Genomic DNA, 72089 nt, shown 5'->3' with positions numbered 1-72089 from the left:
ATGATTTGGTTGATCTCATTGCTGAGAATGGCCAGGTCCATCAGAATTAGGCATCCTATTTACTTTTTATTCCATGAACAAGATACTCTACATTTGACTCCTAGAATTTTTCTCTGCCTACTGCCCATGCCTGGAATTCCTTCTTTCAATATTACTACTGGCCTCCCTGGCTTCTTTTAAGTTCCAACTACAGGACTTCTACAGGAAACCTTTACAACTTCTCTAAATTCTAGTTCCTTTCCTCTTTTAATTTCCTATATAATCCTGTGCATAGCTTGTTTGTATATATTTGTTTGCATGTGATCTCTCTCATCAGATTGTGATCTCCTTGAGGACAGGGATTATCTTTTGCTTCTTTTTATGACACATAGAAGACTCTTAACAATTGTTTTTGATTGATTAATTTATTAGTTTCTTAAGGGTGGGAAAAATGTGTTGTTTTAAAAAGTTAAAAAATGTGTCTGTCTGTCAGACATCAATCCAGAGCATGTGTGATCAAGGATATATAGTTTTTAACTTTCAACATAATCTTTTACTTTTCAGTGATGATTAGATATTACTTATTATCTTCTCTAAGAGCCCATGATTTTCTTAATGCTACATAGATCCTAACTAGTATGATGGTTAATAAATAACCAATCTTTAGACTGGGAAGAATTTAAAAATTGATATGCAGATTAGTTTATTTTGAAATATACATAAGGACTCCTACTCCCTTTTCTTTCCACACCCTCACTCCTAGCCATTACAGGGTACAAAAGTTGACAGTTGGTATATACTTTCCTTTCCTCCTTGTGTACCTCCAACTGGGAGAGATAGGGCCATGTGAACCAGAGGAAGGGTTAAATGTTGGCAAGGTGAAGGGTTGCATTTTCTTCTTAAAAGGAAGCAAAGAAGGACGAATAGAGAATAATGATAAGGAGATTTGAGATGTAGAGTTGAGGAAAAGAGATTATTTTTTCATTTAATATTTTTTCACTGAAGTGTGAGGTGAAGTCTTCTATTGAAAGTAGTATACAAATTGATAAAAATAAGAGCTATTCTCCAAATTATAGTTAAAGAATATTGAGTCAGGTTTCATTAGAAGGAATCAATACTATCAATAATCCCATAAAAATGTTTCAAACACAATAAAAATTAAAGAAACAAATATTCTGAGGCCACATCACACATCAGATTGTCTAAGATGACAGAAAATGAGAATGACAAATTTTAGAGGGGATATGTGGAATGAAGATATACTAAGCCATGGGAGAGCAGTGAATAAATCCAACAATTCTGGAGAAAAGTTTGGGATTGTACCCACAACTTAATAAAAATTTACATACTCTTTGAACCAAGAATACTACTCCTAGATCTGTACCCTAAAAACAAAGGGAAAGGACCTATATATTTATAGAAACTTTTTTTGTAGTGGTGGCAAAACATTTGGAAGCTATGGGGATGAGCATTAATTGGGGAATGTTTGAATAAATTGTGGCATATGATTGTGATGGAATACTTATGTGAAGTGACACAAAGCAAAGTGACCAGAACTAGGAGGACATTGTATATAGCAACAGTAATATAATAACAATAATCAACTATGAAAAATTTAGCTACTCTGATGAATATGGTGATCCATGAAAAATGCTATCCATCTTGAGAGATAGAGAATTGATAATTTCAGATTATAGACTGAAAAATTATTTCCTTTTACTTCATTTCTTGCTTTTTTGGCAACATGGATTAATTTAAAAATAAAGCAGGCAGTATAGTTGAGTTGAGGAATTTTGGAGACAATCTATTGGGAAGTATAATAGAGAATCATTTGTGAAAGTGTGAAATATTTATCATGAGTCAATGAAGACTGAATTGAAATTAACAATATAAATTCTTCAATGATCCTTACTTGATGTTATCTCTAGTCTTTCCACTATCCTACTGTCATGTGCTTTATCTTTTCAATGTAATTCTTAAAGTGTAGTATTTAGAACTCAATATAGTACTCTAACCATGCAGAGCCTAGTATATTGTCTTTTTTTTCTAGATACTCATATAAGTAAGTCTAGAATAATATTAGCATTTTTAATAATGTTAGCATTTTTACCTACAATGTCACATTCTTGAACAAGGTTGGGTTTTTGGTCTATTAAATCCTCAACATATTTTCACATTAAATATTATCAAACCATAGACCTCTTATACTCATGAAATTGATTCTTTATGCCTACGTGTAGAACTTCATATGTCCCTATTACATCTAGTCCTGTTTGATTCAGCTCATCATTCAAACCTGTTGAGAACTGCTTAGTTACTTTTTCCATCTAGTGTATTTAAGTCTTTTCAATTTCATATCATCTGCAAATTTGAAAAAGAAAACACAGAGCTTTATCTTTATCTCTCAAGGAGAAATCAACATGTATTTATAGGAATATGCAAGTATTCAGAAAGGACTACCACCTCTTGTGTACACTTTGCACCCATTTCTTAAACTTGTGGTTCCAAGAAGCTGTAGCAAGTGAAGTGACTACACTCTGGTAAAACTATCTCAGCAGATGGTCTAAACCAGCACAAGGGTAGCTGACAAACCTCAAGTACCTCAATGATATCTATCTGATATATGAGAGACTTCCTCTGGCAAACTGGTCAGATGAGAACAATTTCTTGCAACAGCCATGGAGGTGGCTTGAAATATGTGCTGTAGAGCATTTAGAGCTTGGTCAGACATTGAAGACACCAAGGTCATCTATTGCATCATGTCCCATTGCCAGTGATCTTGACTTTTATTTTGCCACTGAACCCTGGTGACTCTGGAAGAGAGAATGAGATTGATGACTTTCTGCAACTCTGTCTCAATTAAATCTACTAGTGCAATTCAAAACATCACCCCATAATGTCATTAGTCCTCTACAAAAACAAAGGACAAACAACAACACTTATTAAAAGCTTCCTCTATGCCAGGCACTGTGACATTTTCTGAGGATAAAAAGACAATGACTGAAGCAATCCTAATTGCACAAGTGTATAAACTGATGAATAGAAGGCTCTCTAGTCTTTTTTTTTTTTTTTTTTTTTTTTTTTACATTTTGTCCATGAAGATAGAATATTTTACTAGGAGTTTGCTGTGTTATGACTGTGGCATTACTCTAATTTATTTTCCTACTTAGCAATCAAGAAGGAAAAAGTTAGGTATATCCTATTCTTGATGCAACTAATGACTTTTTTGATCATGGTTTCCTCCCATTTGGGGGGGGGGGGAAATCTGACAAAATTTTTCTTCTTAGTTCTGTAGAACTTATTCTACATAATGTTTTAAAAATCACTAACAACAGTTCAGGGATCTATCTTCAGTGGCCTAGTATGTAGTTTGTCAGGTTTTATGACATGAATTAATGGAAGATAGTATAGGACAGTCTTCTCATATTCTTACTCATTTTTTATTTTTAACTATTTGTTTCCATTGTCTTCCATACTAAAGACTTTTTCCCCTTTCAAATGGAAGACAAAGTTAAAATAAGAATTTAATGTTAAAACATTTAGCAATGTTTTTGACCCTTCTTTGTCTTGCCCATGGCATAGTTTTCAGCTATTATTGGCCTGCTGTGAAGCTCTACTTATTCATAATTACTGAATTTCAGGCTCCCCTTTGCTCTGGAACTTCTTTCTTGGTTATATGATTATTGCCTTCAGCCTGCCCTGAAAACCAGAACTGAGTCTATTCTCTGATCCTGGGAATAGAGTATCAAAAATACTGACTGCTTCTAAACTTGTTTGACCCCATTAGCAAATTCTCTTTTCTGTTTTTCAAGGGCAGATTTGCTTTCAGTCTGAATCGTACCTGGGATGTAGGGGAAGAGCTTCTGGATGGCAGCTATTCCTACATCCTACAATAATACAAGGATGTATTGGGAACTCTTCCTGCCTGGTGATCATTTCTGCCCTGGTACTTAGTTTCAGATTCTCTTTCAATTTCTGGGTATTGGAATGTCCTCAAAAAGCATGTTCCAGACCATATCGCTTTTGCATTTTACACAGACTCTTCTATCTCCCTAATCTGACCTAGGCTGTAAAAAATAACTGTGACTTTTTCTTGAATTCTATGGTCAGAACTGATTGAGTTAGCTGCATTTTCTATATCTTTGTGAAAGAGATTTGCTGTGGGATCTATACAGTACTATTTTTCTGCTACTCTGGCATCTTCAGTGCCTCTTTCAAACTAACCAATTAAGAAGCCAATACTTTCTGTTGTATTTGGCATAGATTATCCACCTTAGCTTGTTCTGTGTGTTAGTGTTTTGGTATTATTCTTACAATACCATAATATTATTGCTGTCATTTTGTACATATGTTTTATTGATTCCGAGTTAATGTTAATGATTTCTATTCATCTACATTTTTATCTTTAGACTCCATCATTTCCTACTTCTTAAAAATATTTTTTCTTCAAGATACATGGATTGAACTTCTCTCTCCTTATGGCATTATCTTCTCCTGCAGAAAATGACATTGGATTATAATATTGAATCCTGTCTACTCCCTCTCTGTACACATGTGAATTTTTTCTCCCCCTTTCTTATTCCATCTTATTCCACGTTGAATGACCTTTTTTCATCCTGTAGAATAAGACTTTGTTAGTTAGTAAAAAAGACAGTATTTTCATATTGAAACTCAGAAAAAAAGAATAAAAATATATACAATTTTATTTATGTCAACTCTAGCAGTTTGGGAAGAAAGACTAATAACTGCAGCTGTGTTGCCAGACTAGTCTACCTTGTGAAAGATTCTGTCAAATACTTGATTATATTGCACTTGTATTGCTCTGGAGTGAATAAAAACCAAGATGTTGTTAAAATGTCCTGTTTTTAAACTGTTGTGAAATAACTGTAAATTGGCAGTCTGTTGTTAACAATTATTCTTATCAAAGTAACCAATATTTCATAATAGAAAGAAAATACTTTTTAACAATGACTGTGGAACGTTGAACTAAATACATAGTTATCATTATTTTTATTGTTGTTATCCAACATTTCTATAGAATCCATTATGTGTCAGGTACTATCCTATGTTCTTTATGAATACGATCTCATTTGATCCTCACCACAACCCTGAGCGCTATAAATGTTAGATTCTTCTCCTTTTCATCCTCCTTCTTTTTCTCTCCCCTTCTTCCTCCTTCTCTTACTACTGTCTTTATTATATACATCTTAACTTGTAGTTCTAGGAAAATTACACATAGGTTTATGAATACCATGAGAAATTTTGTTGCAACTATCTAGAGAACCTTTGGTGATTTATGAAAGATATGTTCTAGTCCATCCAAAATTCAGCAAGCTCTTATTCTTGAGTACCCTTTGTTAGATTCAACAATACTGAGTTACCACTTCTATCACTGAAGGGAATGAGGTAAATTAGCAAAATGGAAGAGAGGGCGAAAAAGGAGGAAAGTCTTAGTTATGTTACTTATTACAAACTATGAAACTTTGGACAAGTCACATTATCCTTCTTGGCCTCTTTTTCCTAATGTGTAAAATCAGTGAATGGAATCCACAGTTTCTTAGAATATTTCTAATTTTTTATTCTTTGAAGTCTAGTGATAGTTAACTGCTTTTCTCATGAAGTAGCCAATTCCATTTTTAGAGAGCTCCAGGTAGTAAGACACTTTTTCCCTTGTGTGGAAATCTGTCACCTGAGACACTTAGCTTCATGACCCTAAATAAGTTATTTAACCTCTCTGATGTTTAGTTCTTTTATACATACAATGGAAATAATCATACATGCTACTCATAGGAATATTGTCTAGATTATATGAGATCACCTTAAAATTTTTTATAATATTTCTCAATTACTTTGAGAAATCTATAATTTCAGTATGTCAGCTTCTAGTCTTATAATCTGAAATTGCAGATTAAGTCTAAAGAATTTTCTGTATGAAATAGAATTTTTAAAATATAGAGAAAATAGCAACACAACTTTGCTGATTTGGTAGAACAACTTCAAAATTCCATATCTGAGTATTATGGTGGTGGGACTCCTTTTTGTAGTAAGAGCTTTTATAAAAAGAAAGGGAATCTAATTCATTATTGTTTGTTTAAGATTAGAAAGTTTCTCCAGAATGATCCTTAAAACTCCATCTGTGGTAGAAAAATCTGATTTCAATTCCTGATTTCACATGGACATCCTGTGTTCCTGAGCTGTTTTTAAACTTTAAAGGTATTTAGCAACTTGGGCTGCCTGTCAAAGCAACTAAGGGCTGTTAACTTGGTTAACCATTTTGAATTATTCTCTATCTTTACATTTATGGTAACTTAGGAAATTAAAAAGACAAATTCAAGAGGAAAAAATCTATTTATTTTCATTATCAACAATTTTATCTTTCAGTGTTTATGATAAGCCTTCCTCCATCTTAAACTTATTTTATATTTATTGGGCTTTCAAAATAATTTGGTTGCTAAGGATTATGTTGGATGTATTTTTTTCCCTGCTCTAATAATATAAAAGGAAAGGTAGTATCTGTATTGTTTTATTAGTATTAAAGATATATGTGGCAATCTGACATTGGGGAAAAGCCATTGGATTTGGAATCATAAAATCTGTGTTTGTGTCTTGATTTTTATAGTTTGATCTTGAACAAGACATTTACTGCAGACTTTCTTTTGTAAAATGAAGAAATTGTCTCTACAATGTGATTTTAGGCCAATTGTTTTGTAAACTTCCATACTAAACAAATAAATATGGAAGCTAAGCATTAGTAGGGCTTTGAGAGTTTTTCTGAGATCATAGATTTAGATTTGATAGGTCTTTTGATCCTGTCCCTCATTTTACCATTGCAGGCAACTAAAGCCCAGACAGACTAAATAACTTTTTCAATGTCCTCCCCAATAAAATAAAACTAACAAAGCTTTATTGAATCTATATTTGCTCAAGAACATCACTGACAACACTTTTCAGGAGCAGACATCCAAACTGCCAGTATTATTGGTTATAATGAACTACTTGATAGCTTTACAATTTCTAAACTTTTTCTCCATATTTTGCTTCTGTATCCAAATGAAACCTAAGAAAGAGAAAAAATAAGTATTACTATCCATTTTACAAATAAAGAAACTGAAACTTATAGAACTTATCCTTCAGCAAAACATGAACCCAAACCTTTTTATCTAATAATACCATTATATTTTCTTCCTATATCACACATTAAATGTGTGTACACTATAGATTTCTGTCCTAGACCTTTTTCTCTTTTCTTTTTTTTCCTTCTTCTTTGGTAATTTCATCTACTCCCATGCCTTACATTATAATCTATTTGTAGTTGATTCCCATATTCCATCTTTTTAGCATTGTTGATAAGTATCTGGGAACAAAATTAAATGCAAATTTGTAAAAATAGCCACAAAATATCTAAAATGGTTAAAAAAATCACCTTTCCCATAAAGCTTCTGTCAAAATTTCCAAAGAAATTTGTATTATTATAGATTTTAGGATTTAGAATGAAAAGGGAACCTAGAGATCTTTTTGGACCAAACTTCTTCTTTTAGAGATTGAGACCTTAAAAGGTTAAGCAACTTACTTAAATAGCAAAACTGGACTTTTTACTTGTCCTGGCATGCTTTCTTATTCCTTCCCTGCCCCCCATTTCTCTATGGAAATTTCCTATGATAGGAGAGATATATTACTATTTAAGAAAATTTGTACCGAAAGTTCAGATTATCATCTTTAAATTCTTGAGTAACAATGTTTTTTTTGTTTTAATTATTTCTAGAATTTATATGCTGTTTTCATAGGAGACCCATGAGGTTCAATGTGGCACATTTTCTTAGGAGGGCATAAGTGACCTGTAAAAAATCATTTGTTTACAAACTGCAAATTAGTTTTTTTTTTTTAAGCTAGGCACATAGAATATGAAAATAAAAAAAATTAGAAAATATCTAAGATCAAAGGATCTATTATATGCATAATATCAAGATGGTTCAGAAATTTTGGTTAGAATTTGATCTGGAGAACTTGAGGAAATCATGGATTATAGAAAAATATATATATATATATAAATACAGATGAACTTTTCTTTTTGGATTTCTGTCCATAATTCTTCTTCCATTATATTGATAACTCTGCCCTTATTAACCCTTCTTTTTTATATTTTATGGTTATTCATTTGCTAAAGTTGTGAAGAAGATATATAAAGGACATCAATGGTACCTAGAAGAAGAACCAAATTAGTAATCCAAGCTAATGGACCATGTTTTCCAAAATAATTACTCTGAAGGTCCTATACAACATAGGTGTCCAGTGTCTTGGTACTTTTAGTAATATATGCTATTTAAAATTAGCGAAATTTTTTTTGTTTAACTCTATCTTTAATTTCTCTCATATTAGCACATTGTTTAACATGTGAACAGAGTGGAATAGATCTTCAGAATTAACAGGAAAATATAATCCTTTTAAAGGTTCTATCTAGGAAATCCTGTAAATGTGATACTATATCATTTTGACTTCAAGAAAATAAAAAACTAAGAAGAGTACATTTCCATGCCTTCTATCCATTCTCTCCACATTCTTCTACTCTTCTAAGCAAAGAAAGTTTATGTGAAAGTGTTATATTACTATTACAATTAATAAGATAATTATATTTGCATTAATACATATTTCATATAGTAGTCCAACATGAGCATTTTTACTTCTAGTATATGTTAGAAATATACTCCCAAGTAAGGTTTCAGATTCTTGAATTCTAAAAGACATGTGTGCATACATTCATACATTATTATGTTGAGGTGTCATATGGTTTTATAACACACAGCAGTTACAGTATTAGTATTAGTAGTAATAATATTAGAAACAGAAAATGGAAACAAATTCCTCTTAAAAACTTCTTAATCCCTGTGCACTGGAAATAAAATTATTAGTTCTTATGAAGTAAATAATCTCTTTGTGTAACTATCTTCAAAACACAGATGTATACACATGCATATATGTGTATATGTATATATGTATGTTTATATACGTATATGTACACAGATATATTCACATACATTAGTTTAAAGGATCTTTATAACCCTTTAAAATAGTCCTGTACCTTATCATGATGTATAACATTGTGTTATTTTCTTCTGAAGATCTGTTTGGATATATTTGGTGATATTGTTTTAATCATACTTCTGATAACCAAAGAACTATTATTCTTTTTACAGCCTTGAATCTAGTACTACAAATGACAGGAAATGTTTTATATATTGCTCTCTGTTTCTTGCAATGCAAGGATCAGGAGAATCAATTTATTTTCTTGACTCACTCCATTACTTGTTCCAAAGGTTAGTAAACATTATGAATGGGTATCACAATTGAATTTTCCATCGATAACTTTAGACACTGAACCATATGTTAAAATGAATAGTTGGAGTTTCCTTACAATGGCCACATAATCTTATTAGTTCTTTGAAGATATATTATAGATAGGAAAGATAAATACAAAACCAGATAACACTATATTGTCTCCGAATGCCATTGTAGTTCATTCTTCTAAAAGGCTGCTAAAGTCACCCAGAACTCTTTTGGATATAAAATGCTGACTTTTTTTTTTTTTTTTTTACACACTGTGAATTGTCTCTCGACTTCAAATCACTGTTATAGAAATAAAGGTAGTATAACTTTAGGATGGTTCCAAAAAATACATATAAACATATCCTATGATGTGGTTTCATAAAAAGGGTATCAAAATGATTGTCAGGAACTGTAGAACTCTGTCATAAATTAAGTATTTCTGGAACAATCACTTAACTTTTGGCATTGTCATTTTTCTCAGCTAAAAAAATAACTTGGATTTGAGAATATCTGAAGGCTTTTTCCCCCCTGATCCTGAGTCTAACAAAATTCCTCAAACATGACAACTTCTTTTTATTTCAATTACCATTTACTAAAACATCTTTCATTAATTTTAGAAAATGGTTTGTTACTAGTATTGTATAATACTAAAGACATTTCTCTATTTAACTTATATGTCTAAAATGTTTTGTTTTGGTAGTTTTTTTTTAAATCTCTGAGGAAAAAGTCATTGAGTAGCCTCATTTCTTTACTTCAGATTCAATGCTGAATAAGTTCTGTATTATGTTACGAAAATACACCCTGTTTTTGTTGAAACTGGGGTAATTTTCTTGTATTACATAGAATCCTATGTTGTTGGTCTTAAATTTACTGTTTAATGAGTTCACTGCATTATTCCTGTATAATGCTACTAAGCTTCTAAGCATCAATTCAGTTAACCAAAGGAAAGGTTATAACAATTAGAATTATAAGACCAAGGAGCAAAAAAAGAAAAGGATAATATTGTACCTTGATGAAAACTTGAAAATCAACTGATCAAAGAGAGGCTGACCATTTATGCTATCTATCTAGTCTGTAAATCTCCAAAGATTTTTTTATCAGTTTGTTATTCACTTATTTCGATTATGCCTGACTCTTGTGATCCCATTTGGTGCTTTTTTGACAAAAATATTGGAATGATTTGTCATTTTCTTCTTTAACTCATTTTACTGATGAGAAAACTGAGGCAACTATGGTTAAGTGACTTGCCAAGGCTAATAAGTTTCTGAGACTGGATTTGAGCTCAGGTCTTCCTTACTACATGCCTAAAACTCACTACCTAATTGTCCTTTTTGTTACTTTAGGGATGATAAATTTTATAATAACAACATAAAATAATAAAAATAATTTTCTAACATTTTATAATCTCTCTTGGTGTAAGACAGAGCAAGGTAAGGTTAAAGAAAATGTCATCACATTTAAAATATCACTCACAATTCTGGAAATTAATATTTGAATTAAACCTGAAAACTTTATCCTATGAAACTAAAATTATTTTCACATTTACAAAAGTTATGGAAAATTGTGTGATAATCTTTCTATCCTTTTAGAGCTATTCTTCTTTTAAACTTTTTTATTTTTTCTTCAATTTGTAGCCATTTACTTATTTCTGAATTCTCATATGAAGAAATTAAATTGCTCATGCCTAGTTCTTAATATATAATGTAGTAAGAGTAATAATGCTAATGACATAAATTTTCTTTTGGTTTAGGAAAAGCTTGCTTTGTACACAGGAGAATGGCATGCTTTGCATATTCAATTATTTTTTTCTAATTTTGTTTGTCATTTTGTAGATCATCATTTTATCTTACTTTGATTTAACTTTCATACTATCTTGTCTATATTGAATTTAACTAATGACAATTACATCAGATAAAGAAGTTTTTCAAACTGCCTAAATTTTGGATTTGATTTTAACAAACAGACTTAGTTATTGGCATGTTTTAACAGATACACAATCTTGTTTGTATTTATTTTGTAAAAAATAATTCTATATTAGCCCTAGATAACCTTGTAACTTGCAAATCTTATAATTTTTCTAAAACACAATACAGATAAATACATTGCAATAATACAAAATGAAGTGAGGAAATATGTTTAGTTAACAGACTGCTTTGTGATTATTAAAACTCAAAAAAGTACAAATAAGATGTTCACTAGTAAAAATTTAGTCCCAGATTTTAATAGCCCAAATTCAATTTTAGCCAGAATACTATCATATTATGGTCTTTATCCTATATACTCTCAAAATTGGGCTATAATGTTCTGGTAAGTTGGATGTGTATTTGTACTGATTTTGGAATATTTGTAATTAATAGCATACATTTATGTTCTGCTTGTAAATCATTACAGGTTCTACCACCATCTCAATAAATCCTGAATTTTGATATTTTAAACATCATGCTTTCTGACTTTCCTAACATAATGCGTCACATTGTTGCTTTGCTCTCATACTGGTCATGTTATTTTAATTTATTTCCTGCTTTGATTGGTTATAATTCTTTAAAATTAAATGCAAATTTTATTTATCATTACCAAATGGCAATACTTTATTAGGGTATGAATTACTCAAATATGTAACTTATCACAACTTTGTATAAACAATTTTCTTCTCATCATAAAAAATTAACATTTACCTAGTCTTTCTGCTTTAAAGATCTTATTGATTATTGCTGAGAATTTTTTTTGTTTCAGTACTATGGCTTCTTTTCTAGTTATTTCATATTTAAATAAACTCTTTTTTCATTTACATGTTTTCAGTACCTTGACTAGTACACAGGTAATTTTTTTTTTGGTGAGTTTTATTTAGTAAGTCACATAGGGAGTATGAAATGTCATTCTTATTATTGAAACAAATGTATTTTATCCCTCAATGGCAAATTTAGATTAGATTTTAAACAAAGTAAATAGCATTTTGGCTCACTATGAACAGCTGTATTTATTCAGCTGAAACGAAAATAATTTTTCATTTCAGTGCTTGCTATTAGGTGTTCCTTTAGAGCACTTATTTTATACCATTTGTTCCCTAAGGAATCATTACTTAAAATAAATTAGATTCTGTCCTGAAGTCTATCTGCAATATTTCTCAATGCAGATATGTGCAAAGACAAACATGTAAGATACATGAGCAAGTTCTTGCTGACCTATACAGTACCTTCATCATAATAGGTCATATTCTAGCTCCTGTATTTTTGACAAATAGCCTTGCTGTAAAAAGCTCTGTCTGTGCTACTGAAATCTCTCATGATATATGAGTGTGTCTCACTGATAAATTCTAATGTCAGACTGTATATGATGGTGATTCATCAGGTTGCAAAATGTGTGTTCAAAACCCATTGAATTTGTAATGTTCAAATTCAGAATGTTTTAAAATTAACACTCCTCTTCTTTTTCTTCTTCTCTATTGAAGGAATTCCCAATTACCTTCTAGATAATTCAGAAAAGACTGTTTTAATTAGAGACTGTGATTCTTCCAATAATTTAATTCAGTTCAATTAATAAATATAAAATATCTACTATGTATAAGTCATTTTGTCAATAGTTGGGAGGTAAGGAAGGCAAATGTCCCCTACTGGCAATTAAAATTATAAAAGTTCTATTCTGTAAATGTTCTTTGGCCAATAATATTTTGACAGTGTGGAATAAGTTTGCTGTTGTAAATGGTAAACAATTAATTATGAGTAGGAATAGAAATAATTAACACAGAAGTCTTCTACCATTGTAAAAATAAGTTCTTCATCTATGCCAGTTGTATTTTATTAGAGAATTTTTTCATCATTCTAGTTCACGTTAGGTATATGGAGATGTACATATTTTTGATACATGAAAAAAGTCTAAAAGAAATCAATTATTCTTGAAGCTAAATTGTGGATTATGTTTATGAAATGATTAATAATTTTCAAGATTTCAAACATATTACCTTTTCCACATTATTCTAATCACAGAGGTACTTATATAGCATTAATAACTATTTTAATCTGAATTAGTCTTTTTGGTGTTGCTTAAGTACAAACTGCATAAACTTTGAAGCTATGAATAATTTTATTCAATTCATACTTCTTTCAGAAATCATTAGATTTAAAAGCAAGTATTTTGGATTAAGAAATGTCTACCACCTTTCAATTGTGTTTTAAAATGTAATCTTGCTTTTTTTTTTTAACAGTATAGAAAAGGAAAATATTTCTCCAGGTTTTATTTGCAAACATCCCAAATTACTGAATTATTTGTGTATTCTTATGAGACTTAACCATACTATATGTTTAGGGTCACTTTAACCAGAGGAAAAAAATTATCTTTGGAAAAATATCTTGTTAAAATTTTGCAGAATTTTCTGTAAAGCAAAATCCTTAATATTGAGATGCAACTGAAGATTAAATTAAGCATTTTCTTTAATTTAGATATTGGATTTACATTGTTTGAATACCATAATTAAATCTTGTCTTCAAGTTACTATGTGGGGAAGGGAAAAAACAACAACAACAAATCTGGGATCACGCTCTAAATACATAATACCCTTATGATTTTTTCTATATTCAAAGTATAAAACATTGTTGCTATTTTTAATATCACAGAATTATAAAATAATCTACAAAATATATTTTTCTGCATGAGTTGTAATTAAATAGCCCAAGAAAAATTTGTTGCTTCAGAATTCAGAACTCCATTGTAACAGAAAGATGTGTGTGTGTTTTTTAATTCGCCGTTAAAATGATTATTTTTGTCAGATAATATCTCTCAGAAATTGGTTTTATTTAGAAACAAAACAAGACAAAAGCAATTGATTTTAATCCAAAATGTATTTTTCCTCATAAAAAAAGTTTTCACATACTCACTGTGTCTACTCTACATAATTTGTCCATTTTGTTATACCACGTGCCAATTCAAGTGTATCTGGTCACTGCAAAAACTGGTGACTAATATGTGTAATGCAACACAGGAGGAGGTATTGCTCAGTTCGACTACTCTTACATACCTAAAAAAAATACAGAAAATGTTCTTGTTCACTTGAGCTGTATTCCAGACAGAAAAGTCAAATGAAAGGTCTAGAAAATGAAGTTGTTTTATTTGGTTGCCACAGTACCCTTTGAAACCAGCTAATTAAAATACATTTTAAATGCTGAACTCTACATGTTTCCATTTGTCAGCAGCAGCACTGATGAAGTCTAGACTTCTTTCTAAAGAATGATATTTCTGTTCCTTTGATTTAGCACAACTGTAGTCTTGTGCTTTTCTTCACAGAAATTAAGTTTTTTTTTTAAACCATTTTTAAGACATGTTTGTTGGAACACCTATGACAGTTGCTTTTACTTCAAGTGCTGTGCTTTTCTCTTTTCTTGCATCCCAAAGGCTGATTAGAGGAGGATAAAGCTCACTGAATGCAAATGTTGGCTTCTGTAGGTAATTCCGTATGTAGCTGTGTCCAGTATCACAGTTCATCTCCTGAGAGATGCAGCTGAAAAGACATATCACACTGATTACCCCAAGAAGACCTCCTAGGCAGGCAATGAATGCTGTTATATTATTCTTTTCATAACTTTTAAGATCAAGATCCAATCCTTTTGTGGTGACATTAATACATTGTTTTTTGTTTTGCTGGTAGATAGTAGGGATATCAATACAGATTTTATATTCTGTTGATGGATTCAGATGTGTGAGATTATACACCTTGACATCAGATGGTATACGAGCACTTTGGGCAGCATGAGAATTTTCAGTTTTAACAAAAGCAGTCCATTTAACACTGGATTTAAGAATTTTCGAATTTGCCTTCCAAGATACCAGAACTGAATTAGATTGAACATCTTTTATCTTAATATTCAGAGAACCATTGTTATCATGGGGAAAAGAACCATCAACTTTGATCATAATTGACTTTAGATCAGCACCAACCAGGTTAGTTGCTATGCAAGTGTATAAACCACCTTCCTTTGGAGTTATGTCACTTATGTCTAAAGTACCTTCAGAATGGACATAAAACTTGTCAGAAAGAGTATTTGGCAAGAGCTTGTGACCTGATGGTGTGATCCAATAGATTTCAGGCTCTGGCTCTGCTGTAGCTCTACAGTGTAATGAAACATAACTCCCAGCTTCTAAATCCAGATTAGAAGGAAAACTTTCAGGGGCAATCAGAGGGAGACAAATTTCCATCATTTCCCTGAAATGTACTTGCCGAACATTCTGACCCTGAAATTCAGGGGGGTCCACACAAAGCAGTGAATCAGGCTCCATCAATCGAATATTGGTTTTATTCATATTGATCCAGCGGATAACACAGTCACACCTGATGGGATTGCTGTGTATGCTGATTTCTTTGAGGTTTGGCAGGGACTCAATGGTTCCATGGTACAGGGCACTGAGGGCATTACTGTTGAGCATGAGTGATTCAAGTTTGGGAAGTCTGTAGAATGCATTTGGATGGATGTATGATAATCTAGGGTTGTTAGTAGCTTCTATTTTTCTTAGATCTGGTAAATTGTCAATAGCAAGACTATCTATAGAAATTAATTCAGGCATATTATTTATCCCCAACTCTTTTAGATGTAACATGTTGCTAAAATCTCCTCTCCGTATTCTATTGATAGGATTCTTATTGAGATCCAAAAATTTGAGGTTAATTACTTTTTGAAGAGCCTCATGAGGCACTTTGACAAATCTGTTATCATAAAATGAGATGCTTTCTAAATTGTCCAGGCCAACCAATGCATTATCTGGTATTTCAGTGAGGTTTATGCTAGCTATTACCAAACTGCGGAGATTGATAAGTGGCTTAAAGTTCATATCTTTGATTCTAATGATTGGATTCTCTCCAATCATGAGAATTTCTAGATTTGGAATAGCTTCAAACCACTTACTGTTGATCATCTGCAATCTATTTGAATTGAGATGAAGTCGAAGAAGATTATGTAGACCAATAAAGGCTCCTGGTGAAATGGTAGAAAGGAAGTTGTGATTAATATAGAGTTCTTGTAAATTGTTTAGCCTGGATAGACATTTTTCAGGCAGCTCAGTAAGTTTGTTTTCCTCCAGGTAAATGGAAAGAAGTTGAGGCATCTTTCTTACATTAATATTGGTGACTGAGGATAAGTTGTTTTGTGATAAGTCCAGGCCAGTGAGGTTCACTGGAAAATTTACTGAGTTTTCAATTTTTGCAATATTGTTGGTCTGCAGCAATAGGATCTGTGTGTCAGCAGGTAATCTTTCTGGGAAATTAAAAAGCCCCAAATCATTACAATCCACTGTGAGAGCTTCCATGTACATGGATCTTGGAGTAAACCAAGGTCTGATTTCACAAGTACATGATGGTGGACAATCCACTCTTTTATCTATCGCTTGTACCAGTGTAATGAGAGCTAGGCCAAGTAGCACCTGAATTTTGAGTGGCATGTCCTTCATTTTAGCACTCAGTCTTCAGAAATACAATCGACTTTTAAACATTCCACAGCAGCTGCTCTTAAGTTCAATAAGATCTGGCTGGTAAAGAAAATGCTTGCATTTGTCAAATGATAAATACCAAGGAAATATAATGTTTGTCTTCCTGGAAAAAAGTGTCAAACCTGCAAATGCATTGTCCAAAAATCCCATGCATATTGGAGAACAGAAGGTCACTATTGTCCTGATGAGATGAAATTGATAAGCTTTGTGAAGATGGAATATATAGAGTTGATCACTGGAGATTAAGCAATTCATTTATTTAGGAGTAATAATTTCATATCCCATGCTTGATTAGTGTCTGCAATAATAGCAGCATGACCTACAATTTAAGCAAAGGAAATAATTAGTATAAAAAGGCATTGCAGACTTTTAATTAATTTAGGCATCATTGAAAAATTGTCATTATTCTTTTTTAATGATTATTTTCCCCAAGCTTGCCATTGATGCTTTGTAGCTCTTGATATCATCTTTTCCCCTTTAAAAGTCATAAAATTCTTGCTTTCTACTGCCTCTACTATATTTTCATATTTTGTTTTCTGCATGCAAAGTGGTGTAATCTCACCTGTATATGTCTATAATATATGTATATGTTTACATGTTATCTGGTTATTAAAATATTCACTCCTTGAGGGAAGGGACTGTTTTCTTTTGTCTTTGTAATCACAATGTCTAGCTCAGTGAACATACTAGATTCTTAATAAAAGCTGGGTTGATTATTTTCTATGTTAAAAGAATTGAAGTAAATAATCATTTCAATAAGCAGCACAGAGCACAGTACAAAGTACACAGTAAAAGTTAATACATGCTAATTTATTGGCTACAATTAAATAATCCTATTATGTTTCGAATTGTGATGTCATTCTCCTAAGGAATGATAGAAGCATATTTGTTCAGTTAAAAAAAAAAGTACTGAATTTCAATTGGATGTTCTATTGTTCTTTCTATAACTCTATTCTATCAGATTTTTATTATGGAGTATTTTGGATAATTACACCTAACATTTACATAGCAGTGTTCTGTTAGCAAACCTTTTTTTTTTTTTTTTTAAACATCTTTTGTCTCACTGATCATCACATCATCACTGATCATCACTGATCATTATTGTTTCCACTTTATAGATATAGAAACTGAAGCTGAATCCTATTAAATGACTTGCCCAAATTCACTTGACTAGTAAGAATCTGAGGCAGGATTTGAACTCAGGTCTTCCAAATTCCAAGATTAGCTCTCTAGCCACTACATCATATGATGCTGACAACCTCATCTCTTCCCAGATTTTGAAGTTCCACCTTTATGCACACAGTTCCCACATTAATTTAATTTAATTCAGTAAATCCTCACCTTTCATCTGAAGTGCAAAGTGAGTCTCCAACTATCTATAGTTATAGGACAATACTTAATACCCCACTGCTACCTCAAACTCAAAATATTTCATGACTTTTGATGCTGAGAGTCCATTCCTTTTGAGCTCACAATCCCCCTGTGGCTCCATAATTCATTCTGTGACCAATGTTCACAAGCTTGTGATTAATTTTTTGTACCTTTCTCTTTATCTCTCATTCAAAATGATCATTAAGTCCTGTCAATTCCTCCTTTACAAAAATCTATTTTGTAACCATTCTCCTCGTTATTCTTCCTGCCATGATTATAATACGTATACTTACTACTATGCTCCTAAATTTGCCTCCTAACCAGTCTTCCTGCTTTTACTTTCTAGTTCAGCCCATTAACCCACCCTGTATAGCATTGCCAGCTCAATATTTTTGTGCATAAATGTGCTTTGATCATTCTGCCACTCAAATATCTTCCCAGCCTACCTTTATCTACTAAATAGGGCCAAATTCTTTTACCTGGCATTCTACATTATTTTGCCAACTGGCCTTTCCTTTGAAGGTCTTATTTCATTTTACTCCATGTATGAGCTGTAGTTCTGCTTTGTCCCAATGCACATCTTTGTTCATGTTGTTCTTCATGCCTGGAATATCTGCTTATCCCTTCTTCATTTTTTCATAAGCTGAAGTATAACTAAAATGTCACCTGGTCTCTAAACCTTTCTAGCCCTATTTCTCCCATTTCTCATATAATTTTAGTTACACCATCCATAAGGCACACACATCATGCAATAATGACTGTCATCATATTGTGCATTTATTTGTCTTTTCTCTCCAATAGATTCTTTGAATCATTTGACTTGTTTGTTCTCAAAGCTATTCAAAGCAAAAATTCAGAGTAGACTCCAAGTGTTTCATTTTTACCTAAAGATGTTATATATTAGTTATTACCAATGAGCAAATGTCTTTATTATGTAAATAAAACAAACATATTCTTCAAATGAATACTCATGTCTTTATAACAGAAACATGCGTAATCTGACACACTACTTTTTTTTAATTTCATAGATGCTGTGTTTGAAAAACAGCTTTTTTGCATGCATACTATTTTTAATTAATCATATGGCTAACCATTTTTGCTTTCAGTAAACAACTTCCAGATCATTATTGTAGTGATAATGGGCTATTTTTATTCCAAAACTTGTCTTGAAACAATGATCTAAAGCAATCAACATTTTACTACATTCCTCTTTTCTTTTTTTCTCCTCCTGAAAACACTGTAGTGATGTAAGACTGCATAATTGCTTGATTAATATTGATGAATATATTTCAAAATGTGGCTACTATGTATGGACAGAAACAATATTTTTAGCTTCAAAGAAACATCTTAAACCTATGTCATTGTCTCTAGAAATAGGAAGATAAATAGATAGGTAGGAATCTTCACTGAGTTATTCCTGTGTATCAGGGACTGTACTAAATGATGGGAGCACAAATGAAAGGAAATAGAAAAGTATCTGTCCTTAAAGAGTGGAGAAAGAAACACATAAAAGGGAATTTATTCCTTTAACTTAAGAGGAGAAAGTGTTATTCCTTTAAAATAAGATTTCAAATATAAAAGTGGAGTTCAAGGGGAAAATGAATATGTGTGCTGTGGCGTGGCTTGAAATATTAGGAAATGGTATAAATAGGCTTTGGCCCCTAGGAGATAAAAGTAAAAGCTGACTGCTGACCTATAAGTGCCAAGGCATGTGGCAGCAAAATTGATAGTTCAACTGAGAACATATGACATTAGTATAGTGGACTAGGAAGAGAGGCTTAGGTTTAAGTTTTATTCTACCATCAATCATTTGTTCTATGCTTTTAACTGGAATTCATTGGCACAGGGCTTCTCCCAGGAGGCTAATCATTTTCTGCTGTTCATCAGCTATTCTTAGAAAGTAGCCTGAGATTAAGTGACTTGTCCAGCATCATAGAGAGGCAAGACTTGAACCTGGGTATTCCTAACTCTTCAGTAATTTTCTTTATTCTATGTCATATTGTACACTTGCAAATATTTAAATCCTTTAAATGGAACTACCTTTGTTTGTTATTGAGCAACCAAGTGGTTCAACATCAGCAAGAACTGAATTCAGATGTGTCCTCAGACACTGTGTGTTCCTAGAAAAGCTACTTAAACTTGTTTCATCTCAATTTCTTCATCTGCAAAGTAAATGGAGAATTAAATGGCAAACCTCTTTTAATATCTCTGCCAATAACACTTTAGATGGGTTTAAGAATTGGATATGACTAACTGACAAACAATAGAGTTTGGACTAACATTAGATCTTCCCATTTTCCTTTTTAAGTTGTCATTAAAGTTTTATCTATAAGAATAACTATTGAGTTCCAGATAACTACTGTTTTAGATGTACAATCAATGCAATATTGAATTACAGTTGCTGAAGTTAGGAAGTGAGACCATTGAGGTTCATTGGCCACATACATTAACTACTTGATTTGACTCTGAGACTCATGGTTGATTATGCCTGATATCTATATTAATTTTTTTGTATTTCCTTTATGCTTGTTTAAGATCATGTATATCTCCATCTTAGTAGCATATAACTTAAAAGAATTCATTTAAATTAAGACAAACATATTTCTGTCATGGTGCCAAAAACATATATATTTTCAGCTTTCCTCAATTTATGTACAACTATAAATACAGAATGTATAGATTTGCATTGAATTACAATTCAAATTAATCTAGTGAGAAAAAAATTCTACCAAAGAAACATCAAGCACTTAGCATAATGTCTGACTTATAGTAGGTGCTTAATAAATTTTTATTGATTGATTATTAATTCAGAAATGCATTTTTATGACAATGATTGGGATAAGTAAGAGAAAATAAACCTAAATTAGATTCTAATTCATCAGACAGGGAAAAAAAGAAATGCTTGACTTGGACAAAAAACACTAGCCATAGAGAAAACAAATTATGTTTCTGAAAGTTTCATCTTTATCACAGTGTTGTAAGAATAATTTTTCTGTTAGAGAAATTCCTAGATTTGTAATCAGAAGACCTGGGTTCAAGTCATTTCTAGCAGTGTTGTGACCTTGAAGGTATAACTTTTTTTCTCTGGGCTTAAAATCCCTTAATTGTGAAAAAAAAAAAAGACACAAGATCATAGAATCACATAGAGATGAAAAGAACTACAAAGCTCATTTAGCCCAACTCCCTCATTTTATAGAAAAGGTAGTAATAGTTAGAGAAAAGAAAAATTGAACCCAAGGCTTCTAACACCATCTCTAATTTCCTTTCCACAACGGAGTTTTTTTTTATTTAAATAAGAAATATTTATATCAAGCATTTAGCATACATTATTTTATTCTACCTACAACCCACAGGAGATAGTTGATGATAGATATTATCTTTATTTTACATTTTGGTTATGAGTTGCCTGTGGTCACATAGCAGGAGATGAGATTCAAACTCAAATGTCTCTAGTTTTTTTAGAGACTTCATTATTTTTTCTACCACACCATGCTGCCTCTTATAAAATAAGAAAACTGCATTGCACTACCTAGCACCACGGTTCCTCACAGCTCTCTTATTTGATCAGTGTAAATTCTCATGTAGAAAATCTACTTAATCCTATTTCAAAGAAGACAAATGAAAACAAAACAAAACATTTTTAGCATATCTTTGGCAAATGTTGTATATGTTTATTATACTTGGCAGATCTGGAAAACATTTTTCTTTCATTTGCTTCTTTGCTCATTTTATCATATCTGTTATTTGATTATACCAATAAATAGCCATCCCATTTTGACCTAATCTGAGTTGCAGAACATCTACAGGTAAGTAATAAATACAAACCAATGATGAAATGATAAGATTAATTTCCCCATAGAATGTTGGAAGAAATCTCCAGTAGAGAAAGCATGATTGAAGGCTAGTTTGAAATTTGTCATTTGTTATTGTAGTATTGATCATTTCATGGTCCTGAAAGGATAAAGAATCTCTTACTAATAGAATATTTGGAAGGAGTCAATTTCAGAGACGATCAGAAGCCAAAGTTATTCTTTAATTCTTCTACTGGATTTGGAAGTCCCCTGTAGATTGTAAAGTCTATGAAAGTGAGAACTGTGCTTGCTTCTAATTCCATAATTCTTTTGGCGTTAGGCAAAGACAATTTAGGCACTTCAGAATGATTAGATTGCTTTAATTATTTAAAAAATTATATTGAAGTTTAGCACTCAGGATTTTGTGACTTTTCAAGTTACCCTTTCCTTAAGTTTTAAACATGTTAGTTATTAATGATTGTGAACTTTCCCATGGAGTAGAATGTTATTCGTTATTACTTCAATGGGATGCAGATCCACTTTTTAGCAAAGTATATATTATCTAGTAGGAGAAAGCCTAACTTGAAGTATTAAAATGTAAAACTTAAAGTCTTTAGGAAAGAATTGTTATTTAAATAAACAACGAGTTTAGGAAGACCTGACTTCAAATCCAGCCTCAGGTATTCTGAGCAAGTAATTTAACTCCATTCACCTCCAAAAAAGGAAAGAATGAAAGAAAGAAAGAAAGAAAGAAAGAAAGAAAGAAAGAAAGAAAGAAAGAAAGAAAGAAAGAAAGAAAGAAAGAAGAGAGAAAAGGAGGGATGGAAAGAGGTAGAAAGGAAGAGAGGAAGAGAAGGAAGGAAGGAAGAAAAAATAAAGGAGGAAGGGAGGAAGAAAAAAGCAAGGAAAAGAACAAAAGAAAAGAAAAAATTAGGACAGATGATGAAAAAATAAAACAAGGGATGAAAAAAAGAGGACAAAAATGAGGATTTAATTACAATAAATGTATCTGGGCCATTGTTACTTTGAGTGATACCATTATTTCCGAAGAGCCTGTTACCCTTTTCTCTTATTTTCAAAGTCAATTGGTGTTTTCATGTCATAGTAAAAGAAATATCTAATTAGATATTGATAAAAGGTGAGAAAGACAATGTTGGTGAATTGTCTACTGTTGTTGAATGTTTTCAGTGTTCTGAATAAATGACATATATAGATAGATCAATCTCAACAACAAATAAATATCACTTGAATAATCATTTAATTTTTTGAAAAATATTAATTACTTCTATATGATTGTTATATTTTAAGTATTACTCCAAATTATTCCTGTAATTGAAATCATATTATAAAAACAAATAAAAATACTACTTTCTGAACTCTGGAAAGGCTAGGCAAAAAAATGGATATTTTTTATTTAGAAATTCCAGAAACACTAATAGGAAATTCAGAGGAACAAAGGGAAACCGGAAAAAAATATATTCCATGAAGTGAATAATAAAAATAATTTTCATTTACATGAAAAATAGATAAGATGATGTTTTCTTCATGATCTATTAAATTTGATTTTTCTTTTTGATCTTTTAAATAGATGACTAAGATTTTTTTTTTGTCTTTTGTCATTATGATATTAAAAATGGCTAATGGAATGGAACAAGAAAAGTAACTCTTCACTGATTTAACCTTAAGCAGATAATCTAACTTGTCTTTAGATGTTATCTATTTGTGTAAATCTTACTAAATAAGAAGTATGTGGGTAAATTACTAAATTTCTCTTAAATCTGGTGTGTGTGTGCGTGTATGTGTGTTTGTGTGTGTGTCAGAGAAAGAGACAGAAAAAGACAGAAGCAGAGACAGAACTGCTTTTACTAACATGCCCTGGGATAAAAAGAGTGCCTGGTTTTATTTGATTTGATTTCTTTTAATTGCACTCCTACAGTGGATCAACTCAGCAAGAATTATCACCATATTTAGGGGTTGATGTTGCCTACAAAATATGAATACTCTCAACATTGATTCTCGTCACTGAAGTAACGGGCATCTAAGAACAGATTCAGAAAGACAAAAAAGGGAAAATACATCAGATTTTGGCAATCTTTCTTTTTCCACTTCAGTGGTCAGACAGTGATAAAAGTGGAAATGTAGCAGTTACACTGTAGTGGGCCCTACTGGCAAAAGCGAAAAGAGTTCACTTTACAAGGACCAATTTAGAGGTGGAAGCACTTTCAAAACACAGCTGCTCCTACAAAGCTGCCTTTCAGATTTGTTCATAGAACAGTCTCTTAATTTCTGCCATCATTTCAGAACTTTTTCTGGATATTACCACAATGTTGACTAAAAAAAAGAGGAAAAAGACACTTCATATCTTTTTTTTAATCTCTGCTTTTGTGTGCATCATTGTAAAGCATTATACATTTCAGAACAAAACAAGAAAATAGAACTTTCTGATATGTATTTTATATCTGATCTCCAACATTCAGTTAAATCACCATTAGGAATTTTTTTCTTCCTTCTTTTCTTTCTTTTCTTCCTTTCTTTTTGTCATAATTATTTATTGAGCACATAGTATGAAAATTTAGATCCTTAATATATTTTCAATCTTGAGAATCTTTGGATAAAAGTCATACTATATTAGTTCACCTAACTCATTCTCTTTCCTATATTCTTTATTCACAAATATTTCACCTAGTATGCCATTCCAGAACCTTTAGAACTTTACAATTGAGACTGCTGCATCTGTTATCATTGCTAATGGCATCCCTCCAGGGAAGAAATTATGAAGCAGAGGTAAATTACAGAAAGATTTTGTATTTTATTTTTAAAATAAAAGTAGGGAGAGGTGAGAATAGTGTTATGTACAGTGTTATCCTCTAAAAATGTATGTACTTTCATTAAATTCACTCCTTTTCCTTGATTAAAACCTCACTTTCATAAATATAAGCAACGTATTTTCCAGTGTTTGTTCTTTCCAATTTCTAGGCTCTACAGTTATTAAGAAAATACAGTTGTCCCTCTTCCTAGTTTTGAAGGTATTTGATTCATAGGATCATCTAATTAGGGTTGGAAGGATCATATAAGTCAGTCTCTATTTTACAATTCAGAAACTGAGGCCCACAAAGTTTAAGTCACTTGCCCAACAAAATACAGCCAGTCAGTGACAGAGGCAGTGTTCAAATCTTAGAACTCTGAACCTGAATCTAGCACATTTTTCACTGAATTAAAAGCAAAAATAAAGTATCATTAAATAATACTATAGGTTTAAAGCATTATCAGTGAATTTTCAAGACCTATTAAATGCTGCATCTCAGTGAAATGCATTTATTATATACTACTCAATAGTCACAGTGATGGACATAGAACATCAAATTTAGCAGCAAAAGAATGAATATTTATATATCTCTATTGAGAATCAGTTTAATTTTCTGAGGTTTTAAATATATTTTACAAATATAACAAGCACTGCTAAATCTGTCATTTCTGGTCAGGTAGGATTGGGACAGCAATTTTGAAAGATGATTTTTCCTTAGAGTTTGCAAGATTCATTATTCTGTGTAGTATATCTATTAACTGCATAAGACTATTCAGTGACATTAAACATGATTTAAAATTTCTAGTTTCTCTAATTCTTATGTCTATTTTTATTTTCTGAATTTCTGGCTATATCTTTTCTTTCTCTTTTTGCCCCCCAGACATAGATTTTGCCTGAGGGAGAGCCAAAGGCTTGAAATGTTTTATATGAGAGGAAGACAAGATAAAGTCTCAAATTAGAAGCCATTACAGGAAAGCAATATTAGGAATTCTTATACCATATTGAATGCCTGATACCTATTCTAATTTTCTAAAAAAGAAAATGTTTGTAGAAATGTAAAAATGTAGAAACAGTTTGATATGAAAGTTAACTATAAGAAAAATTGCCTTCTATTCATTAAGGGGATTTATTTTTAGTTCTCTCAACAAACAATGATTCAAATATTTCTATGTCATCTTTCCCTGTTTTTTGAAGAAGTAAAATAAAAGGCCAAGAAACTGAAGTGGATGAAGAAAGGAGGAAAATTTTCTTGATAACTCTGGTGTTTTTATAATAATTTTCAAAACTGAATCAAAGGAACTAAGGGGAACATCAGCATATTCTGCCACAGAATTTAGATCTGCAAAGAATATTATGGATTATCTAGTCAGCATCTTTGTTTTGTGAATAAAGGAAATGAGGCCCACGGATAATACAGGGATGATTAGGGGTAAGACTGGGACCAGGACCTAGGTATAAAAGTATACCGTCCATTGTGTTTTTCATCATTATTTATGATATTTTATGGATAGGAAGGACATTTTCTCTTCAAAAATCACTAGAAAAGAAATTATATTAGTTGGCCTAGGTTCAATAACTAATGAAGACAAGGAGTTGCCATGACTACATTAAGAAGCTCAATTTTCTTCTGTACCAAATTACTATCTGAACTCATTTGTGTAAAAAATCTGAATTTACTTTTCCCATTATCTATCTTTATATTCGCTTGTTATAAGATTCAGTCTTTCTTTTCAAGTATAATTGAAGGCTTCATATCCCTTGGGTATTGTTGACCATTTGAATGGATGCCATGTCATAATAATTGTAGCAGATGAGTCTACTTGAAGACCATTTATTTTTCCCGGATATTAAAGCTAGGAGAAATTCATCTTTCTCTTCCTCCTAAGTACTAATTCATTTCTTGAATTTGAATTTATTATTCTTAAGGAAAGTGTTTGTGTTAATATTTCAGAATAGTCGAACAGATATGATTCTTAAATTGGGACAAGTTAAAAACTGAAAATTTAAGAGAAAAGAATCTCAACTAAAATTGATAAAATAGCCATAAAATCAGATATCTGATTTTGTTTTCCCCTTAATTTATTAATATTATCTTATTTTCTCTGAAGTATCATGTAGTAAATAAACTTGAAGCACTGCATTTTAATCATGTAATTTGAATAATGAAGGCATTTAAATTTTTTTTGATTAGTTATATGAAATTACTCTTCTGATAAAGCTAACTTAGTTTATGATCATGTTCATACACAAGATAAAAGATAAATTTGTTAAATATCCAGATAATTTAATCATGGAGCATAAACTGTTGGGACTGACTAGTTCCTTTGTTCAATTTAATTAAAGAGCTATCAGTGGAGATGAGTATTTAGTTCTGCTAGTTTTTTTTAATATTTTTGACAATTCAATAATTAAAAGTATATGTTTACATTAAAATCGTAGTTCTTATCAGGATACTTTTGGTAACAAATCTAAATATTTGATGAATCTTATTTCCTATTATTTACAGTATACTTTAGTGTGCAAAGGTTGTTGAAGACCCTTAGTATTAGATGGTCCTTCTGCTTGTGAATTTATTACAGGATATAGGCAAGAGTTTGGACATGAATGAATACATCCAATATTTATTATAAGTATTCACATTCATGAGGTGATAGGTCCGTTAGCCAATTGGCGATTCATTCTAGAAAGAGGTAGAGAGATCAGAATAACTCCAGAAGTTCTTGACAAATTTCACATGTTGGCTCTATTTTACTGTCAAACCTAATCCATAAAATCAACTGGGAATTGAATGAATTTGTAATGAATTTTAGGATAAATTTAAGTCACTCTCAAGTTTTCATAGCACATTCCATCCCTAGATCTACCAGTGGTTGGAATTACAGTACCTTTGAACCCGGGCTGAAACCAATATGTCCTCTTTGCGCAGGAAATGATATTGGAAGGCAAAGTCATTCACAGACTCATTATTTTTATTATTTCTAATTTTAGACACTCCATTACAAATAGAATTTTAGTGCATGTGGGATTTGAAGAGTTCAAAGAAAATAAGAAGTAGCTGTTGCCTTTCATTTTTAAAAAATAGTGATTAGTTTTGCCTCTTGAGAAGTAAACGGGAAAGGTTATTTTCTCAATTCCTTTTCTCTTTTAATCAGATGGTTTTATTATTGTCAATAAGAGTAGCTAATTTTATACAATATAGTAATATATACAAAGTCATTTACATATAGCTTCTCTTTTGATCCTTACAATTGCTCTGTGAAGTAGGATTTGTTATGATTCTCATTTTATATGTAAGAAAATGAAATCTGAGAAGTTAAGTGACTTTCCAGGGATCATACAACTAGTCAGCACCTGAGGTAGGATTAGAACTCAGGTCTTTCATAATCTGAATCTACTTTCTATCTACTTTCATCAATATATCCTAATGCTGCAAAAAATAATATTAGTTTGGGATTAAGCAGTCAGTCCATACTTTGGATTGGAAAAGTTTTGGACTTTATTAGAAGAAATGAGTCAAAAACTTAGCTCAGCCTCTAGTAAAATCATTATCTGACATTAGGATGGATTATGAAATCTATGCCCCATCTCCAAATTGAAGGCATCATCTTACTTGATAATCTCTAAAGTCAATCAAAAAGACTTTATTAAATGTTTTAACAATGTATTGTTTTAGCATCTGGTGACACAAAATACATAGAAAGGAACTTTCTCTACTCTGAGGACCTTACATTCTGATGGGAAAGAGATCAGGAACACACACACATTTACTATCCAATTACTATATGACATTTGCAATTTTGTAGTATTTACAAAAAGTTTCATACCACAGTAGAAATTATTCAATTATAATTGTCCTTCTAAAGAGAAAGGAAAAGTCCAGATCTTGGCAATGTTTCACATCATTTGGAATGATTTCTGTATGCTTATGAATTACCAGTTTGGGGGTATACTTCATTTTAATTATGAAAAGCATTTTGATTTGTATTTCTTTTTAATTATAATTTTTGCTCAACTGAGCAATTTATTAAAAATATTATATATAAAGTTGATTTTTGTATATGATTAGGAAAACATATGATTATCTCCAAACCCAAACTTGCCTTACCAAGTTTATATTTTGTCTCTGAGTGAATATACTAATATTCAATATCACAGGAAATACTGTCAAGATAGCATTATGGTAGCTTATTCCATTTGATTCTAGAAGCTAATGGATTTAATTGCATAATTTGCTTGTTTTTACTTTCTTTCATTTTTTGCTAATTATTTACTATTTTTTACAATCCCAACCATTAGCCATCTGTTACAGGGTAAAAAATAAGTGTTAATTCAATGTTTTTTTTTTTTTTTTTTTTTTTTTGCAAATCTGGAAACTCAGAAACTTTGATTTCTTTAGGTGATAAGAGACATATAGATTAAATAGGGAGTGGTGTCTTCTCTTTAGTATTCAGTATATGGCATTGGAGTATAATGAAAAGGGCATGGCTTTCAGGTCAAAGTTTTGTTACTAGCTTGTAAACTGTGGCAACTAATGTCATCTCCTTGGGCTTCAATTGTTTTTAGCTCTAGAATTAGATTGGATATCCAAGGTCTATTTCTGTTTTAAAATGTATTTACTCTATTTTTTCTGCAATTACCTTGGAAAAAATAAAGCACCACTAAGCAAATAAATTTGCATTACCCAAGATTTGCTTTTGAGCAAAACTGTGAGGTGCCCAAAATATATTGCTAATGTAGCTTCAAAGACTTTTTGTTTATTTCCATGTAAAGTGCTTATCAGGATAGTTGGCATGCTTTGCACATGGCAGGGGGCAGCAATTTTGACAAAAATAGGCACATGTCACTAAGCTATCATTCATTTATTATTCCTGGATAAAGAATAACCTATATCTTATTCATTAAAGTTATGAAAAAATTTAGAATCATATTTAGGATAAATTTTGATATGTTATGAAGTCCTACATTTAGATGCATGAATAGCTGATTCAATTGGTAGAATGTGTATATTTTTCTCTAATTTGGCGTATAGTCAAGAACATTCTATAAACATATATTTAATAAAACTTTAAAATTAAAATAAAATAAAGCTTTTTTTGTCTATAATTGCTTTGCTGCTCATCCATTGGATTCATCTTTCTTCTCCTTTTTCTTTTTCTTCCTTGAATTATTCTACCAGATAATAGTTTGTAATTGAGAAAATGAACCCTATATTACAAGAAATAGGATGCAGCAATTTGGTGTCATTCTTAAAACCAAAATTGTTGGTTAATTCTGATTTTTGATGTTAGAAAAAAGTAGTGATTAATTCTCTACATCTGATCAAGCATAACGATCTCTATAAAGTGATAAAATAGATGGTGTCACCCTAAATCTATACCTTCTGATACCAACATTACTATTTTTTAAAAATTGCTTTCTACTACATTTCTTGATAAAATCCTCGTCAAGTTGCCAATTTACAAAGTTCACATCACACCTTGCACAATAATTTGGAAATTCATGTCTCACACATACCTAACCCAAATCATAAGACATTTCTGTTATAACACTTTGGGTAGAACAATTAAATAATTTTAGTTGTTGTTTTCCACTCCACATTTCCTTTTTCATTAGGCATATGCCTGAAGTCTTTGAGAACAAAATGTACCTTTATTTTGTGATTCAAAGAAAGTAATAAAAATTTAACAACAATAACAAGAAAAGATTTCCAAATGAGCTGCATGTCAAAATTTATTGCTTCTTAGCTTTCACAAATAAGAGTCTCTATGAAACATAGGATAATTTTATGCAACAACCTGACATAAACATTATAGGAAAAAAATGTTTTTTCTTTTATTGGTGCCCCCAAGTAAGTACTTTCTTTACCATTATTAGGAGAGATGTTTTTGTGGGGAAAAAATGTAACCCAGTATAGATAGGATTGAAAAGATCTTCATCACATCTGAACTATTGATTGAGTTGTTCTAATCAACAGAATACAAAGGGATTGGTTTTTGAAGAAGATACGGAAGCCCCTTGACAAGATTCCACTCATATACTATTGATATAAGACTGAAAAAATATTTTAGTTATGATATTATTACAGAGAATTAGAAATTCCATCTGAGAAAATGATATAGATGATCTTTGACCTGTTCCTTTCTATTTAGCACATCCTACAAAGATAGTATGTAGTTATTAGTAACTATAATATTATTACTAAGTAGTTTATTTTTCCATTTACTTTTTATTAAGGATAAAAAAATAAAAGAACTCTTTAATAAAAATGTATTTGGAATCCTAATCAAATAAATTCATTTGGTCAAAGATTTGAATGAAAAATTTAACAGTGCTGTGGAAAAGTTACATTTTTGATATAACATTTCTACTATCAAATATATTCGAATATTTTGCATTTAAATTTTAGGAGTGTGACATCTTTATATGTATGCAGATATCGTAAATCTTAGTGTAATAAAATTACTCTGTCCAAATAAGACCTCATTTTTCTCATGATGCTCTTAAATTTCACATGCAATTGTGTTCTTTGACCAAATGAACTTAATTTTGTTCTAAGTGCATTTATATTTATCTCTTCTAAAATATCTCTTTTTAGTATTCTAACACTTATGTGAAAATAACGAGAAAATATTCCTAAAACTAAGCATAAATGATCTACATATGAGATGATTTAAAGCACCTGTTCCAACAAACTATCTGGAGTCAGAGGTCCTGGGTTCCAACATCTTGCTCTGCTTATCTGTCTGACATGGGACAAATCAAATATCCTTTTTAGATCATAGTTCCTTCACCTATAAAATGGGGTAGTTGAGCTAGTTGACTATTAAGATCTTTTCTAGTTCTAAATCTAAGAGCTTCAATTTTCACCTGAAAATGATGTTTGGTTTTACCCATGCTGATGGAATTTTCTGTATTCTCTACCAAAAATATTACTAACAAGCAACTGCTTCCATATTTTGTTTTCCATGCTTTAATTTCTAATTTTCATATAAGAGGGTATGACTCTTGTTATCTCCCTCAACAAAAGTATTTTAAATATATGTCATAGATGCTATGAAGAAGGCTTTAGAATGGAATTATTATAAAAATCCTATTTATCAACATAAAATGCATTTTGAAATTGTATTTATAATTTTCCTAAATCTTATACTAATTTATAAATCTTAGACAAAAATATCTTAGAGGCAGTTTGGGTGTTTTGTGAAATTAGCAACATAGATATTTGTAGAATTTCATTAAATCTACTGGTTAATTATACACCTGTCAGATTGGCTAGAATGACAGGGAAAGATAATGCAGAATGTTGGAGGGGATGTGGGAAAACAGGGACACGATACATTGTTGGTGGAATTGTGAACACATCCAGCCATTCTGGAGAGCAATTTGGAACTATGCTCAAAAAGTTATCAAACTGTGCATACCCTTTGATCCAGCAGTGTTTCTACTGGGCTTATACCCCAAAGAGATACTAAAGAAGGGAAAGGGACCTGCATGTGCCAAAATGTTTGTGGCAGCCCTGTTTGTAGTGGCTAGAAACTGGAAACTGAGTGGATGCCCATCAATTGCAGAATGGTTGAATAAATTGTGGTATATGAATGTTATGAAATATTATTGTTCTGTAAGAAATGACCAGCAGGATGAATACAGAGAGGATTGGTGAGACTTACATGAACTGATGCTGAGTGAAATGAGCAAAACCAGGAGATCGTTATATACCTCAACAACGATACTGTATGAGGATGTAGTCTGATGGAAGTGGATTTCTTCAACAAAGAAAAGATCTAACTCAGTTTCAATTGATCAAGGATGGACAGAAGTAGCTACACTCAAAGAAAGTACACTGGGAAATGAATGTAAACTGCTTGTATTTTTGTTCTTCTTCCTGGGTTATTTATACCTCCTCAATCCAATTCTCCCTGAGCAACAAGAGAACTGTTCGGTTCTGCACACATATATTATATCTAAGATATACTGTAACCTCTTTAACATGTATAGGACTGCTTGCCATCTGGGGGAGGGAGTGGAGGGAGGGAGGGGAAAAATCGGAACAGAAGTGAGTGCAAGGGATAATGTTGTAAAAAATTACCCTGGCATGGGTTCTGGCAATAAAAAGTTATTAAAAAAAATCTACTGGTTACTTAAAGAAAGATTTAATGTAGAAGACTCAGCGAGTTGACACAATGGCTAGAATAGTGGTCCTAGAGTCAGGAAGCTCTGAATTCAAAACTGGCCTTAGTGTGATCTTAGGCAAGTCCCCTATCTTTATAATTAGGTATAAAAAGAACACTGTCTCTCAGACTTTTTAAGGGATTAAATAACTAATATTTGTTAAGCATTCAAAACAGTAATTGGCACATAAAGAGGCTTAATTCATACTGTTATTTAAATAGGATTTTGGAGATACTGAAAACTAAAATTCCCTTGATTTTCAATGGATTGGAATTAGAAGTTCTATTTTCAAATTTCAACTAATACTTTTTTGTGATCTTAAGCAAAATGCTCAAATTTCCTTGACCTCAGTTTCCTCATGTATAATGTAAAGGGATTAGGGTGCATCTGAGTTCCTTGGGACATGTTAACTTGTTTGGAAAATATTTTGAAACTCTAAGTTTTCAATATAATTTGTTTCTCTTATAATTCTACATATTTGTTTTGTTTATTTAAAAACGTGATTCTGATATTGTTAAAGGAGCCTATCTCTCTGTATCCCTGTCTCCCTCTTTCTCTGTCTCTCTGTATCTGTCTCTGTCTCTTGCAATCTCTCTCTGTATGTCTATCTTCTGTCTCCCTCTCTCTCTCTCTCTTTGTCTGTCTGTCTCTATCTCTGTCTCTCCCTCCTTTTCTCCCTTTCCCCTTCTTCCCTCCCTCCCTCCCCCCTTCCTTCTCCCTTCCTCCTTCTCTGTCTCTCTGTCTCTGTCTCTGTTTGTCTGTCTGTCTCTGTGTGTGTGTGTCTGTCTCTGTCTGTCTGTCTCTGTGTGTGTGTGTCTCTCTGTCTGTCTGTCTGTCTGTCTCTCTCTCTCTCTCTCTCTCACACACACACACACACACACAAAAAAAAATCACAGGTTCAGATGGATTGGATGATCTCTAAGGGCCTTCTAGCTTTACATGCCAGGACCCCATGATTGGACTGCTTTAATTATTAATTCTACACAATATAGGTTCCATTATACCATTCAGGGGTTGGACTACTATACTCAGCTAAAATCAATACTTTTAAATTTCTAGAAAAGCAGTAAACTATAGTGTGTAGAGATCTGGCCTAAGAATCAGGTTCAAGCTTCATTTCTGATATCTACTGTCTGTCTGACCCAAGTAATTTAACCTTTTAGTGTTCTGAGCAACTAAGTCTATAAGTTGCTAAGCATATGAAATTGATTAATAGTAGTACATTAAGTTTCCAGAGGAATTTCTTACATAAATAAAATTATAAATCTGATTTTTAGAAAAGCAAGGTTTTTGTTTGTTTGATAAAGAGAAAGCAAAGTTTAATAAAGAGAAAGCAAGTTTTATTAGATTATAGGAATCAGGAAGGAAAGGACAATTTGAAGGTAGGGATGGGGATAAGAACACAAGCATGATGCCTAATTATCTGTAAGATAGAAGCTCAAATGCTACCTGAATAAACGGCCCTAAAATTAAGCATGTTTTAACTACATAATTTTAAAACTGTTTTAATTATCAGTTTCTTCACACATGACAAATTAATTTAATCAGACTTCATCATTAAAGCAAAATGAAATAGAAAATTACCAATCGTTGATCAGGTACATTTCATTCCTCAGGCTAATATAGTCTAATCCTTCCCCTCAATTTTGTAGAATTTTAATTTTTTTCATCCAAAAAGCAAAATCAGGACAAAAATGGAGCCTGGAAAATATGATTGGAAAATGAGAAGTAGAATATGAACTATTCTAAATATTATTAACTATTGTCATTCTGTATTTGAGGAGCCAGAAAATATGTTTTTGTAATTTGGATTTTTAACTTTCTAGAACCTAGATTTATTTGCCTAAAACGTACTGCACTACTGTACTAGAAACAATTATATCAATGTAAGAACTAACTTTCATCCTTCAAGAAAAGATTTCCTTATTGATTTGAAAATTATAAAAGTAAAAAGAATTCTGCATTGAGTGAATAAAAAGTACTGCTTTAACTGCAGAGTCAGAATACAATTTAAATCAATTTTTCTTGCGCATTCCACAGCAACTATAAAGTAGCTGGGCTTTCTCAATGAGATATGAAAAACTGACCTGCTCTTCTGTATCTTATGCAGTAAGTAAATGCCTTTCCATAACTCAGACCCAATTCTTAAGTGAACAATTCTCATTTTATCCATTAAAAACACATTTCAATTTTATCAAGTGAGGCTGCTATTGCATTATACAAAAGTAAGAACTTCTCCTAGCCTGAGCAGACAGTCAGTAGCATATTCCTTAAATTATCTCTAGACTGCATTTATAATAAGGAATTCTTCCCAACCGGTTGCATGGTACCTAGTTGTCATCAAGTAAAGCTTCAAAATATAAGGTGAAAAGTAGCAATCTAGGTGAAAAGAGAGTGCAATTTCATAACTTATTTTGAAAGAATTCGTTGTAATCACCCTAGCTGAGAACTTACTTTCTGAAGGCTGCCCATTTAGCCAAATGGCTTCTCCAGGAAAGATCTTTGAATAGACATGTATACAGAATCGCAACTGTGCCAGATATTGTAAAATAGCCAAGAGCTTATTTTAATGTTTTCAATAACTTACATTAACTATTAGTAGTATTCAATGAGAAATTCAGAGGAATTAAAATCTCTTCTACTTTGTTATTATAGAAGTATTTTTCCATGTAAGTGTGTTTTATTGTGATAGATGTGAAATAGGTTGCATGTGGGTATATATGCAGAAGAATCCTTGAAACTTTACTTCAAGAAAGAAATTGAGTCATAACTTTTGCTCCCTTTTTAGTTTTATTAAAATGTTTGAGATATGGAATTTATGTAATTAACAGTGCTATAATGTTCATTCTGTCTGAGAATCTGAATTCTCCCAAATAGCAAAATATTGACTTTGTTTTAAATAGATATCTATACATCTTGAAATTGAAAATGATGATATATATTATCAGCCTATGAATGTGTTGTTGGGATCTAGACCTCATTCTATCAGAGAGAGAAAAACACATACACATATATACAAACAAATTCTCTTCTTACGTGATACTGGATCTATCATTTTATCTCAAAAGCACTAAATATTACAGTAAATACCTAGCTTCCTTATTTACGCTTATCCCTCAGAGCTCTGTTTTTGTAAGTAAATCACTCCCAGTCATTTTAACATCTATAGGTTAGACTTCAGATTGCAAACTCTGCTTAGTCCCTAGACTAGGGAAATCTATGGAACCATAGCTTGTTTATTCTTCAACAAGCTGGTCCTCATACAACTGGATCTCTCTAATTCTCACTATCTCTGCTTTCATCTGTGCCTCATTCCAGATGCCAAATATCCATGACAAACTGCCTCTTAATTGTGACTTTCTCCAATTGCCTGTTGTTGAGAACTTCAGGTATCATTTCCCATTCCCTTTGATTCTCTTTATTTTGATTCCCATTCTTTCTCCCTGAAGACAACTATGGTCTTGAGCATTTACTATTACTAATAATAGAAAAAAGAAAGCAACTGCCTTCTAGCATTGCTAGGTGACTTTCCTTTAAATAACAATATGATCTTTCAAGAAAAATTATCTTGTTATCCTATGCCTCTATTCATGTAGAACAGTTTGGCTATGGCTAGTTACCATAGTTTGTTGTAGTTGTAATACTAAAGTCTAAGATGGCAATCCAAAGCACTGTCATTTTACCTCCTTTCATTTCCAGAAAGAAACAGTCTGATATATCATTGCATCATGAAGATGAGCTTGTATTCTCAAAAGCTATAACAGTATGTAGCATGCAGGAAAGTCCATGTTTGAAAAACTTGACTATAACTCCAAAAATAAACCATGTCTGCTTTCTAAAGATACTCTAAGTAAAGAGAATCTTATTACCAGCAGATTCACCACCTGATGATGAATTCTTTGCCATAGATATCCATGAAACAACCAAACAAAAAAGGCCTTCATTTATTGACTTCCTTCCACTTTTTTGTGACAATGAGAAGGTAATGAAAAAAGGAGCAGATGATATTAAGAATCAATAATTTTTGACTACCTTCAAAAATAACTTGACTATATCAATCCTAAATATAAAAGCCTTGTGTAATGTCCAGGGAGTAGAAATAATATTGAAAAAATGGATCTACATCTATTGTTATAAATGAAACCACAAGGGATTTAAATTCAAATTACCATGTACTTTGATACTCAACAATTTCTGTGTGAAGGTGAGACTAAAAGAAGATAGTGAGAAATCCTTTAGAAAGAATGAGTATGAAAGAAGAAATAAGGAAAACCAAAGTCTGATAGAAGTCTTGTGCTTTACATTATGAACACTTTAAAACAATAATTTATTGACACTAGACATGGCAAGTATCAGATGCAATAATTTAAAGTATACACACACACACACACATCAGGAAGGACTCATTGTGCAGCATGATGAATGTGGAAATATGTATAGAAGAATTGTGTACATGTTTAACATATATTGGGTTACTTGTAGTATAAAGGAAGGGTTAGGAGAACATTTCGAATATATAGTTTTTTGAAAATATTTTGAAAATAAAATGCTATTATTTAAAAAAGAAAGAACCTTTGTTATATTATCATTCTAGCAACTCTTTGTATAATAACACTGAATGGTCAGATAAAAATATATTTTCTCTGATCATACACATATATGAATTTGCAAAAAAATAGAATAAAGAATAGTAATGAGGAAAAAAGATATAGTATACAATTGAAAAACTCAGTCTATAAAACAATTGATTGTAACCTAAATGAGGATATTAAGCAACAAGCATTTTGCAACAGAAATTCTACAGTGGCCTCATAGCTATCATTTCATAAGTACCTAAAAGGTGTAATAAGTACAACATTCCATTGTGCATATAATTAGTAGATTATGGAAAAAATTCATGATAGAATAAAATACTACTCTAAAAGCTGACATAAATAAGGTGTCTCTTATCAGTACACCAAAATCACACACGATTCCTTTTTTATCTCTATCTATCTAATACCCATATTAAGAGCTCTTTTCATAAATATCAACCAAAGCATAAAACACAGAGATGTATGTCTGCCATGGTTATGGAGAAATTGAATGCAGAGTTGGTACTGAAGAGCTCTTTGTCAATATGCTTGCTTGTGCTTTTCCTGATTGGAATATCATCAAGATTCAGACTATTAAAGAGTTTCCTAGAAAAGTTTCATAACTCCTCAAAAGAGCTTGTCTTTGCTATCCAGGTAAAGGCCAGGTATATGAAAAATATCTTTTGTTCATAGATTTTTTGTGAATAACCTAAAGAATTTGTCTATGATCAGTATGCATATTTGTGATAGATGTGTATTAGGTTAAACACAATTGAATAGAAGGAGAACAAAATAAATTGCCTCAGGAAATTAGAAAGTTCTTTTTATGACATTCAAACCATTTCCTAGAAATCAAAGTCCATATTTTTAAGATGAGCATTCTTTTAGTAATGGTGTATATTTCCAAGTTTCCAAATATAATAGATGGTAACGAATTTAAAATGGATATCATAAGAAGCAGTGAAACAATCAAGTGAATATAAACAGGAGTATTTCCAGGAGCAATATTAAAAGATCTCATTAAATAAGTGTATAATAGGAAATGATAGACTTGCCACTTAGAGAAAAATATCACAGATGAATAGCCTTCCCTTAGGATGATGAAGGAAAAAAAGAAAAGAGGAAAGGAAACAAACATTTGTTAAGTCTTTGCTAAATTCATGGCACTGTATTCAGTACTTTACAATTTTTATCTCATTTGAGCCTCAAAACAGTCCTGGGAAGTATCCACTATTGTTATCTCTATGTTGTAGTTGATGAAACTAAAAAAGAGCATATGTGACTTTGTCCAGAATCACACTACTAGTAAGTATTTGATTCAAGACTTGAACTCAAGTCCTCTTGATTTCATAGCAAGCATTCTATCCACTGTACTTCCCAGAAAGTAAGTAGGACCTTTAAGAAACTAGATGGAACCTATATGATAATAATTTCTGAGGAATACACCAAAACTGCACAAGATTGGAAAGGATGGATGGATTTTGATCTGCATTGTTGGAAGAAACATAGCAGCATTTTGATAAATGAGTTATTACTTCTGATTCCTTCCTTTTTTATAAGGGCAAGAATTGAAGTTATGTTTAGTAGAACATTTCATTTCGACTTCTTGGGGAAAGAGAGAATTATATTCTCCTATCGCCATTTCATAAACTTTAGGAGGGCCTCCCTCTTTCCTGGACGTGTAGTTTCCTAGAGTTCCTAGAGAGTTTCCTGACCCGAGAGGCTATGGCATCAAATTCTGCCTCTTCCAAATTGCTGTCTGATTTAGGCATGTTGCTACCTCTTGAGGTCTTGCTTTCCTTATTTGTAAAATGGCATTTTTGAACTATTTGACCTCTAATGTGATAACATTCTGTGGTTCATAAATTGGTCAAATATCAAGGATATCATTAAGACATTTGTATCTGTTCTTTTTGCTAGTATCTCTTTCCCATTTATCCAGCATCCTGAAATCAGACAAAGCTTCCAGAAAACTATAGTTCAACATATTCACCAGATGAAGAAAACATATTTCTCCCTTTTGCTTATAGCATAAAATCTAGATTTCTCAAGATTCTATAACCTAGTCTAGATAACTACTTATGCAACTTTCAGTCACTATACTTTAGCAAAAGTGCCTGGTTATTTTTTTAATTTTCAAAATGTTTACATTTTTAATGTTGCAACTGGAAAATAGCATAAAAACCACCTGATCCAGGCTACCTCATTAAGAAAGGCTGAAAAAGAGGTTTAAAGAAATATTATCATTTGCCAAAATTTAGGATGTAAGTTAATGGAAATGGTGGCAATAGAACTCAGATCTCTGAATTTTGGATCAATTTATTTCCATTATATTGTTGACACATAACATTCAAAATTGATTTAAGAGATTGTTTTAAGTTTTAACACTTATTATATTATTATTGTACTATTATGTTATTACAACACTATAGTTATCACTATCTCTCCCTCTTCCCCATTCCACATACTTTAGGAGTTGCCAAATCCTGTTCATCTTACCTTTTCAAGATATAAACTATTTTTCCTTTTCTTCTCTCAATTCTTCCATTAAGTTTCTTATTTGTTCTTACTTTTGCCATGGCAAGAAGGCTTCTTGTCTTCTTTCCATTAGCTTATTTCCTTTCACTGCATTCAAATTGCTTCCCAATTATAAACCTTCAGCGGTTCCATATTACATCACAGCAAATAAAATGTAATCTCTCGTTCCTGGCATTTGTTGTCCCAAATTACCACAAACCTCCCTTTCTAGCCTTATCTTTCATTTGCCTATATTCCTTGATCTTTTTGATACTCCTGTGTATGCCTTCACTTCCTTCATCTTAGGAACATCCTTCATGCTTAAAATGGATTTTGCTTTTCCGTGCTGTTTTTCTTCTGGTATAGTCTCATATATATGTGTGTTTCCATTATCTGTTGTAGGTGAGAGGTAATTTCATATCCATTTGGACAAACTTCTACTAATGCAAAGTAATAATTTATCAGTAATTTAGAGACTTGCCTTAGACAGTTGCCTTAGAGTTGCTTGTAGTAATAAAGAGGCTGTGATTTCTATGTACATTTGTATGTAATATGTGCATGCATATATATGTGTGTGCATATATATATATATGACTCCAGTCAGCTAACATTAAAACAAAATAAAGCCATCTTCTAAGTGCTAGGCACTGTACTTACTTACTATTGAGGATACAAAGAAAGACAACAGACAAACAAAAAACAAATCCCAGCTTTCAAGGAGCACACAATCTAGTAGAGGTAAACATGTAAACCACTGTGCAAAAAAGATGCAGGATAACTGGGGATGGTATAGAGGGGATACATTAAGATTAAGGGACACTGAAAATGGCTTTTTACAGATGGTGATATTATAGCTGATACTTAAAGAAAATCAGGGCAGCTAAAAAATGTAGAATAAAAAAATGGAAGAATGTTTCTTCAAGTCAGGAATTTTGCATCCTGTGATGTGGAGTGATAATAGAACAAAGCAGTTACTTTACTTAAAATGTTAAATGCTATTAGAAATGAGAACATCTATAGATTGAAACTCCTTTTGGGATCATGAGTAAATGCTATTTATTTCTGTGAACATTTGTTTTTTATTGTGTATTGTGACTTTACTAGATGTACCAATACCAAGTAATGTGCCATTCACATCATTAGTACTATTGGACTTGCTGATGAAAGCCAGCCACCTGATATCACTTCTTATGGACAGACTATAAAATCAATATGTAAATTTGGAAAATCAAGGGAAGATTTGCTATTTGGGGACTATAGAAGTACGACAAACATCCACTTTAAAAATAACAGCATGGTTAAAAATCCAATAATAAATATGGATTATTCTCAAGAAAATCATAAAAGTAACTCCATGAAATCTCTTCTTTATGAGACAGACTTAAATAAATCTGCTGTAGTGGAACTAATGACGATATGACCTCTCTGTCCTACTAGTGTGCACCTTTCCACTTTAAGATAAGCTTTGTCAGTGGCTGTTTAAAGATACAATCTGAAGAATGGATTATGTTAGATAAGGGCTTGAATCCTAAGTTTACTTTTAAAAATTCATATCATTTCTTTTGGAAAATATATATAGAAAACAGTATAAAACTGATGGCATTTTGGAAATGTTGGTCATAACACACATTCCTATTGAAAGAATGTAATGCCATTTTTCTCCCTATATCTAAGATGAGAGAAATCTGACCAACAAAATAATCAAACCATAAGTTTCCTTGAGAAAAGTTCTGGAGAAAAATCTGACATGTTTTACTAATCGACAGTGGAAACTTAATGCAGTGTTCTATTCTTATCAGTGTCCAGAGAGCATTGTGGTCTCCACATTTGGTATAGATGGAGGTCTGACCTTGCTTGTTTCTAGCTGATTTATGCTGTTGGAGAGAAGCCCAATGGTATTGAAATGGAAAGCAATCATTGCTACTACAATCTGTGAAATTGAATTTAGGAAAAGAGCCTAAGTACTAGAGTGGAGAAAAGAATTTCCTAGGAAATCTGAGGGTGAAAGAAGGTTGTTTATTTATTACCAGAACCCTAAAAATGATCTCTTATTGAAGACTCCTTGGACCCTAAAACTGGTTTAGAAGTAAGTAATGAGGGCTGTATTAATTAATATAAACAAATAAAAAAGGTGGATTTTTACATTTTCTAATCTGAGACTGCACAATATTGGTAGTACTGATCTTCAGCTTGGGAACCCAAAGAATGGGGATACTGGATGAAAGTAAAATACCTTGTTCAAAGCTTTGAACTGGGTCTAGGAGATTTTATGGCCCCAAACTAATTTTGTTATCCACAGGCATGGAAGTACAGAATATGAGTCAAAGCTCTGAAGTGGACAACAGAGTGTTAATAAATCTTTATGAATTCACTGTTATTCAATAAAATTATTGCTCGCTAGATCCAAAATAGCAATCTCTGGTTTTAATCAGAGCAAGAAACATATTTATTGATTCTCATATTTAACATTATTACTTCAGTGATAATTCAATAATTCATATTTGAATAATAATTGAATAATTCAATAATAATCAAATAAAGCACTTTCCCCCTCTTCTCTCTATGATAAAGTAAAATTGAAAATACATATTTCTTTTGTTTAAATTTTTTCTTGTTCTGTACATGCTGGCGTAATTTCTTGAAAATACATACTTTGAGATTTTAATGAAGAGAAGTTGTCCTAATATGAGAGTTCTGAGGACCAATCAATATTCATTATAAACCATCTATCTGATTATGTAATTTTATATACATACATGCATAAACGGTCTATACAGGAATAAAATATTGAAGTTATACATATTTCTTTAAGGTAATTTGTTTAGCAAGAATTTATTAAATATTTGCAATTTACAAGGCACTGTGCTAGAGGCTGAATATACAAAGAAAAAATTAAATGATCCTCACTAGTTAAAAAACTAACTTTTAATTTCAGTGGATTCTACATGCACAAAATCAATATAAAATAAATTCAAAGTAATTTTGGGTCTCAAGGAAGTCACTACCAATTTGGAGTATCAGGAAAGGCCTCATTTATAGGTAGAAGTGAGCTAAGTCTTGAAAGAAATTCCAGATCTTTAGAGGTGAAAGGCAGAGGGAAATGGGCATTACAGGCTCAGGAAATAGTATCAGCAAAAGCACACAGAGAGGCAAGAAATGAAATGACATGTATAGGGTGCCACTTTGAGTGCAATGGAGAATGCATAAGGAAAACCAAAAAAAATATTTAAAATGAGAGAGAACTTGACATCTAGGGCCCTTTCTATCACTAAACTTCCTTCTTCATATTTGCAGAATGGTTTTTAATATTAATTATTTACAAAAGGAATTTTCAAAGGAAAACCCTACTTATATTAGGTTTCACTTTCTGCTTTTATTTATTTAGATATGTTTGCAGATGCTTTGTTTCCATGGGGCACGCATTTAAAATGATGAAAAATTACTTAATAATGATGTTTTTCTGTTTTCTATTTAAAAGCAACAGCAAAAAATCAAAACTAAAACCCCCAAACTTTTAGTTTCTTTATTGTATCCACAGAGAATAATCACATATAAGTACTATCTATTCAGCAGAAAGGGCAAATCACAGAATAGTTTAATTTTGCCTATACTTGTTTAATAGAATGTTTGATTGTTTTACTTGGCTTTACATCTAGTATAATTGTTTTGCATTTTAATATAGAAAGAAGTATATTGAATAAATGCATAACATATTAGAAATGCTATTAAGCAAATGATCCTATGTGGTACTATTGAATGAATGTTTTGCTTTCTGTTCTAACAAAATAACAATTTTCCCCAATTATTTTAGAATTGATTGTTCTATATTGTTGCCTAAGGAAATGCCAAAAAAATCCAATGTCATGCATTCCATTTATTTAGTATGATTAAATTGAAGAGCAGATTAATTTATTTATGTTCACAAAAGGTGAAGAGACACTTTTTTTAAAATCCAAGACTTGAGGGAATATGTATTTGTATTGTGAATGTGTCAGATTTTTGCACCCAACATAGTATTTGTGATGTGTATATTTATATGTGTCTATCCATACCTTCTATATCTCATATATCTATTTGAAGCTTTAATCTAGGGAACCATGCTCTATGTTTATTGACTGATTAGAACAGGTTGAAATCTTAACCATTGCTAAGGCAGCAAAGTGAAAGCAAAAGAAATTACAGGGTTTGGAGTCCTGGGCCTGAGACTAAAATCCTAAATCTGCCACTTACCCTGGGAAGGAGCCAGATACGCCTGAGTTCACTTTTTTCACCTGTAAAATGAGAAGCTTGAACTTGACATCTAGGGCCCTTTCCATCACTAAAGCTGTGATCCTGTAATCATATAATATAAGACTCACCGAGGTCCCTGAAAGGAAGATAGGCTCCGAGAGGTTTCCTAAAGGTAACATAGCTAATATTGCAAGTCTGGCACCAGAGTTAAGAAGTTTTTATTTCAGATTCTGATTTCTTCCTAAATGGTTTTTGTTATTGTTATTTTTAATTTTGTATTTTTTCCCTTTCTTTTCTAACCTTTTAAAACCAGGTCTGTGATTTCATTGGTAAAGGAGGTGCCAAGTAATGAACTTCCTTCAATTGAAGTACATGAATACCTTCGTAATTTTATTATTATACTTTTTAGCAATAATATTCTCCCCCACACAGACTTGCAACCTCAGGGTCATCCACACATAAACTCACCACCTTAGTTTCTTCCCTAATTCCTTCTTAACCAGGTTACTGCAATAGTATTCCAACTGGTCTTCTTGTTTAAGTCTCTTCCTACTCTAATCCTCCTTTTATTCATTTAGAATAATTTGCTTCCTCACCATCTCTGTTTCATTGATTTCTATCAAATCTCAAGTCAAACTTCACCTTCCACAGGAAACTCTTCCTGGTCTCCTCAGTGGTCTATGCCAGATCACTATAATGTGTGCATTGTCTCTGTACCTATTGACGTTATCTCCCCAATTAGAATGTATTATCCTTAAGACCAAAGACTGAAGTTTTATTATTTTACTTAATTCTGCTTTGAGGGTCTTTCTTTGTAAACCCAGTTCTTAGCATGATGTCTAGGACATAGTCAGCTTAATACATTTTTACTGATTGACTGACAATTTAATATTTAGAGAGTTACCTGAAGCACTGAGAGTATAGTGATGTATGGAAGTTCACTCAGCTGGTGTCTGTCACAAGTAAAACTTGAACTCAGGTCTTTCTGAATTCCACTATGTGAAAAATATAAAATTATAATTTTAATAACATAATTATCATTGATTGATATTATTATAATTATATATCATATAAGTTATAATAATAGTTATATAAAATATAAAATTAAAATTTTGTGTAAATTGTACCTGTGAAAAGATATTGAATGAAAAATAAGGTTTTTAAAAGTCTTTAATTTGTAATAACATCCAAGTATGGTTTTATTATATCAGTGATGATAGTAAGTAGAGTACTTGCCACAAAAAAAAGGATATTTTCCTTCCTAGAACATTTTTATTATTATGTTTTGGGAAGAACAGAAATTTGGTTCCTTTGGAAAATAATCCACCTTTCAATTGACCTCTCCATAACTGATTCACATATAGACTATTTTATATTCAATTCTGAAAACTTTTCTATGTTTCTTCATATATTTTAATCACAAATTATTTCATACACATCATCTCATTTCCCCCCCAGCATTGACAAGAAGTGATAGCTGAGTATTTTTGTTCTCTTTTAAATGGCACAGTTCAAGCTAAAAGTAAATGAATTATTTTATCCATCTATCTGTCTATTTATCTATGTATGTATGTATGTATCTATTCATCTCTCTATCTTAGACATGTGACTTCACTGATACAGGAACGCTTGGTATAGGGACTTAGTCTATTAGTACAGATCAACAACCCGTCTGTAACCAATACTCTGAGTGTTATTTGAGGTTACTGCAAGATGAAAAGGTTTGTCCCTGGTCACATAGTATTTTAGAGGAAGGGTTTGAATTCAACCTTTTCTTAATCCAAGATGGGTCCTATAAACTCTTTTCCCCCTGTGCTATGCTATCTTTTTAGAGCATTAAATAACTTTCCTTGAGTCACAAAGATAGATACTGACAGTGAGATATGTATTTGTTGATTTCCAACCTGTGCTCTTTCTAATAGACTATATTATCAACTACTGTGTGATATAGGACTATTTATGAATTCAATTTATTTTCAAAAACACTTATAATTTCATTTGCATTTTTAATAAATCACATGCTTAGACACTGCCTTTATATTGATCCATAGTTTTATTTTCTATTTAGCATTTTCAGTGTTCAGAGAAAATGTGAGAGAGAGGGGGGGAGGATGGGCAGTGGGAAGGAAGGGAAAGAGAGAGAGACAGAGACAGGGACAGAGAGACAGAGAGACAGAGAAATGGTGGTAACCTAAGTAAGTAAGGTATATCTAAAACAACAAAAACAGAAACACCAAAAAAAAAAAAAAAACCCTCAGTGGATTCAGTGAACATCAAAAGCATTGGGTTTTAATCTGAACAAAGGGCAAATATACTTAGATAAGATAGTGATGAAAAAATGTGAATGTATAATAAAATACAATAGTTACATCAAAAGTTCAGATACCTGTGACTTACACAATCTATTTCCCTTCCATTTGTGGCATGGATCTTTCCTTTTTTTTTTTCTCAATTCTTCTCAAAATGGTGGGATACATAATATAAATGCAAAGGGCATCAAAAAGAAAAAGTAAGTCAATTTTAAAACTATGAGTAAATGAACCACCTCATGAGATCTGGTTTCGGGGTAGGAGAAACAAGAAAATATATTCTGTATTTGTCTCTTAGAAGGCAGTGTTTGTGTGAATATGAGTGTGTGTGTGTGTGTGTGTGTGTGTGTGTGTGGGTGTGTGGGTGTCCCTAGTAAGCTGAGTAACACGTGGTAGTTGCTAGGGAAACCTATTTTTTTGTTATTTGCAGAATAAGAGAGTAAACCAGATGTAAATTATCAGTCAATAAGTTACTGTTGTCATGGAAAATGGTAACATATGCAGCCTAATTTGATCAATTTGTATACTTCTATTATAGATTATTCTCATCTCCTGTTTTCAGTAGACAGTCCTGGATAATGATTCCACACTTCAGTGTTACAAATTCTGAAGTTATCTGGGCTAACTGCCAGTCCAGGGAAAAGTTGTTTGAAAAAGGTTAACAATATAAGTTTGTGCGTTTTTGGAATAATATCACTTTAAAAATTATGACAATCAAATTCAAGCTAAAACAGTGATTCACATAAAACAATTGGTAGCATATTAATTCAATAGGACATAATTGTAATGTTAAGATGTTATAAGATATCCTGCTTTTTTATGAATCTATTGTGTTTAATCTAAAACAGGAAATCTTGTGCACACCTTTTGTTACAATTTGATCAGTAGTTATAACTTGCAATATGTTGAAAATCTGTAAAACTCCTCAAGGATAAGAACAATATATTCCTATCTCACTTCTTCCATCTTTTAGCTCTTATTGAAACCTGACTTCTCCCTGATGACGCTACCTCCCTGACCAACTTTTCCAGTACTGGCTACATCTTCATTTATTATCCTTGGCTCACAGGTTAAGGCAGGATTTTTGGAATAATCTTTGCTCCCTCTTGATGATACTTCTAGATTTTTTTTCCTTCCTTTACCACTCAGTAACAATTCTTCCTTTGATCCTCACATTATGTAGATCTATAACCCAATTAAATTCTTGGCAGCTGTTGTCTACAGACCCCCCTAGACATATTTCTTCTTTCCTCAAGTGGCTGAAAATTTTCCTCTCCTCCCCATCTCCTGTCATACTAGGCGGCTTCAACATATATATTGATTCTCTCTCTCAAATATCCTAGCCATTAAGTTTCTCAACCTATTAACCCCTCATAAACTATTACTCCATTCCAACTCTACCACACACAATCATAGCATACTCTTGATCTAGGCATCATCCACAAATGAATTGCCTCCATGTTCAAGAAACTTGAAATCTCCTTATGTAACTAGTCACCTCTCTTTTGACCCATCAATTTTCTCCCAGGTAACCTCTTCTGAATTAGTCACTCTTTCCTCCTCTTATTATTTTGACTCCTTAGTGAACCAATTCAACTGTCTACTATTCTTTTCTTTGTAATCCTGCCCCCTACCATATTGCTTGTTATATCCAGTCAAGCTTCAGTTTTGAATCATTCCTCACATTCATTGATTTCACAGGTTCTGCTGAACAAAGGTGGGGAAAATTATACAAGTCTTCTGACTGACAAAGAATAGTCTGACCTACTATTGGAAAGAGCACAGGTTGGAAATCAACAAATTCTAACAAATTTGTTAAGTAGTCTCAATTGGATCCTTCCTGATGCTTGGCCAAACAACCTCTATCTCCTTAAGCAATGAACTATACAGCTCTCCATAGCAACTTTCTCAAACCTTTTTAATCCTCCTTAAATCTCCATTGCCTTTTCTGCCCTGTATGCACTCAAGCTGAAAACCTTGCTTCATATTTTACTGAAAAAAAATAAGACCATGGACTCCCACCTTTCTCTTTTCCTATCATTCAGGTGCCTTTTGCTCCTTTCTTCTCCTTCACTTCTGTCTTGCATGATGAGCTAGACTTAGACCTTAACAAGACTAATCCCTCTACTTCTTTAAGCAACCCCATCCCATCCCACTTTCTCTAACAGATTGCCACCTCTGTCCTCTACTCTTTCAATTATTTTTAATTTCTCCCTCTCTGTGGGCTCATTTTGTACTACCTACAGACATGCACATCTCTCCCCTATTCTGAAAAAGGAAAGATTTCACCTAGTGATCTCTTCAGCTCCCATGGATTTAATCAAATTCAACATATTGCAAGTTATAACTACTGATGAAATTGTAATAAAGGGTGTGCACAAGATTTCCGGTTTTAGATTAAACACAATGGATTCATAAAAGACCAGGATATCTTATAACATGTTTACTTACAATTATGTCCTACTGAATTAATATACTACCAGTTGTTTTATGTGAATCACAATTTTAGTTTGAATTTGATTCTGTCATAAGACATAAGGTTGTTCCTTCCAACCCTGCTATCATCTTGTATTTCTTCCACTCTTTGTAAGTAGATTTACCCTAAACACCTTTTACAATAGATATTTCCATTTTCTTTTCTCTCATTCTTCTTTTAATGCTTGACAATCTGGCTTATGACTTTCATTCTACCAAATCTTCTCTCTCCAAAATGACTAATGATCTTTTAGTTGCTAAATCCAGTGTCCTTTTCTCAGTTTTTATCCCTTTTGATCTTTCTGCAATCATTGATACTGTCATTAATTCCTTGATACTCTTCTCTCTAATTTTTGGATCACTACTTATTTTTTTCCTACCTATTTGATCAATTTTTTTTTCTGTCTCCTTCATTGACTTTTCCTCCAGATTTATCTCTGTCCCTCTTTTCCTTCTATATCATTTCACCTAGTGATCTCTTCAGCTCCTATGGATTTAATCAACATGTCTATGGTGATGATTCTCAATTCTATTTTTCTTTCCCCAATTTCTTGACTGACCTGAAACTCAATATATCCAACAAAAGAATTCTCCTAAACTCTCTCTCCATTTTCTGCCTACCATCCTCTCTATCCCTCAGGCTCACAAGCTAGATGTCATTTCCTATTCCTCACTTGTCCGCCCCATTCCCTACCTGTAGCCAAGGCCTATTTCACCTTTGCATTATCTCTTGAATATGACCTTTTCTCTTCTGCAACACTATCATCATCTACACAGGCCTTCATCACCTCAAGTCTTGGGCCTACCTTCCTCAGTTCTCTCCTCCCCCTACTTAAATCCATCCTCCATTCAGCTACTAAAGTAATTTTTCCTAAAGTGAAGAATCAATCATAAAATATCCCTTTCACCCCACTAAATAAACTCTATTAACATTCTTTTTTTCTACAAAAACAAACAAACAAATACAAAATGGTCTCTTTGGCATTCTAAGCCTTTTAGAATTTACTGCCTCCCTTTCTAGTATTATTATCCTTATTTCCCAACTTTATTTCTCTGTGATCCAGTGGGAGACTAGGCTCTTAGCTGTTCCACCAAAAAAACCTGTTCATATCTCCTTAACTCCAGTGCTTTCCCTTTTGAAATTATTTCCTATTTATCTTGAACATAACTTGCTTTGTATATATTTGTTTGCATGTTTTTTACCTTCATTAGAATATAAATTTCTTGAGGGCACAGACTGTTTTTTGCCTCTTATTATGTCATATTTATACTTATATATATTAGCATAGGTACCTATCATAGTAAGCACTTAAATGTTTATTGATTGATTGAAAGCCCATCTCTTTCCTATCCCACTATGAAGTGTTTTTTTTCATATTTAAAGGACTAGTGGAAAAAGTTCCAGGATTATCATGCAATGGCTGAGGTAGAGTTGGAAGGAATCTTTGAGGCTATCTAGTTCAATGAAAACAATGGCACAGGAAAGTTAATAATTGCTAAAGATCATATTAGTGATAATTGGGGAAGGTTGGATTTCAAGTTAGGCTTCTGACATCATTGCAGTTTGTATCAAAACAAACAAGTCATTTTAAAAATCTACTTTCTCCACTTTGTTAAAAGAAAAAATAAATTAATAGGCTACAATTTCTATTAGAATAAAATCTGTAGGCACAGACCACTCATGATAATGAAGTAAATCCTATTATCTGCAATAAATCTTCCTTCTTTCATTTTAAGTGTATTAGTTTGTTTGTTTTTTTTTAATCCTTGAAAATGTGGGAAGGAATATTGAGAAGATTCTCCATTATTTAGGAATTCTATAGTTTTCAGGTATGTTTGGGAATTATTTGTTTGGAAATTATTCTCACACTTTTCTATAAAATCAAAATTATAAATGGTGAATAGGTCCTTAGGCCAGTTCAAAGAAATCTCTTATTGCAAAAAGTGAAATGAAAAGTAGTGGACTGTAATACTACCACAAAGATAACATTCTGAGTACATAGCAAGATGGGAATACAATTTTCATTTGAATGCATGAAGTATTTAAAGTTCCATCTTATTTATTAGATTCCTTTTTTCCTATGTTATAAAAGCTTTATCACTTCTGTATCTGCAGCTAAAAGGCAAAACAAGCCATTAACTAGAGAATGGGAATACTAAAATGTGTACATTATTTTTCATTTTTTTCATGATGATATCTTACCAAATTTACACACACACACACACACACACACACACACACATTTCCATTTAAGAAAAAAAAATCTGAGAGAAAATATTGACAATATGTTTCAAGGAGTTACAATTAGTGACTAAATTTGTGACAGACAAAATAACATCAAGCAAACTTATAAGCCATTAGGTGAAAACAGTGTCCCCCAAAATAGTCAGTGACTATAGTAATCTAGTATTTGACAAACCCAAAGACCCCAGCTTTTGGGATAAGAAGTCACTATTTGAAAAAAACTGCTGGGAAGATTGAAAAATAAGTATGGCCAAAACTAGGCATTAACCCATACCCAACACCCTATGCTAAAAAAAAAAAGTCGAAATGGGTTAATGATTTAGATATAAAGAGTGATATAAGAAAATTAGAAAAATAAAGAATAGTTTACTTTTCAGATGTGTGGAGAAGGAAGGAATTTGTGATTAAAGAAGAACTGGAGTACATTATTAAATACAAAATAGATAATTTTGATTATATTAAGTTAAAAATTTTTTGTACAAACAAAACCAATGCAGACAAGATTAGAAGGGAAGCAATAAACTGAAAAAACAAGATTTATACATTCAAGGGTTCTGATAAAGGCTTCATTTCTAAAATATATAGAGAATTGACTCAAATTTATAAGAATTCAAGTCATTCTCCAATTGATAAATAATAAATAGAAAATTCTCAGATCAGGAAATTGAAACCATTTCTAATCAAATGAAAAAGTGCTCTAAATCACTATTGATCAGAGAAATGCAAATTAAGACAATTCTGAGGTACCACTACATACCTCACAAATTGGCTAAAATGATAGGAAAAGATAATAATTAATATTGGTGGGAAGGTGAGAAAACTGGGACACTTATCTGTTGTTGGTGGAGTTGTGAACCATGCAACCATTCTGGAGAGCAATTTGGAACTATGCCCAAAGGGCTATCAAATTGTGCATACCCTTTGATTTATCAGTGTTTCTACTGGGCCTGTATCCCAAAGAAATCTTAAAGGAGGGAAAGGAACCTACCTGTGCAAAAATGTTTGTGGCAGCCCTCTTTGTAGTAGCATTGAAATTGAAATCAATGAAATTGAGTAGATGCCTCTCAGCTAGAGAATTGCTGAATAAATTATGGTATACAAATGTTCATTGTTCTATAAGAAATGATCAGCAGGATGATGTCAGAGTGTTCTGGAGAGACTTACATAAGCTAATGCTAAATGAAGTGAGCAGAACAAGAAACCATTATACACAGCAACAATACGATTATATGATGATCAATTCTGATGGACATGGCTTTTTTCATCAATGAGATGATTCAGGCCCGTTCTAATGGTATTGTGATGAAGAGAGCCATCTGCAGAAAGTGGAATATGGGAATTGAGTGTATATCACAATATAGCATTTTCACTCTTTTTGTTGTTCGCTTGCATTTTGTTTTTTTATTTTTTTTCCCTTTTTGATCTGATTTTTCTTGTACAACATGATAATTGTAAAAAATATATATAGAAAAATTGCATAAGTTTAACTTATATTGGATTACTTGCAAGCTAGGAAGGAGTGAGGGGAAGAAAGAAAAAAAAAATTGGAACACAAGATTTTGCAAGAATGAATGTTGAAAATTATACATGCGTATGTTTTGAAAATAAAAAGCTTTAATAAAAATAAATAAATATGGTGTCCCCAAAGTCTTAATGCAATTTTACTCTTAGTTATTAAAACTAAAAACCTCATTAAGACTTTTGAACAAAATTATGGGCATATGAGGGTGGAGCATAACACTCTATGAAAATGATTGCTAAGTTGTTCATTAACTTTTTCTTTGCAATTTTCTTCATGTGTAAAAGCAGATTAAAAGTATCTATTTTGCAGAATTTTAGGAATAAATGAAATATATATAAAGATCTTTTCAAATTTGAAAATTCTTTATAAATGTTAGCTATCATTATTCTTCTTATTATGGTTGTTTTTTGTTGTTATTGTTTTTATTCTAGTTAAAAGAGTCCTGAGATGTTTTAAAGAATTAACACATTGCAGGGGGCAGTTAGGTGGCACAGTGGATAGAACACCAGCTCTAACATCAGGAGGACCTGAGTTCAAATCTGGTCTCAGACACTTAATGTCTCCTAGCTATGTGACCCTGGGCAAGTCATTTAACACCAATTATCTTGGCAAAAGAAAAAAAAAAAAAAGAATAACACATTGCTTTTTAAAATATCATTTGCATCAAAGACGTTTATGTTACCTTTGAAATTGAATCTTTGATTTATAAAATTTCTTCAAACATGGAAATAGAGGTCATTCACTTTTCTGAAAAATATGATTCAATGGTTTAAATATTGGATTTGCATTTAAAGGTAAAGTGTTCCCTTTTCCTCTTTGCTAATATCTACTCTAAAATGGGGGACCTATGCAATAGGAGGGAAGATGACAAATATTTGTCCATTCACAGACCACAGGTGTTACTGTAGCCTTCGTATTGTGTTTAAAGAAAGATTCCTTGAGATTAAACTAATATGAGAGGTCATGAATTGTGAAGGATCACTTGGGATCCTAGTATTAGCTTTTCTACTAAGCAGGAAAATTTGGGATATGTCACTTTTTATAAATGAGATAATACATATAAATGCTTTGCATACTATTAATGTATCTTTTAAATACCATAATTCTTCCAACACCAGATTTTCCAGTTGTAAATATCAGATTACTAAAAATAAAGTTGTTATAGGATGCTTATATGTTTTATTATTATTCTTAGTGAATGTGTATAGATTTTTTTGTCTTTCTTATTCCATATTATAGTATTTGTTTCCTTTCTCTCCCATTTATCCTATCTCCCTGTGTTCACTTGTTTCTTTCCACACATCATTCTTTTTCTTTCTGTTCTCTTTTCTAAGAATCTATTCCTCTCTGTGATACTCTAAGGTCGGGGTCCAGAAATTACTTTCCAGTTTGTATTGGGGAGGAGAAATAAGAAAAGTTAGGAAAAGGGTACTAATGCATTGATTCTTTTTACAAACACAATTTTTTATCAATGTATTTGCTTGATAATGTGAATATTTGTTTATATGAGTAGTATCATTAAATGTAACAATGCTTTATAGACTTGAAAATTACCATATTTCATTTTTTTGTCTACTCCATGGGGAGGAAAGGCACAATTTTTCAAGAACTAAGATAGTTACCAAACTGCTTTGAATGTTAGTATACTGGTGATAAAAGGCTAGGATGTAGAATAAAGGAATAAGAGAGAAGGCAATGTATAAATTTTTTTCTTTGGGAAATTGAAAATCTGGGGCTATCTATTAGTATTAATAATCATTGTAATTGTCTAAGGTGGCAATGCACTATTATATGCGATGACAATGAAATATATTTGTGTTTTAAAGGAAGAATAAAGTTTTAGGGGCTGTGTGTGTGTGTGTGTGTGTGTGTAATAAATTCCCAATGAAAAAAATTCCCCTTACCAATGAAGATCAGCACCTGCTTTGAAATTTAGTTTTAGAGAAATTGAGGGTGGGAGAATCTTGGGAGGGGAAGGAGTCTGAGAGATTAAATATCTTGTCCATTTACATAGTCTATACATGTCAGATGTAGGGCACAAAACCGAATCTTTTGGACTCAGAGACTGTTTATTAATCATAATGAATTCATAAAAGTTTTGAATTTTCTAAACTATACATTCTCATAAGATTAGAGAACAAAATAAAGTGGAAAATGCAATTTATGTTTTTAATAAAATCTAAGAAAATTTTGGTTAATGTGATGACTTGGCAAATTATTTAAACTTTAGTTATCTTAGGGATTCTCTAAATATCCCCTCACACAAAAACAAACAAAACCCCACAAAAACTCCACAAAAACAAGCTAATAAAAATCAGTTAATATTATCAATGAACTTTTCAGGAGAAGTAGAATATGTGATGCCATATTAAAAAAAGTCATCAACTCGGAATCACTATATACAACTTTCTTAAGCTTTTCCCTTTGTCATTGTGCATTAAAATAGGAAAAACGCTAATAACATGAATTTTTAGCAGATTGTATTCACAATTAGATTTATAAACTAAATAGTAAAATGAATTTCACTGTTTAACACCTATGTGAGATGAATTAGTTTAGCTTTTTTGGTTAAATGCCCTAAGGATTATTTTTGGCCCAAGACTGAATTGTCTCATATTTGTATTAATCTAGAATCATAAAAATTGCTTATTTAGCAGTTTGGAGAGGTTAGTAGTGATATTGCATTTGTGTTTATGCTTTGAAAAAGTAATTGAAACCTGCTATTTCTAAATCTGCTTTTTTTTCAGTTTTAATATTTTACTTTTTTTTATGCATTTTTTAGTTTGTAAGCTTTAGCAAAAGTCACCTTCAAGCACACACACAAAAAAACCCCCACTGATCCCAAGTATTTAACATGCATGATGCCTAACAGCAACACAAACATATTACTTTAAATAAACTGCCAATTTATAAAGCTACACCTTGATATGTGACTGGATGATAACATTTGGCAGGGGCCCAGGAAGTTGAGCCCTTGCCAAATCACAGCAGTCAGGGAGTTATGTAAATGAGAGCCCTTCATAGAAAATAGCCTGCCTTTATTCCCAATCACTTGAATTTAGAAACTGTCATCTGTTCTTAATTGTTAGGATGGTACTTAGACAAAAAAAGTAGTCTGGCAGGTGGGCTATATCATCTAAATCTGCATAGACTGGTCTGACCTGTAGTAAATGGATTATAAGAATAATTTTAAATGTCTTTTCTAGCCATGAAAAAAGCATATATTTGCATTTGTAACATCTTGATTCATTGAATTACTTGGAAATGAGCATATTTGGGGTCATAGGACTTAAAGGTTAAAGGGAACTTAGAGATAATTTTGTCTAACTTTCTCCTCATTTTATAGATGAGAAAACAGGTCCAGAGATGATTAATGACTAGTCCCAGTAGTAAATTGAACATATTAAAATAAACTTTTTCCATACTTAGACTTCAGTTAAATTCCTCATTCTTCATCAGCTATGGTTTACGAATGGTTTTCTCATGGATTCCTTTATAAGAAAAAATGTTTATTAATTCATAGGCTCACAGATCTAGGACTGGTAGAGACTCCTCAAGCCATATTTTCCAACCACTTCATTTTACAAATGAAGAAACTGAAGCAGAGGAAAATTAAATGACTTGCCCAGTGTCACACAGATAGTATGCTAGTATCAGTGCTCTTGCAATTCCTTGAAGTCACAGATGTGTGAGACATAAGCATTATGTCTATGTCTAAGAAAAATCCTCTTAGGATAAGATAGCACACAGAGACTCTAGAGTTACCAACCCAAATATGAGTAGAATGCTGGAAGGAAAAACAACAACAATAATGATTGTGTATTTTTATGATAATTGTTAAATGTACTCCAGATATCAGTGAGAACACATTGATAAAAACCTCATCTTATTCTTAAAGCATTTAGAATTGATCCTCATTAATTCCTCTTATCTGGATTGACTCAAATCAGGCTCCTTCCACACAATGAAATGAAAAAGGGTTAACTAGTAGTAGTATATATCTCCTTAAAATGGACACTTGATTGCCAGATAGATTCACATAAACAAGAAAAGTTAGTAATTTGAATTTCCAAACTGATATGCATCATGAAATTTATGCAAGGTAAATAATTCACTGACTTGAACAATTACCAAAGAATGAAACAATTAGAGGAAGAGTAAAAAAAAAAAAAAAAAAAACACCAAAAAACAATGTTTTTGTTAATGTTAATGTAATGTTAAATATGGCATTGATAATCACATGCAGTTATAAATGCTGAAACATCATTAGTAAAATGTTTGGGGTTAATAATAAATTTAATACCTTTTTACAAGTTGTAGTCAATTACATCTACCAAGTGATGGGATAAGTTGATGCTATATATTACGTGTGACAATACTTTAGACTAATGACAACTGCTTCCACGTATATACTATATTTCTCTTTCCATGGACATGAATGAATGAAAATGTATTTATTAAGTATATATTAAGGACAAGACACGACACTAACAGCTGAAAATAGCAGTACAAAAGATAAAAAATCTTTGACCTCAAGATATTTGCATTCTAATAGGGAGAGATTGCACATATTAAGGAATGATAGGTATGGAAATGTGTTTTTGATTTCCTAGAGAATCTATGATGTGAGGGTATTGAGTTCACAATCTTTCCAGAAGCAATAATAATATGGATTTAAGTACATTTCATTTTTCTACCCCCTCTTTCCAACTCAATAAACTCTAGTGGCCCCCTGGTACCTCTAAGATCAATTGTAAATACCTTTTCAGGTTAAATGCTTTGTATCCTGACCCTTTCCTACTTTCTTACACATTCACCCCCTTACTCACTCTACAAAGCCTTCCTGCTATTCCTCACACATGGTGCTTCATCATGGCCTATGTGTAAATTTCAGGGGTTTTGCAGTGACTGTCCCTCCCTCCCCTCTTATCCTTAAATCACCTCTTCCTCACCCCCACTTCCTGGAATCTTTGTTTTTTCCCCCCAAGACTCAACTTAATTACCATTTCTTCTTGTAAGCCTTTCCTTGTATTTTGCTTACTTTCTGAACTGATTAGTCAATATATATATTAAGTAAAGAAAAAATTTAGCAAAAAAAAAAAGCTTTTATTTAGATTTATTTCCTACTCTAAGTGATGAAAGTGAGGGATAATTAAATGTAGACAGTTTTTTTTTTTCTAATATACTCACAGTGTAGCATAACTGCTTGTTAAATGGAACAACTGTCACTTGAGTAAACAAGGGAAACATTGGCATTTAGTGACTTTTTGATAGTCTTCAGAATGAAGATACTTGAATCTCCCTTAAATAAAGAATTGCATTTCTACAACTAGAAAGTGTGTGTATGAGAGAGTGAGAGTGTGTGTGCCTGTTTGTGTTTGAATGCCTTTTCAGAAGTCAGGGAAAGAGATGACTTAAAGATCAGAGCTTCTTAAACTTTTTCCACTCAAGACCCTTTTCTCCTGAGAAATCTTTTTTTTTTTTTTTTTTTTTTTTTGTGATCCCATGATCTCATCTCAAATCTGCTGTTTCTGGCAGCAAAGGTGCAAGTGCAGTTCAAAGTACAGAGAACTTTGTTCAGAACCAAGACCTCAATGAAGTCATCCAATACAACACGGGCAAGAACTACAGGAAACACCTTGGATTCATTTATGTGTTTGATTTTGAATTGATTTTTGGTCCTTGAGTTCTGAAACCTTTTAATATTGCCATATTTTTGTGACCCTCTCAATACAACTCACACAGTTTAAGAAGCTTTTGTCTATAGTCATGTAGAAATTTTTTTTTCTATATTTACTTTAGGTCATTCTTAATACTACGGATTTAGACAGTAAGATATAGTGGATAGAATGATGACTTTGGGTTCAATAACCTGGGTTCAAATCTTGCCTTTGAAACTTAAGAGGTGTATGTATTACTATCACCTAACTTTTCTGAAATCTGGAAGTTAAGTAACTTGCTCAGAGCCATGCAGCTGTTAATTTAGACTAGAAGGCCTCCTCAGTCTCCTTGCAACTGAAATCTATGATCCTAGGACTTAATAAAAGCCATAAATTATGTGTTTTTTTGTTGGCATTTTAAAATAATAAATAATTTCTCCAGTGCATATATTCTCTCCATAGAGATAAATCACAATCTCTCAATGGCTTTACCACTGTGTTGCCTACTTCATTTTCTGGTTATGCATTTCCTAAATAATGAATGTTATACCACATTACATTCAAATTGCTATTGGTCAAGTGCTTTGCTAAGGCTCATTATAAATTTTTTCCATTGTCCTTGGAATTTTTGTAACTTTAATTTGAGATTATGGTTTTCCATTGGATGTGTTCATTCCATTTCAAATGATTTATTATAGTAACCCTATCTTGAACATTAACATTTTCTTGGTATTACATAGAACTGTGGTACTCCATGATCAAGGTTTCTTCATCTTGGGTCTCCAATCTTATGTGAATGTTGTTGCTGTTGTTTTGTTGTTTTTAGTATTTCACAATGATTTCAATATAAAGAACTTCATTTGAAATTCTATGTATTTTATTTGATTTTATTTTTTAAAAACATGATTCTGAGATGAGGTAGATAGGCTTCCAGCAGGCTGCCTAAGGGGACCATGACATACAAAATGTCAAGAATTCCAGTTCCAGTCATTTCAATGTTTACATAAAAGTTGTTAAGCAGTTACAAATCTCTTTACAATTCTAAATTTAAAATCTTGTTTTGGGGCTAAAGGATACATTTGTCACAACTTTAATTCTAACAGGAGAGAAGAAACTAACTCAAGGTACAAATTCTAGCATTTATTTTTTCTTCTAAAATGTCTATTATTTTGGGAGATTGTGAAAATGGTGATCTATTATACTCATTAAATAATTGTACTTTAATTCATTAACTTGGTTAATGAGGTATATAGTGTGCTACTGCTACCCAAGAATATCAGTAAATTTCCATGATACAAGATCCTGTGAAAAGCTTCTACATTAGAGGAATGCAGAGATTATTGGAAACCTATTGACACATAGGAAAAATATAGAAGAAGCCTAGCTTCTTCCTTTCACACCTCAAAGAAAGAAATATTTAAGTAAATTTTTATATTGCTGATTAGAGTAATCTAATTCTGGTGATGGACATTTTTAAATATAATAGAATGTTTAGCTAGATGGTTTAATTAAATCCAGCCCTTGTTTTTATATATACTATTAAGGGATGTTTATGGTAAAAGAAAACAGAAACCTATAGATGTCAGTCTTTTCTCTGTGTGCTAGAAAGAGATACACTTCTTAACTTCTGAGATGCATTTTTGAATTTAAAATAGATCTTTTCTATCTGTATCATGTGATCTATATATGTTCAAAGATTATTGGAATATTTAAATAAGGGCGAGATCCATTAATAATTAACATGCATTCTTGCATTGGCAGTTACATCACTTTTCTATAGTTTTATTAATTATATTGTATAATTTAAATTATATATAATGACAATATATAAGGTAGTCTATGTAAATTTCTTATAACTGCTGAGCAACTCAAAATTTCATTTTGTAGATATTAACCAGTGTAATCAAAATTAGTGAAACACATGGTCATAGCATCAGTATATTGTATGTGTTATATTTTAGGGATAAAAAAGGAAAATAACACAGAATCATCACAAAATTTGTTATTAGTGAACTAGTTATCTAATTCTTGAAACAGCAAAATATCAAATGAAATTTGAAAATACACATTTGTATAGCTTTTAAAATATTGTATACTAGTTTTTTAATCACTGAATTAAATCTATATTTTATTTTAAAAATATTAATTATTTGAAATAAAGAAAGATTATTTAAACATGAAAAGGAAACTTATGTGGGTATATGAACCCCAAGCTACTGTCCATTTATTTTCCATTAGAAAAGTGTCCCAGTGATTTTTTTTACTCTAATTCCTCATTCAGAGTTTTCTCATGTAGTACCGCTCTATTGATGGCCTTTTAAGGGCATTGCTAACCTAAAAACCCTCAAATTCAACAAACAGCTAGTGTGGAAAACTGTTGTTTATTTAAACCCCTGGCTTAGAGAACTGAGAAGTCTAGGATACCCCATTAAAAAAAAAATCACTGAAAATTAAAAAAAAAAAAGACCTCTTGCAATTTGTAAAATAAAGGGATTAGACTAGATGATTCCTGAGTCCCCTTCTATTTCTAACATTCTTTGATCTTTGGAGGTACCTTTCTCTTCTAAAATTCTGTGATTATGTGACTAGTTACAAAATCCTCACTCTCTATTTCTTAGTTTTGCCCTAGGTGTGTAAATGATATTATCTGGATGTTAATTGTAATGTAATGTGAGTGAGTACTTCAAAGCAAGGAATGAAAAACCTTTTAATTACAGTAATAACAGGTGGAATCTTTATATTTACATTTCATTACATTACTGAAATTTTACACCTGATCCCAAGCTTGAAAGATGAGTTATATTCCTCATGAATTCTGTTTTCAAAGCCAGAAGCTCATTAACATTGAGGAGACTTAGTGTTCTTCATTTAGGATTTAAGATCCTAGTAACAGTAGGATGAAACACTGTCAGAAATTTCCTCCTGTTTAAAAGAAAAGGCATGACTAGAGAAGGGTATACCCAAAGTGACAGAGATTATTATGGAGAATGAAAATGGAGACCTATGAGTTAAACTATATATATTATGCCTTTATATCAGTGATTGCACTGCATGACCTCAAGCAAAGCAGCATGTTGAATTCATCTTTTCTTGATGGAAAATGGTGAAAGGAAGAGCATATAAGCTGCCAGTTCAAAGGGCCACTTGTGAGGCACTGTAAAAACTGTTTTGTCAGTTAATCAAGTGGAGGATAATACTAGGGTTTCTTTCAGATTTTGCTTTCTATAGAACTAAGTTAGAAGGATAGGAGTAGAGGAAATACACTAGAATTCATTGCCTTTATCTCAAAAAAGCAAGAAAAGAAAGTCTAAATTAAAAATTCCATTACATTGTAAACTGAATAATATATGTGTATTATTACCTTTATATGAATAGAAGGATTGTCCCACATGACATTTAAATGATCATTGGGTTCATTCAGTTATTTCATTCATTCCTTATGGGGATATGGGGAGAGAAAAAGGAGATGGATCAGTGTCTGCTTCATCACTTCTTCTGTCAAGTAATTGATGAATATGGATGTAGTGACTATATGTTCTCTGTTTATATTAAATTGGCTATGGATGCCAAATGATTTTTTCCAACAGAAGCAAAATTTGACACCAATCATAGCATGAAAAAAAAATAGGAATTTCTTTGAATTAAGAAATTGTCACATTTTATGCTTACTCATTAAAGTAAAACAGTTGACTAACAAAACACTGTGTTATCAAACACAGCACTGTTTTAAAAAAGGGTGGGGTGGAAGGCTGTATCACTTCATGACATTTTTATGTGCAGTTAAAATATGAGACATGTTTGATATAAAAATGTGTGGGTGACAAGTTACTGAAATAGTGAGGAATATAAACTGTATGTTTGGTAGGTGAATCAGTTCAGTCATTCACAAAACAAATTTTCTTGTCAGATGAGTGTAATTTAGTCTTACATAACAGTATAGTACTTTGTGTGCAGAGGTCTTTCATTCAAGGCCTGCTAGGAATAGAACTCAGAACACCAAATTATGTTTAGTATTAGATTTGATTCTCTCTTCCTATGTCTAACATTTTGCCTTTTCTTTGACTACACTTTCTATTATGTTGCAGAATTGCAAGCTAGACTAAATACCATTTTAACTCTTTTCCTGTTCTTGGTACCTGAGGCAAGTGTAAAATCATTAACCCCTTTGCCCTTTCAGAAATCAAAATATCATTTCTCTGGGTGTGCATTGAATGCACACCCTATAACTATTTAAATTCCTATAAAGATAAAAGTTGATGGGTTCAGTGTTCTAAAAATAAAGAATACCTCTGTCTAAGATTTGCTGTTTTTATATGACTTTTGCAGCCATTGAGGAAACTGAGTTTGGATTAGCCATGATTGTAATTTATATACTTCCAACATTATTAACAAATTATGTTAAATTCAATTTTCCTAGGATTTAAAATTAAAGAGATCACCCTTTGAAGTCAATGATGAAGCAAGAAATTCAGAATAAATTAATACCAATGTGAATCATAAAGATGAATGAATCTACTACCTAGTTATTTCTTCCATTTAATTTGTAATATTTTAATGTTCTCTGAAAAGCAAGTTTCAGATGATATGAAAGTTTAATTTCAAACTTGTTGACCTGACAAATATAACTTGTTTACATGTACAAAAACTGCATAAAATTAAATGTTATCCCAGTAGAAGTTAAAGAGAAAAAAAGTTGTCACCAATTTTGCAAAAAAAAAAAAAAAAAATCAAGAATAAAAGAGGCCAAACAAAACACAAAAACTACATCATCAATCTATAGTCATAATCTAGGCTGTTTAGAAGTATCCTGACACAGGGGATAGATAGCAAGCTAGCCTTTGAACCAGAAAGATCTTGCTTCAATCTTATATCTGAAACACAATGATTTTGTGGGCTTTAACAAGGCACTTAATCTCTCAGTGATGTAGGCTTGTGTTATCAAACTCAAATAGAAACAAGACCAGTGATAAGGATAAAGATCTCTGTGATCCAAAATGTACATTTTAAAATGTAATATCTATGTTTTATTGTGATTTAATTTATTTTGTTAGATATTTCTCAAGAAAGTTTCAGACTTCATTCAGATGTCCTCAGACTGTGTTTCTGATGTTTCTATTCTAGGTATCTCTTTAAGACTCTATCAAATTATGTAGGCAGAAAGAGTTTCCTGTCCCTGGAATTCCCTATACCAATGAAATCACCAGTTCAATACCTATCCTAATCTATGTACCAAAAGGAGAAACAAGTAAAAAGTATTACACCCTTTGGGAATTTATGAATTTTCAGAAAACTGAAGGAACTTCCTAAAAGATCATTGATAAATTTATCACTTGTTAATAAACTAATGTGAATATAATTAGTGAACTTGATTTCTGATGAAGTCATCTTCCACTTTATATGTCTGTCATCTATGTCTTTTCTTCATCTACAGACCTCAAGTATTCAATTATCCAGAAGATAATTTTGCAAATGTTCAGATACGTGTTTTTTTTTGCTTAATAGCACAAGTCTATAATGTAGCCAGCCAGCATTTTTAGAACCTGTTGGATATTCTTATGTAATGTTGTAAAAATTATAATCCTTTTATTGCACTAACACTAACACATTGTAGGTACTTAAAATGCTTGTTCACTTGATGGATTTATTCCCTATTTCACGCCCTCAGTGTCCTCTTTCTGAACTTAAGAGTTGGTCATCCAAAGACAGTTTAAAAATTAAAACAAGTGTTTTCATTTTAGAACATATTTTAGTGATTTCCTTTTATTTTTCCATAATATAATAATATATAATAATAATAATTCCATAATATAATAATTTCCATAATATATAAATTTCCATAATATATTGGCATAACAAAATCCTTTCCCCCCCCTTCAATGAATCTTGGAATAAAATTAATTTTGAAGTGATTTTGCTCATACTGTTTTAGCCTCTCTTCCTGCCTTAACATATGTATTTTTTATAATTATGTAGATGCCATGATGCCACTTGTTTGGTGCCTCTGGAAACTGTGTGTGTGTGTGTGTGTGTGTGTGTGTGTGTGTATGTGTATGTGTGTGAATTTCTTGTCAATTTGTTGAGCTTGGGGTCTAAACAATGGAGAAGTTTTTTACTCTCTGTTTTATAAAATTATTCTAATTTACATCTGATCTGACTAGTAAGTGCCAGAAATCAACATCAAATAACAACGACAAAAACAAAAGGTCAAATAGCCAAATATAGTCCTATTAATTATCCCCTCCCATTAAGAATAGTCATAAGGTGAATTGATTGTTTTCAAAGGACTTTTTTCATATGGGATTATAGAACACTATCTAGAAGAGATTTTAGAAACCACCTAAGCCAATGAGACTCAGAGAGATTAAGGGATTTCTAGTACATGGAACATATAGTACATGGAACAGCAACTGTTATCGGAAGCTATCATCATTAATTGTTCAATTAGGTCCACTCCACATGACCCCATGCATAGTGTCCCTGGGGTTTTCTTGGCAATCATCCTGAGTTGTTTTTGCCATTTCCTTCTCCAGTGTCCCCATTTTACAAATGAGGAACTGAGGCAATTAGGATTAAATGAACTGCTCAGGACTACACAGCGCTACACATCTGAGGTGAAATTTGAATTCAAATCTTTCTGACTACAGAACCAGTGCTCACATTACTTTGCTTCTTAATTACCAACAAAACTTTAAGAAAATTTTGACTTATTTCCTCTGACTTGTGTTTCATTGATCATTTGTGCCTATTAAATTCTCTTTTAAAACATAATTTCTTTTTAGTACAGACATGATTTTTTTGGAGTAATACACTCTTCATGAATAAATCTCCTTTACCAATGAAGAGGGGAATAGTTTAAAGATTTGCCTGGGACATTGATAGGTTAAATGACTACTAGTATACAAGCAGGCTGTGTCAAACCTAGGTGATTCTGAGGACAGATTTCTGTTATTTTTTATGTAAGATTTCTTAATTCTAACAAATGCATTTATAACAATAATATTAACAAATAACATTTACACATTTATATTTGCTTTGAGGTTTGTAAAGTGCTTTCTGTATATTTTCTCATTCAACTTAAATTTGACTAAGGAAGTGAATAGAAGGTAATTTAATAAATTTTCAGTTTTCCCTATTTGTGTTCATTTTCAACTTCATGTGGCTTATTTATTTTTATTTTTGTGGATATATTATGAAATAAATTTGATCATGGCTATAATTGAGAAATGTTTTTTTAGACGGTCTTTCTTTCCTTCCAGATTATGTCAGACCAGGTGGAGATTTTAGAAATACATTTTTAAAAAATTCACAAAGAGATGGAAAGTCATAAGAAAAGTGTTAGCACTCAACTTACACAAAATCCCTATGTTACAATAGGTTTTTATTGCCTTATTCATGAAGGTTAAATTATATGCAATTGAGTATTGATATTGACTTATTTATAGAAGTATTGTGTGGCCTTTAACAAGTAGACTTCTGTGAAATTACACAGAAAAGTATAGAAGAAAGTAATGAGAGTATTACTACTCCTGAAAACAGAGCTCAAATCTAAAAATGGTAGACCAACAGCTTCTTATTTAAATAGCTATGATTCACTGACTTACAAATAGCAAAACTCTAATTTTCTGAAAGTATTAATAAAAATAGCTAGCATGTATATAGCATTTTCAGGTTTGTAAAATTGTTGACATACTTCATTTCAAAGTAAAAGAATATAGCTAAATAACTGACACCACATTTAGGAAATATGTTGAGAGTCCAGGGAGGACTTTATATAACTCATGAAATGTGATAATTTGTTATTGAATTTATTCTCATTTATTGTGGTGCTTTATTCCGGTAGTAGAAGTTTCCTCCTATTTTGGAGAATCTTCAAAAACTTTAAAAATAACAGTAATTTTGTTTTAGTTTGACATTCAAAATTTTGGGGGGTAGGAGTATGTGATACTAGATAGAGCTTTAGACCCCCCGTGTCAGAAGACAAAGTGCTACAGCTAACTAGATTTGCAACTACAGATAAATCACAGACATTTTTGGGGTACCAGTGATCCATGTAAAATGAGAGGGGTGAACTTGAGAATTCTCAAGGTGGCATTCACTTTAAAGATTCAGAAATCTCATTAATCCATTTTTGGTTTTAATTTATTCACATTAAAGCTGTCCTGGGTGGATTTCAAAATGCCATAAGAAAAGCAACTCTTACCCTAATATTACAAGATGAATTATAATAATAGCAAGGTAGTGTTAACAAACTTTTCAATTATTCAGATTCAGTGTATGGTAGGGAACACTGTCTTCACAAAGACTTATGTTTAGTAATATTTCATCCTCTATCATAACTATGCTTTTAAAGACCTGTTAGATTTATTTGCTAATTCTGATTTCATAACATATTTCAATCCCTCACTATCTCTCCCTAAATTAAAATAATTTTAATCTTTCCTTTCAACTTTTCCCATATCCTTTTATACAATCTACTTTCTTATTATAAAGGTTATCTGTTGTGAAAATTTTGGCCAAAGGAATGACTCTTATTTAGCTGGTGACTTCCTAGGTCCATATCACTTTTTTTTTTTTTTAATTAAGAACTAACTAAAGCAGGTGTGTGTGTTGTGTGTGTGTGTGTGTGTGTGTGTGTGTGTGTGTGTGCCTGTGTTAAGATTATAGATGTTAAGAAGCTCTCTGAAAGACCTCTTTTTCATTACCATACAGTCAACTTTCCCCAAGTATTTTTTGCAGAACCACCATCATAAAAGTTTATGAAGAATTTTTACTGAAAGCATTCATGAGATGCATGTAATATATCCTCTGGTGTTTAATATCATGAAGTATGACTCAAGAGTGGTTGAACTATTAGAACCTGGTTTATGTAGCGCATTTTAAAATATTACTGAATGTATAATGTCTTTCCATATTGAGACACATTGTTTTAAGTTGGTTAATAGGGGTTTCCTTATCAAGGTAAGAAGAGAGGTATTCATTCTCCACTTAATCTTTCAGTTTCCATTAATGATATTACTTAAGTTTTTAACCAATACTATACTCTTTTTTTAGGATAATTTTTAGGATCTAATTTTCCCAATAACAATGTATTGAATTTTTGTTATTAGGACTTTTTGAATGAAATAAATGTTTTAAATAATCATCTTAATCAGCATTCATACAGCAGACAGATACCTGCTGGGCATCCCAAGTTTGGCCCTTTTGTTATATGTTCTCGGGTTGGCATGCAAAGCAGGTCCTAGAATTTATTAGGACACTAACCACATAGCCAAAATACCCACATTGTGTGTACTTGGCATTCTAACCAGGCTTGGAGCTTATGACATACCCTACCTCTGAAAGGTTAGTCTTTCGAAGAGTGCCATCACTGTAGACAATAATTTTTTTTTCCTATCATCATTACATTATTGGGGGAGAGTATGGAGAAGTCTTCAAATTTTGCTGCCTTTCTTATCATTTGACATTGGCACAGTCAGACAAAACACTCTGGCTCGCCAAGGCAAACAAAGCATGGGGATATCTGAAGTTATTTGAATTTTTCAGAATCTATTGGACATATCATTGTGGTACTTGGGGCGCATGGAATATGTATGGGAGTATTATTCAAAAATGAAAGAGCAGGATTTTTGCTATTCTTAAGTGCTATAGATTGCAATACTGAAGCAGGTTTGGAAAACAAAAACTGGCAAAATCCAGGGAATAAACATTTTTCCATGAAAAGTTTATTCAAAACTGTGCCCTGAAGCTGTCCACAATAATCTAGGATCAATACTGCAGTGCCACACAGTCTACAGGACTTTGGAAACAGAAGGTTGCAGGTTTACTCGAAGGGGGTTGGGTTTTTTTGAACCAAATATCAGAACCGTTCTGTGGCTAACGCAGTAGTTTTAATGAATAACAAAATAGCTGTGGAGTATATTTTCTTCCATATAATAAATCATGTTGTTTTTAAAACAGATTGCACGTAGCATTTGAAGCTGAGCAACTAAGCTTGCCAATATCAAGAGCTAATGCTTCAGCACCTTTCATTTTTCACTGTGAGCAGGAAACCTCTTCTTAAGCTCATTTATTTTCCAGAGGGAAAATCGAAGACAGTGGCATATTGTCAGAGCTGCTTTATTGTTGTCATTTACAAAGGTCACCTGAATTAATTGACTTCTTACCTCACCTACTGTAAAGTGACTCGATTTTTGACACATTTATGGGAAAGTGGCAGGCTTTGAGAGGAAATTATTCCTTAGGTTTTCCTTATGTTGCAAAGGAATACAAATTCTGAAATTGCAATTGTAAAAACAAACCATTTCTTTTCTATAAAGCATTTTCCTTTGGCTGCTAATGAATTGAATATAACCGAGTGGGTAAAAGGATGGAGGAATTGAAGAAGAGCTCCAGGAGGCCAAATTTCAATGTTTAGTTTATTGTTAATGTCTATAGAGGCTCCATTAAAGGAGTAGTAAGTGTTTCTAACAAGATCCTAAATTTGTCTTGTCTATTTGAAAACATGCATTAAATAGTTTGGTGCCCTTTGCAGGGTTTAAAAGTATCAATTAGCCAAGCACTGTATTACATGAATCATTCTTACAGGGCTGTTGACAGACTTGACTGAGCATGGTTTTGGTCTCAGGGGCATTGCTTCTGAAATGAGAGGGTAAATAGAAGACACAAAATAATGCTTATAGCTAGCTATCTCAGTTTTATGTATCCTTAGTAGTGATTTTTGAATACTCATTTCTTCCTTTTTGTCTAACATCCATCTTTTCCTCTCCCACACTATTCCAACACCCTCCCCCTTGGAAAAAAAAAATCGTGTTCTATTCATACACCTGGCCCTGAAAAAAAAAAAAAAAAAGGTTTATTGGTTTTGTTTCAAATAACTCCATTGGGATACAATCGAGCCTTCCAGCTTGGTTTGAGCCAGGGGAATATAATAACAGTTGGTTGGAACAGTCTTCTCAAATAGGAAATGTATCAGAGAGCCAACCTGCTGTGACCCTGTTAATTACCTAAGAAGATGAGAACTCTTCTGGTTCATGGGATCCTTTTTACCTAGGCTGTACAGTTTCAGCTGCATTAGCAATCAGACGTTCTCACTGTCCCTTCTGACTGGTGAGGGGATGTTATTAAAGGGAAGTCATTTACCACAATCCTTAAGATGTAGCCTGGCAGAAATTCAATAACTGATTGTGATATGCTCATTCAGCCTCTATGCTCAGTGGTTTGGGGTCCTGACATATAACAGCATTTGCCTTAATCCATCTATGGTGGTGGGGTTAGTGGGGGTTCCGCTCCGTTTTTGTTGTTGTTATTGTTGTTTTCCAGACATTGTCTGTGTAGTTTGCCTATCACATTAAGTACATGAAGGGGAAAAAAATTCCCTTTCTCCCCTTATCATCGCCTCTCCCTTTCTCCCTCTCATCTCCTTTGATAGGCTTTCAAGCTTGTATAATGCATATTGGAGAATTCCACAAGCACTGCTAGACATAAAAGGGGGTGTGGGAATGGAAGTGTTGAATTTTTTTTCCTCTAAAAGTAAAATTGGGGGTTAAAGCTTATTAAAATGCAGGCAAGAAGAAAATTCCAACAGGAGGTTTGAAGCACAAAACCAAGCACCAAAAGAATGATAAACAGCACACATACACACACAAATATACATATATATGATTATGTTTATATACTATAGATTTTTATTTTAAAAGCAAAGTGAAACAAAACAAAAAACTTACCCTGCAAATGCAATTTCCGGCAAGTAGATGACTTTTTGTGTCTCTGGACCGTTGATTCCTTAGTTCCTTAGGCGTGATGATGACAGAGTTGCATTCTTCCCTGGGTGTGAAAAGGTGCATATGTATATGTGTAGACAGAGCATAAACAAATAGACACTGCATGCACAGACATGCATATATGGTCCTATTCATATATCCTACAACATGAAGGAAAGCGGCAGCCTGCACGTGAGATCCCGGGTTTTTGCCAGCAGCTCGCTTTGCCTCTGTCAGAGCGGCGGATGCTTGCGATCCAGGAAAGAGAGATGTTGCTAGCTCCTTTTACTTCCCCTTGTTTCCATGGTGGTTAGTGGTGCATCGTTCACCCGATCAGTTGTCACACTGACATGGTGCTGCCTGCTCAGCGGTCATTAATAACTGAACACCCTCCACTCCCCAGAGAGGAGCCAATTGCTTCAGAGTGCCAAGATGTAGCACTCGCAGCTGCTCGAGTCTGGTTGGCTGCAGCAACCTGTCTGTTATATGACACTGCTGCTTAGGGCACAAATAAATGAAACTGGCTTACATATTTTTTTTTTGGATATCATCTGCCTTTTCCCCCTTTTTGCATGGGGGAGGGGGTTGGGGGGAGATTTCTTTTGGAAAAAAAAGTTATTAGTCATTGAGACACTGAATTCCAGTTCTGAAATAGGAAAATCATAATTTATCAAGATTCCCAAAGAGAAAGAACACCTCATAGATACAGCATCTGAGCACCTCTCTCTGAAGTTCAACAAAGGATGATCTGATTCAACAAAAACAGCTTGAAGCTGTGCTGGGTGGTATTTGGTTCTTTACTTACCCTCCTTAATGTAGCACGGGTATTTTCTTGTGAGTGCTGTGTTTTCTTTTATTTTTACTGTTTTAAACATTACCCTTTCCTACATAGGTTGACTGAGTAATATAATCCACTATATGTTTTCTAGCCCTCGATTCACACCACTGACATATAATAAGAAAGAAGATATTTTTAAAACCTTGTTTTCTAATTGTTCCTGTCTTATTCTGCCTGAGTGGTATAAGGAACCTGTTAATTGTAACATGTGTACATGTTTAGAATGCAGACTCTAGTACTTTGGCAAATATTACAAGTCTAAGTGTATAGATGTATATGTACACACATTTATCATCATACCTATGAATTTATTTTATGCATAAAGGAAAATTCAGCAGATTATAAGAAGTGCTTTTAAATTACAGGAAAGTTTAGAAAACATGATTTCTCATTTAGAAGACAAAAGAATGTGAAAGTTAACGTTTTTTCTGACATATTTCCTGAAAATAAACAACAATAATTAGAATACATTTTAAAAATATATGGTTGTTTTGTCAGAAAAAAAAAAATTCTGTCGAGAAGAATAGAATGTAAAAATCAGTTAATCAACAGGTCAAAAGCAGAATCCCAGCCCTAGTTTAGAAAGGCTACCCTCTAGTGGACTAAAAAGGAAAAAATGACATTTCTTCCCAGATTTGTTTTAAAAGAGAGCATTTGTGATTAAAATAAGCTGAGCATTATTTTGTTTTATTTTTAATTTTGGAATGATACTTCATCATGGTTTTGGAAAGATGAAAAAAATCACAAAAGATGGGTTTTTTTTTTTTCTAAACCACTTGTGCTTTTAAAAAAAATTAAAAAGCAAATTGTACAAAAGTGCTCATTTTTATATGTGGTTGTGAAAATCATGCACATATTTTCAAATAATCCAGCCTTTTACTAATAATAACATGGTTGTGAAAGTAGTTATTATATCACTTGCTGCCATGTACTAGATTATAAATCAGTATTTTCCTTTTCCAGTCACTTTAGTTGTTATTCAGAAATTTAGTATTGCTTTCACTTTGAGTGGACATTTTCTCTCATTTTTAGCCCCTCCATATACTCTCTTCC

At 32.2% G+C, this 72089-nt stretch overlaps 1 protein-coding gene across 2 annotated transcripts; it reads right to left on the bottom strand.

Annotated features, from left to right (window-relative positions):
* Positions 1–14067: 14067 nt before the first annotated feature.
* Positions 14068–70624, bottom strand: LRRN3 (leucine rich repeat neuronal 3). 2 transcript variants are annotated; one of them, XM_023504796.2, is made up of 3 exons: positions 70163–70624; positions 45133–45223; positions 14068–17089 (listed from the first exon to the last, which is right to left on the bottom strand). In XM_023504796.2, exon 3 carries the CDS (start codon positions 16729–16731, stop codon positions 14605–14607), a length of 2127 nt encoding a protein of 708 aa, XP_023360564.1. In that variant the 5' UTR covers positions 16732–17089; positions 45133–45223; positions 70163–70624; the 3' UTR covers positions 14068–14604. The 2 variants fall into 2 exon arrangements, with proteins under 2 accessions (XP_023360564.1, XP_003771562.1); XM_003771514.4 differs by lacking the exon at positions 45133–45223.
* Between the last annotated feature and the right edge of the window lie 1465 nt (positions 70625–72089).

The sequence above is a fragment of the Sarcophilus harrisii genome, chromosome 5, assembly GCF_902635505.1.
Source record: "Sarcophilus harrisii chromosome 5, mSarHar1.11, whole genome shotgun sequence".
Lineage (NCBI taxonomy): Eukaryota > Metazoa > Chordata > Mammalia > Dasyuromorphia > Dasyuridae > Sarcophilus > Sarcophilus harrisii.
This window is presented reverse-complemented; position numbering and strand designations above follow the sequence as displayed.

Excerpts from the sequence above, each read along its gene's own strand:
- LRRN3 (XM_023504796.2), bottom strand. The coding sequence starts at position 16,731 with ATGAAGGACATGCCACTCAAAATTCAGGTGCTACTTGGCCTAGCTCTC.